The 72,089-nt window shown below is 43.0% G+C and overlaps 1 protein-coding gene across 2 annotated transcripts; it reads right to left on the minus strand.

Moving 5' to 3' along the window:
* Positions 1–13,675: 13,675 nt before the first annotated feature.
* On the minus strand, positions 13,676–53,410 carry GCGR (glucagon receptor). 2 transcript variants are annotated; one of them, XM_063293300.1, is made up of 14 exons: positions 53,331–53,410; positions 26,402–26,543; positions 26,197–26,305; positions 25,400–25,507; positions 24,405–24,520; positions 24,173–24,279; positions 23,366–23,519; positions 21,404–21,563; positions 20,020–20,080; positions 19,727–19,796; positions 17,677–17,765; positions 17,038–17,176; positions 16,867–16,908; positions 13,676–16,058 (listed from the first exon to the last, which is right to left on the minus strand). In XM_063293300.1, exons 2-14 carry the CDS (start codon positions 26,453–26,455, stop codon positions 15,762–15,764), a joined length of 1,506 nt encoding a protein of 501 aa, XP_063149370.1. In that variant the 5' UTR covers positions 26,456–26,543; positions 53,331–53,410; the 3' UTR covers positions 13,676–15,761. The 2 variants fall into 2 exon arrangements, with proteins under 2 accessions (XP_063149370.1, XP_063149371.1); XM_063293301.1 differs by lacking the exon at positions 53,331–53,410 and adding an exon at positions 52,949–53,030.
* Between the last annotated feature and the right edge of the window lie 18,679 nt (positions 53,411–72,089).

The raw sequence follows: 72,089 nt of genomic DNA on the forward strand, positions 1-72,089 counted from the left end.
GACTTCATCAGATGGACAACACCAAAATCAGATTGATTACATCCTTTGCAGCCAAAGGTGGCAGACATCTATACAGTCGGTAAAAACAAGACCTGGAGCTGACTGTAGTTCAGATCATGAACTTCTTCTTGCACAATTTAGGATGAGACTAAAGAGATTAGGGAAGACCCACAGATCAGCTAGATATGAGCTCACTAATATTCCTAAGGAATATGCAGTGGAGGTGAAGAATAGATTTAAGGGACTGGACTTAGTAGATAGGGTCCCGGAAGAACTATGGACAGACGTTGGCAACATTGTTCAGGAGGCGGCAACAAAATACATCCCAAAGAAAGAGAAAACCAAGAAGGCAAAATGGCTGTCTGCTGAGACACTAGAAGTAGCCCAAGAAAGAAGGAAAGCAAAAGGCAACAGCGATAGGGGGAGATATGCCCAATTAAATGCAAAATTCCAGAGGTTAGCCAGAAGTGTTAAGGAATTATTTTTAAACAAGCAGTGCGCAGAAGTGGAAGAAGACAATGGAATAGGAAGGACAAGAGACCTCTTTCAGAAAATTAGAAACATCGGAGGTAAATTCCAGGCCAAAATGGGTATGATCAAAAACAAAGATGGCAAGGACCTAACAGAAGAAGAAGAGATCAAGAAAAGGTGGCAAGAATATATGGAAGACCTGTATAGGAAGGATAACAATATCGGGGATAGCTTTGACAGTGTGGTCAGTGAGCTAGAGCCAGACATTCTGAAGAGTGAGGTAGAATGGGCCTTGAGAAGAAGCATTGCTAATAACAAGGCAGCAGGAGACGACGGTATCCCAGCTGAATTGTTCAAAATCTTGTGAGATGATGCTGTAAAGGTAATACATGCTATATGCCAGCAAATTTGGAAAATGCAAGAATGGCCATCAGATTGGAAAAAAATCAACTTACAGTATATCCCCATACCAAAAAAGAGAAACACTAAAGGATGTTCAAACTATCGAACAGCGGCACTTATTTCACATGCCAGTAAGGTAATGCTCAAGATCCTGCAAGGTAGAATTCAGCAATTCATGGAGTGAGAATTGCCAGATGTACAAGCTGGGTTTAGAAAAGGCAGAGGAACTAGGGACCAAATTGCCAATATCCGCTGGATAATGGAAAAAGCCAGGGAGTTTCAGAAAAACATCTATTTCTGTTTTGACTATTCTAAAGCCTTTGACTGTGTGGACCATAACAAATTGTGGCAAGTTCTTAGCGGTATGGGGATACCAAGTCATCTTGTCTGCCTCCTGAAGAATCTGTATAACGACCAAGTAGCAACAGTAAGAACAGACCACAGAACAATGGACTGGTTTAAGATTGGGAAAGGAGTACGGCAGGGCTGTATACTCTCACCCTACCTATTCAACTTGTACGCAGAACACGTCATGCGACGTGCTGGGCTTGAGGAATCCAAGGCTGGAGTTAAAATCACTGGAAGAAACATTAACAATCTCAGATATGCCGATGACACCACTTTGATGGCTGAAAGAGGGGAGGAACTGAGGAGCCTTATGATGAAGGTGAAAGAAGAAAGTGCAAAAGCTGGCTTGCAGCTAAACCTGAAAAAAACCAAGATTATGGCAACCAGCTTGATTGATAACTGGCAAATAGAGGGAGAAAACGTAGAGGCAGTGAAAGACTTTGTATTCCTAGGTGCAAAGATTACTGCAGATGCTGACTGCGGTCAGGAAATCAGAAGACTTTTAATCCTTGGGAGAAGAGCAATGACAAATCTCGATAAAATAGTTAAGAGCAGAGACATCACACTGACAACAAAGGTCCACATAGTTAAAGCAGTGGTGTTCCCCGTAGTAACATATGGCTGCGAGAGCTGGACCATAAGGAAGGCTGAGCGAAGGAAGATAGATGCTTTGGAACTGTGGTGTTGGAGGAAAATTCTGAGAGTGCCTTGGACTGCAAGAAGATCAAACCAGTCCATCCTCCAGGAAATAAAGCCAGACTGCTCACTCGAGGGAATGATATTAAAGGCAAAACTGAAATACTTTGGCCACATAATGAGAAGACAGGACACCCTGGAGAAGCTGCTGATGCTAGGGAGAGTGAAAGGCAAAAGGAAGAGGGGCCGACCAAGGGCAAGATGGATGGATGATATTCTAGAGGTGACGGACTTGTCCCTGGGGGAGCTGGGGGTGTTGACGACCGACAGGAAGCTCTGGCGTGGGCTGGTCCATGAAGTCACGAAGAGTCAGAAGCGACTGAACAAATAAACAACAGTGATCCATCTTCTGTGCTTTGACAGCAAGGCCAGCAAAGTTGCTGCTCTCACATGAGGTAGGGGGCAGCAGTTTCTGCTCCTGCTGTGGGAAGAATGAGGAGTAGGGAACAAAATCTTGCCCTTCTTTGCTACCTATCTCTCCCCCCCACCCCAAAAGTACAAGATCCCTCACCACTTCCTAGCATGATGATCTCTGCCTTTACTCCTACACTTTCTGGACAGCATTGTTACCACTCCTGAAGGCAGTATCAGCACCCAGGTAACCATTAGAATAACCACCATTAGAGTTAAGGGAACTTGCTGATCCTGGACATTTCTGTTTTCTCTTGGCGCATCATCCCTAACAGCTGTTCTTAAGAGCCACTTGATATAACACTGACTGAGAATCCCATCCCCCCATCAAAATTTCTGGTGGCTGATGAATAGACCTCACTTTTGTGAGATGTAGTGGTAAATGCTAATGACAGGATTAGACTTGTAACTACAGTGAAAATTTGTAGGAGACCAATATAGCAGGGCCTGTTTGCTAAGCTGTCTAAGCTTTATGTTCTGTTCTTAAAAATATAAGACTACTGCAAGCTGGGAGTGATGATCAGTAGGGATATTTGAAGCTACTTGATAGTATCTGGAATTGGTTATTCTTGGCAATGTTGCTGATTGGTCTGACTCAGTTCTGGTGACACACTTGGCCAAAATCCACTGATTAAAAACATCTCTTAAACTCAGCTTCAAATTATGCGGCTGTGATTCTTTTTTAATGCTGAGCTGAAATAGATGTCATATCCTTGGATGTATGCCCTGCACTGAAGGATTTGGCAATTGCAGTAGGGGCAGATGGGATCTATGATGGTTTAAACTGTGTTGCTTTTAACAGAGGCAGATTTCTTTGGTTTAACCTACTATGTGTTAATCTTGGGTTAATCCTGGGATCGAATCTCCATTGTTGTGTCTGTAAATGTCATGGTATCCCTTCCTCCCTTTTTCTCTCTATTCTGCTTTGCATGTTCCTACAAATCTTATAGGAAATGGATCTGGAATGACGAGACCATTATAGAAGCAATATTTGCCTGCATATCTCCAGCGCCAAAAAAGGTTGACCTGTATGACCTAAGGAGTACAGATTGAACCAGAGGGAGGGAAGAAAAGCAGAAAACAGAAATCAGATTTGTAATCACTGAAAGGCAAATGCACTGTAATAACTGTGAGTTTAATAGTGCAAAAACTACAATAATCTATCTGTACTGGAGATATTCTAAAACTTGTTTTCCTACCTGTAAGAGACAGTTAACTCTCTTATTAGTTAAAATAACGAGGGGAAGTGTTAACCCATGGGATTAGAAGGCGCTTGGTGTGCTTATCTGTACTTTTTAGTGGTGAAATAACAAGGAATGGGTTAAGTACGCACCTCCTTCACTTTCTTCTTAGATTACTTTAATAATCACAAAAAAGAGTCACCTGATGAGAGACCAGAAGAGAAGATCAGAGCCTTCTCTAACTTATTGAGAATTTGCCCTAGCCTTGCCATCAATTGCTCAGAGATCAGAGGATGCACATCTAAGGAATGACACTTTTAACTGTGGGTCTAGCCAGTAATCTACTCTAAAAAAAGTGTGGTGGGACTCTGACTTGCCGCCAACCTTTGTAGAGAACTACTATGGTCTAATAGAATTAGATGTTGGATCAGGCAACCTAGGTTCAAGTACCCACTTGACTGCAGATTCAGTGGGTAACTTTGGGCTAGTCACTCTCTTTGCTTAACGTACCTTGCAGAGTTGTTGCTGCAGAGTTACAATTAGAGGAGACTCCTGTCCATGTCACCTTGAAAAAAAAAGTCTCCTTTGAGTTAAGGTCCATTTCTGGAGACTTCATAGATATTTCCATGTACTTTTCTTGGCAGCATTACAGAACTGGTCTGCCATTACCTTCTTCTGTTTTGTTTTTCAGTTTCCCAGTCTAGCCTATAATTCTGGTACCCCAAGAGATCTCATCAAAAAAGTAGCCAAGCGTGACAAGTTCCTAAGTCCAGACAAGGGACCTTTCCCCACTACCAAATGATAGTGATAGCCAACCATTTTTGAATCAACAGAAATCTATGCCAGCATGAAATTGGCTGCTTTCATTGCCAGTCCTATCTTGCCTCTACTATATCTATTCCAAGTCCCTGTCAAATAGCATTGTTCTCATTATGTGTGTGCAACGTGTGATAGGCAAAGCCCTTGCTTTACTCATCTGCCTTTGCTGCCTTTTATCGTCAGTTGATGGGGAAAGCATCTACCAATCATGATACTTCAGCAGGAATGGGGTAGGTCTGACTTCAGGACCCCGTCAGGCTTCACTAGCCAGTTTTGTATGCCTCCCCCCCCCCAATTCTGTCACTGCATAAGTTAAATAAAGTGTGGGGGGAAATTAGGAATCACAATGGAAGCTAAATCACTAGGCATGAATAATCTTTGGAACTGAAGATTCCAACAGAAATATGGGTATTATTCTTTGAAGTGCTTATGTAGAACTTTGTGTATGTATGTGAATATATATCCTGAATGTTGTTGTTCCTTTTCTTTTAGCTTTCTTTTGCTTTTTCATTGTTCTTTCTGTTGTGTATTTTTATTTTTATTTGAGGTTTTTTTTTTACTCAATCAATAAATGTAAAACTGACCAAAAATACTTGAGGACAGGATCGTAATAGATTACATTTCTATCTGCCTATGCAAATGTTGAAGTTCTCTTATCTTAGAGTAACCCTATATCAGATGTGTTGAGTGAGCCTGTTATCCATTTCCTGAATCCCACAAAACCATATTGGTAACACCTCACTGCAGCAACTTCATTTTGCCTGCATAGAGGCAACCACCCAAGCAGTTTCTCACAATGAACAAGAAACAATAGAACAATAGAAGAAAATATATGTAGCTTAAGAAATTCAAAGTAAACCAAGTAACCCAAAAGACCCGGTAGCCCAAGAAGAAAAAACAGGAGTCATCTACAACCTACAGTGTAAGGACTGTAGCAGCCACTATGTAGGGCAGACGGGCAGAAGACTAGCAGAGCACATCCATGGACACCAACTGGCAGTCAGAAGACATGATGAAAACTCCTTAATCTCACAACACAGGGACAGACTCAACCATACTTTCAACTGGGAAACTGTGAGCATCCTAAAACAAGCCAAATCCAAAAACGCCAGAGAATTCCTGGAAGCTTGGCAGATGTCTATTTTGCCCCCACTTTCACACCAACAGCACAATCACAGGCCCCAGCAACCACACAAACAAGATTAGAGGCACTTTTCACATATTCTTCCTCTAATGTGAGATATGACATCATCTGCCAGCAACGTCCCTCTGGATTCCACGAGGGACAAACAGTCCAAACTTTGCACAAAAGAAATAATGGACACAAGCTTGACATCAGGACTCAAAACAAGAACTAAGTAAGAGCATTTCAATCTCCCAGGACACTCCATTGCAGATCTCAAAGGGACTATTTTGGAAAAATGAGACTTTAACAGGATTATTGAGTAAGAGATTGCTGAACTCACATACATCAAAAGGTTTCAAAGATCTCAAAAGGTCTCTACCACCACAATGGATTTTTAACACATTACAATTGTTAATTAATAAGGCACTTGTAATCTGTCTCACATGTAACTTGCATCTGCGTAACCAATCTGTCTTCCCCTCTTTTCTCTCCCTTCCTGCCTCATCCCAATTTAAATCCTGTATCGATTTTGGCACTCCATGCATCTGGCGAAGTGAGCTGTAGCTCATGAAAGCCTTTTAATAAAATTTGTTAGTCTGAAAAGGTGCTACCAGACTCCTGCAATGGATCAGTAACTTCTTAAGATAAAATGAAGGCAACACATTATTCAAAATTAGGCTGATATCCCAAATTAGTTACGTGATTCTGCATTATCTTCTATTTTATTTCATAACTTTTTCTTTTTTAAATAGTTCCCAGCATAGTTTGCCTTTTTAATGGCTGTGGCATTGAGGTGATGTTTTCAATGAGCTATATGATCTGCAAGGGGTATTAGAAGCCTTTCTTATATGGTATTTTTCCATCTGGAATGGGGAAGTTCAGCATTCCCTATTTTCAACCTTGCATTTTATTGCAATTTTTAAAATAAAGTAGTCTAATCTGAGAGATGTGCCTGTAAGAATAACACAATCCTTTTTGAAGCTTCAGTATGTTAGATTGGGTTGTATTATTTGCCAGTTTTATAGACTTTATGTTCCATTCCCCACCAACTTTTCTAGATTGTGAATGGGTAAGCCCTTAGGTGGCATCTTTAGAAAAATAGAATCTTAGAAGTGTGGAATTGGGACCAATCACAAGGTTCATCTAGTTCAATCCTCTGCAAAGTGCAGGTAAGATGACATCTGCCAGCTGCCTTCATTCACATTCCTAGAAGTTGTAAACTTCTCATTTGAGGTGAGTAATGGTACGCAAACTACTTTTTAAGCGGTCTTCATCTTAACAAATGAGGTATAGGCATAATGCCCAGGCCTCCAGTTCACCTGTGTCTGCTTTCAAGATTTCCACAAGCAGATACTATACACAGGAGAAGTCTACTTTGTCTTTTCTAGAAGAAAGACAAACCCAGTTCATCTGTTACAGGTGACTGCCAGAACTCCAGCTCTGGTCATGAAGTTTCCTATACAATGTGGAGAAGAAAGCAAGAAAGCAGATTTCTTAAGTTTTGCATGCAGTCAGGCAGTCAGGCTTCTGGCTTGAACTGGTCGGGTGACTTCTGCTGCAAATGGTGACTTCTGCCCTCTTCCCAGAATACACCAGGAATATGTAAATTCCTCCCCAGTATATCAGATTCTGGGCCATCAGCTTGAGCAGGTCACGTAACATCCAACTTCATTTTTACTTTTTCCCCATTCTGTTTATCCCTTTATTTCCTGTCTTTTAAACTGAACTATGCTTGAACTAGTTTCTAACATCCCATGATAAGGAAATACAGATATAGATGTTATGGCAGTTGCGGTTTGCATGACGGAATATAGGATTTTAAAATATGCTTAGATGACTTTTAGATTTTAAACATTTTATTACTTTTTAAATGATGCATTTGAATTTGGCACTTCTGATCCCATTTTACTGACTCATTTCCTTCTGCAAAGGGCAGGAAAATATTTGCTACCATTAGTGGCTTTAGATATAATAGTATCAGAATGGTAGGAAGTCCTAGAAAAAAACCTGTAGATACAGCCAGGAACAGCAGAGTTTTAAATTCAGGATTCGTTATATATAACATTTTCCATACACAAATTCCAAGATTCACATATTTAAGCCTGTGAAAATCAAGCAGTGATCTGTTAACTAGCGTAAGAGAAAGTTTTGCTTAACTCATATTTTTGCGTTAAAAAAGAAAAATGCCCAAAACTTCTGCAATAAAATGCACAAACCATCTTGTAGACTAATTCACTTAGTGCTGAAAATGCCAGGCTGCTGACAGAAAAGGAGGTCACCTGCTCATGATCCTGAAGGGCCATTTCCATGTTGCCTTTGCTGTCAAAGAAATGCAGAGATTACTGTATTGATGTCCACAGCTATCAGGCTATCTGTACAGGGATATTGTACATCAGTGGCATGGTTTAGTCACCTGATATGAGCAACTTGTCCCAAATTGATGTTCTCAAAGTGTATTGGGTTAGGTAACTTGATGCCATCCGGATGATTTGGACTGGATTACAACTCCCACAGTCCCAAACAGTATGACTGTGTTCATTGTATAGTGGAAGACAGTGGAAATCAGGCAGGATAGAGTTGGGTGTTCTTTTTAAAAGATGATAATTGCATTAGTAAAAACCAATACAAATTAAAAGAAAGAAAAACGAGTAGAAAGAAAGAGTAAAAAGTGCAAAGGAAAAGAACATAGAAGAAAAATATCGTAAAGAAAAAGAAAAATATATAAAGAAGTGACTTCCAACCTTCATCACAACAAGTATAAACAATTTTAGTAACTTTTCACCTCCTCTTAATTTACAACCAATGATCTCTTCTTTCCATATCCCATCTCTTATCTATAAACTAATCCATAAAGCATTGTCATTTCAGTCCTGGTGTCAGCAAAAGTCCATTAAGAGTTGCCAGAAGTAACAACATATCAATTTTAACCTGGATCAAATAAAACAACTTTATATTCCTTCTTTTTACTTCTAACAACCTTAATCTTTAGTCTATTCAAGTAACGTTGTAGCACTTGATTTCTTTTCATTTTTTTAACCCCTTCTCTCAAGATTCATCCAAGCTTTAATAAACCTCTTTTGTAAATCCAATATAAAAGGATTATCCAGGTTTATTATTTGTAATTCCCTTTGATTTTTAAAGCATCAACTGATTTCTTTTGTATAGCCAATGAAACATCTTTTTCCATGTCATTCTTGTAGCCCGTCATTTGTAGATCCACTTTCAGTTTCAATTGTTTCTCTGACTTGTCAGATAAAACTTGTTCCTCTTCTGCCATTTCTTCCAAAACATTTATGGACACAGTCTATCCATAGAAGCAAACATCGCTATTGACATTGTTGATATTAACTTCTGATTCTATTTTTCAAAAGTATTCTTCAGTATTTGCAATATTATAATATTTTGCATCATTCTGTAGCTGTTAATCAGGTTTATGTATTCTTCTCCTTTAATTAAAACATTTAGTTCCCTCAGTGTCTAATTTTTGAAATTGTTTAGCTCTTTTATGTTCAAAACAAGTTGCTTTTCCAAGGGAAGGATTCTTATAATTAATTCCAAAATCTTATTTCAAATTTATTTGGACCCTTAGTCTGTATAATTTTCTAAAATCAAAGTCTTAATTAGCTTTTTGTTGTTTATTTCAATTTTTTAAAATTCTTAAGTTTGTAGTTAAAATTTTCTTTCATTAAGGACTAAAGGCAGACTCACCTGGAGACTTGTTGATCCAAAGTTTTCTAATAGCTGAAAAGCAGTTAATAAGCAATTTCTGAATGTGATTAGAAAAGGAAGTATGCAAATTCAGTGTCCTTTTAAAAGTGCCAACCATGGTTTGAGCAAGATGGCTATTCCATCATCTCCCAGTGCTCAAAACCTGCCAGAGACTGCTGTCCTGTGGTCTCCTTGTGAGGAGCAACTGTTTGGAGCACTTGTGGGTGATCTTCCATCCTCTCTTTGTCTGGAGAGGTTTGAAGGGCCGGTCTACTCAATGGCTCTTAGTTTTTTGCTATAGTCGTCAGGAGCTGTCTTCAGTCTGCCATTTCTTCCTCCAGAAGTAAAGAGTGTTGGGTGTTCCAGTAAGTGTTATAGGTCTAGCCCAGGGGTGGGAAACCATTCTCCTTGTACATTTTTGGTGGCAGAGGGAGGCAGTGGGTAAAGTAGAGATTTTATGATATGTGAGTGGTTGTGCTAAGATTTTCAGGGTTGTGTGGGGTATTTGTATATGTGCTTTTTTTACATTTGTAAATATATTAGGACTATTCAGTGGTTTATATAGCTTAAAAAAACTATTTCCACTCAGAATGAGCAAGAAACCACACGTTTATTAACTGATGCTTTGCTACAAAATCTTGATATCTGGGAGCCACACAATAGGCCTAGGATCCATGTGTGGCCCATACAGGATGTCCAAACCATTGATTAGCCAATAGCCAACAGGATTGTCTCCCAGGTCAATAAAAGTTAGGGAGCTAATGTAAGGCCAGAGTGCTATTGTCTAAGACTGATCCCTAGATCCTTAATCCTGTGGTAACTATGTCAGTTTGGCAGCAATCATGCACTGTCCCACCCCAAGTAACTCTGCCCAATCCATGCAGCTATCTATCAGCGCTCAGAGTTGACCTGTCAGAATAAATTACAGCCCAGAATAAACAACACCCATAGTGCTCCTGCTTGTCATGTGGGCAAGTCTTCAAGTCTCCCAGCAGGTTAGGGACAAATAGAACCTTACATGACAGCTCTAACAGAACTTATTTCATGGTCCAGGTGCTAGAGCACAGACCTTAAGGACAGCACTGGAGGGTACAAACGGCCTTGCCTTTGAATTCCTTCTCAAGGTTGCTTGAATGAAAGGACATAGTATGTAGCTTTAGTCAAGGGTATCATGATTGTGACTCAGGAAACGTCTTTAGGAAAGGATGGAAGCTGGGCCTATTTAACACTGTTTCTATGCCCCATAAACCAGGAGAACCCAGTTTTAACTACCCTATCTCCCTGTGTTACTCCCAGAACAAGCAAACAATGTGAGCCTTTCCAGCCAGGAGAGATCCATTTCATTGGTTCTGTATGCTGTGAAGAGTGGAAGGTCTCTGCACAGACAGGGTTCATGGGTCCAATTGTGCCATTTACTCCACCAGGATGTCTGGCTCTTTATACTCCAGCACAATGTGGAAGGTCGATCACACAGTGACACCTTCCTCCACAACAAAGGGCAACACCTCATGTCATTTGCCAAAGAATGGACTTCTATGGTAACAGGATGCAGTGACAGGAGTGGTGCTGATCAGACAGGGATCTGAATTCCTTTGGAGGAATGAGATACCTGGTGGGAAGCAGGTAGGGCTCTATTACGGGCTGTTCCCTGCCATTCAAAGTCTGCCCAGATTAACTGTGAATAAGCATAGGTGAGCAGTCTGTGATCTTGGAGAGGAAGCATTCTGTGACTGCATACATTTACCTCCCAGCACATGAGTAATGGACTCTGGAGCTAATAGAGTGCCCCCTATATAGATGGGCTTGTAAGCTACAACAATGGTACAGGGCGATGTGATCATTCATTTGCCAAACATGCAATTACTGATCAGCAGGACTCTGCCTCATGCAGGAGTGAACATCTATAATCACAAGTTCCCTATAGAGCCCCATTTCACCGCAAAAATCAGTCTTTGGTGGTTTGAGTTGCAAAAATGACTGGATTTGTGTCAGTGGCATGAAAGGAAAGAAGGGAAATGGATTGGACATAAGGCAGACAAATTGTATGTCTTAAGTTTATATGAAGAGAAAACAGGGGTTTTTTAAAGTAGTCATATGGAAAAACAGAAACGATAATAGCCCTTCCAAGCCATTTCTCTGTATTCCTTCTAATCTACCTTCTTCATTAGAATTAATGATTCACCCAAGTCTGTAAGCTCAGCAGAGCTGGAGCATTAAACAAGAATGGCTATTATTCTCAGTACATATGGATTGATACATACAGATTCTGAGCATCATCGTGTTCCTTAAGGCCACTGACATGAGGGGTGCTAACTTTCCAAACTCATAAGCAGTCCACAACTCGTGGGGAATGAAGGTTGAAACTAGGGGTTGTTTTAGTTTGATGGGTATATTTGGGGGGACATTGAATGGAAAAAGGTACCAGCATAGTGGGAAGAGCAAAGTCTCTTTCAGAGGGCAGGTGCACTTGTGTGTTTTGCTATTGAGAATTAGAAATAGTGAGATATCTGTGTTAGAAAGATCCACACGTCATGCGCCTGGCTCATCAACCATATTTACCTTTTCATAAAGTGCCTTTGTGTTCCAGCAATTTGCTTCAATTAGACTCATTATCTCAGCCTGAGGCGTCTGGTGATGGCAGCAGCTCCCTTGGGGAGAGGGACAGACACAGCTCTGACTGTGCACCTACTTATCAAACACTGCTGTGGCCCCTGTGCTCATCCTTCATTGCCCTTGACAATGAGGGGTGTCAGCAGGCAGGAAAAGAACAACTTTTGGGCAAACAGCGCTGTTCTGTTTTCCCTTCCTCCTTCCTTTGCATTCAACTTTCCCTTCTAGTCTATAGTCTTGTAGTCTCCATTTCTTGTATAGAGTTGGGGGGGGGGAAAGCATTGTTAGAAGAGGCATTACTAGGTAGAAAGGTCACAGATGAAAACAGCCCGAGAATTGATTTCAGCCATTCACCTCAACAGTAGTTTATTCAAGAGGCAATGTTGAACTCAGAACAATAGCCTCTGGCTACATATTGAGACAGTAGCTGAAATTAAATGAGATCTAACTAATGACCTCTCACACACCTAAAGAGAAAACTGGGGATGACCTTCAGCTGCTTCTGCTTCACTTCTCTTTCCTCAGCCTGCTAGTATTTTCTTCAAGGCAATTTTCTCCAATCTGGTAACCTCAAAATATATTGGGTTACAACTCTCATAGTTCCAGCTGTCATGGGGATTGATTGTGCTTGCTAGAGATAATGGGAATTGTAGGTAGCACATCTGGAAAGTTAGGAAAAGTTTACTTATGGAGTGAGAACCAAGTAGGTAAAGCATATGCAACAAAACTATGGGGAACTGAGCCAGGCTGGAACATTTGGCATATGGACAAGCATAATCTAAACCAACCAACCTACATGATCATCTGATACTTTGGATTGCAGATCCTACTCTGAGCATTTCTGGTATGACTGGGTCACACTTGTGTAACAGCACAATGGCCTCTACAAAACTGTACACTTACTGCATAAGCTCTTCCTCCTGCTTCAAGTATTAAAAACTCTTGGTTGCATTCCTAAAACAGAGTCATTGGAAAGAATTACAGACTCATGCAGAAAAATTATTTGTGTCAAAGTGGTTTGAGGAGCTTGGGTGACAGGTCGATCACTTAACCTTTTCCCTTTCTCATTAGTTTTATGTAGCTTCATGCTGATATTTGCCAATTAGTGAGTTAAATTGGGCTTCCATGAAGCTACACACAATGCAAAGGTCCTTCTCCAGGATCAACCGTGTTTTTCTTTTGCAGAACTTACATCTATCTTTCAAAGAACTGAAACATCCCTACAAGACACTCTTGTTATTCTCAATATAGTTGAGAAACAAGCTGAAAGGAACTCTGCCAAAGTCGGGCAGTACATGTAGGACATGGAATGGAACACAGTCCTTCCTTTCCAAGATAGCTCCATGTATGTGGATGTGATTCACCTTTTCCTTGTTGCTGCAATGCTTCCCTTGCTTCCTGATTCTTTTCTTCCACTGCTGTAAGAGGACTTGTACGTAAGAAGAGATATGATACATCAGACTAAAAGGTCCATTTAGTTCAATGTACCTACTAGATGCATTTGGGGATTCCACAAGTAGAACATTAGCACCCTGGCATTTCCCACTCACGTTCTCCAGCAACTAGTATCGCAAGTCCTACTTCTTCTATTACCGAAAGTCTTACATAGCTAATAGAAGCCTTCCCCTCTATGAAAATGCTATTTCTACCAACATGGGTTTAATAATGGCTGTGATGGATATTGCTGGAACTATCCTATTTACTAGTAACAGAGACAAATTGATTTTTCTAAGACTAGTCAGTGAGTCTATGGCAGGAAAATATTCTATACATCCAGGGCATGAGAATTAGGTAGGATGGGTATAGGAAAAAAGCAAGTGGGAATAATGGGAAGAAAAGTGGGTGATGGAAAGTCTGAGATATTATTTGAAGTCTTGAATTCACACAACACATTCAGCCATGGTTAATTTAGCTATGATTTATGGAATTATCCCAATACCACAGGTTCACACAACACATTGAACTGTAAACTAACTATATGAACTGGTTTTGCCCAACACACAAAGCCACTGAATAGTCTGGTGAGTTGTGGCAACCCAGCTACAGAAACTTCTGTTTTGTTCATTCTGTATTACAGTCAAAGCATTTTAAGGACACATCATAAGGATGGGCATGCTTGAAGTTATTCTGTGACTGTTCATGCTCAGAAGCACCCTTTTTTATGCACAAACCAATTTTAAAACTACAAACAATACTGAGAGAGAGAGATAGTGGGGAACTGCTGCATGACTAAAGCAGATCATCTCTGTACTTGTTCTTTAAAGATGTCTGGGTCAGAATGTTTCAATGCCCCTGGAAATGCCAGAGGAATTCTTCCATGCTTATTCTGGGGAGTACAGAATCTTGGGCTTTGGAAGAGACATTGCATAATCGTAGAGGGTGACCATTACCTGTCTGTTGCAATGGTTCTAATTTAAATCTGTTGCATAGCTTTCCTCTGAAGGTTAATACTTCTGATGAATGTGGCCAGTGCAGGACATCTGTTCCTGTCCATGTTAGTAAATGTAGTGTAGCCCAATCCCTAGGTAACACGAGCTGTGATGTGCATCAGGAGGAACTGTCCAGGGTGCCAAGACACGTAACTCCATTTATTGGGTTTCTGATCCCCAGAACATTGGTACTGACATCACAGACACAGAGGCAGCCCTCAGCAAAAGTCAATTTACAGAATCACTCTGGACAGAGTCATCCTGGGAACAAAAAGAGCAAGTGTTTCCACAGCACAGATGCAATGGCACAGCCACAAAGATGGTCAAGGAAGAACATCTTCACACCCGAGTGAGCATTACTACTGCTGCATACTTGAGCTCAGCAGGCAGCACTTTTGGTACTACACTGCCACCTACCACAAAACAATTTGTGAGTTGCCTGAAAACCCAGGGTGGGCAGCTCACAGCAAAATGGCCAAGTTTTGCCTACTTATTTTCAGGCTGTTTTGGATTGTGGTTGTGGCTAAGTGTATGATGAGAGCATTTTGCTGCCCAGAGTCCTCTGGCTCTCATTTCTACCCTCCAGCCAAAAGGGACATCACAGCATTACTAGATGGCTTCCAGCAGCCACCCAGATGGTCTGGAGGACAAGTTATGCCCCCAACTCTCCAAACGATCACCACCCCTCTTGTAGGCCATACCTTCTTCAAGAAGCATGGCCATTATTACTAAGGTATTACTACTCTAGAGGCAAAAAATTTTTCAAGGAGGAATCTGGAAAGCTTGTGCTCAAACAGCCAAAAATCCTGCAATTACTAAACTTGGAAATAAAATATTTAGCTATACTGAGTATTTAGCTATACTGAACAATTATATAACTTTGCATGTCTTGCTGTTGACTTGGTTTTGGGAGCTTTTTGGCAGAATTTTCCATCAGGACATAGCATGTTAGGGAATAGGCAATAGCTCTGAATATATACTCCCTTATGACTGATTAAAAAAAAATTGCACAGCCCCTTCTGCTCCATTTGTTTGTTTTATCTTTTAGCAAATACTGCTGACATGTTTTCAGCTTGTTCTTTATAAAAGCAAGGGCCAGAAAGGTTCCTGATATTCTCAGTTTGATCAACACTAATCAATGTGCAATCTGTAAACTCTAGACTTTCAGACCTCCTAGCCATAGTAGAGATTCTCTTTCCATCCAAAATCCACTTAATGTCGTCTCCAACCTTTAGCCTGTAACTCTCCCAGACCCATAACTGGGCTATCACTGACTTGTTCTTTTCTGCTCACTTACAGTGGAGTTCACCCATGGAATACTATGAATGCAGACAAGCAGGAGGACATGAGTATCACCAGGATGTGCCCACCTATCTCAGAGAGAACTAGACCAGGCACCGAGCTATCAGTTCAGACAACCAGACATTGGTCAGTTTCCAGTCACATGTCCCACTCAGTGTCTCCTGGGATTTCAGCTGCCATCCTTGTTCTGCAGTATGGCTGTCTAATGGGAAAAGAACCACTGGGTCCCATCTGCTGGAGGCAATGGGGTGAACTGCTTCAGAAGCTGCTCTCTGCCACCATGTCAGGGAATTCATAGCAAGGAGGTTGTTCATTCACAGCCAGATTGTCACTGGTGCTGCAGCCAGTCCTCTCCAGATACTGTGTGCTCGTGTGTACAGTTGCTTGACTGAAGCTCAGACCATTGAGGTAGTGGCCAACAAGTTTGTGCTTCTCACAGGTGCTGCTCCTCCCGTTACGGGCACTGGGGGTGTGGCTGTATGTGTGTTTGTACTCTTCTTCTATGTCCCGGCCAAGTTTCCAGCGTGTCCATTTCTTTGTGAGTTCCGACTGGACCTATAGGAAGGACACACCAGCAAAAAGTTGGCTTTGCTGCCCTTTTGATACCATTATTTGTAGCATCCTGCTTTTCTTGTACACCCCTACACCTCTGTTTGCAGCATATGACAGAGTATGGAAATGGAAAAGGAAAAAAAGGATACTGGATCTTGCAAATGGAAAACTGGCTTTAAATCATTTGATGTGGAAGACAGCTACAACTACAGCTAGCATTTTAAATCCATATAGTATGTTAGATTTACCTAAATACATTGATGTTTGTTCTTTTGGCAAAAAGTGGAGTCGAGGTGGACCTTTTTTGCAAACCTTTGCGAAACTGATATGAAATATTAGAATCCAGTGGGGGTGAAGAGATATGGAGGAAAGTAACAGGCAAAGAAAAATGTACGCCTCACTTTCCTGCTGCAGTTTTGTTGGACCAAGCTGTCTTTTCAATGCTGAATTTCATCATAAAAAGCAGCTAGCTGCAATAGAAGAGAGTGCAGGAAGAGTAAATGTATTTCATGCTGTAGTAATCCAGCTATATTTCCATCAAAAACTGCACAGTAGTGAGGTTCTGACTACTAAAATCCAGTTCTGTGGTATAGCCACACATGGATATGTGAAGTGAAAGCTACAGTGATGGCTGCCCTTTTAATGGCTTCTTGATGGGTGGACCACTGACACTACTTCAAAAGGACATTGTACTTAGCTCCACCACCATTCAAATGATTGCAGCTTGAAATTCTGGACCTCTCATACTTTAGCCACAAGGGGAAAAGCCTGTGTCCCATATTTCTCTGTCCCTGTTTAGTTTAAGACTCACCTCTTTGTTCACAAAGCAGTAGAGAATGGCCACCAGCATTCCCTAGTGATATAGAAGGCTAGTTATCAACATTGTAATAATAATTTCCAATCATTAAATTATATAGAAGATATGGCTCTTACTGTAGTTTTTTGGAAGAGCCCGCGCATTAGTACAGTTCATATGTCTCACCTGAAAAGAGCCAAGAAAGAGGTCAAAGAACAGCTTGACATAGCGCAGTGTGCCCTGGGCTTGCTCATCAATGACAAAAGCAAAAACCATCTCATGGATGCCCAGCAAGGGAATAAGAGTCAGGGTTGACTTCGCCAGCCTAAATGAACAGCAGGTGATTAGGCCACGTCACAAGAAAAAGCACTTACTCGGATTTGTAGGGAAGAGAAGCATAATCCCTTGGGGTGCGGGGCTAGCCCTACACTCAGTCTTATTGAAGTGCACCAGGAACTGCACTCCAGAAACTAGGCAGGTCCAAAACAAAAACTGACATGGTATGAATTCAGTACAGTTACTATGATTGCTTCCCATGCATTTAAGAGTTTCCTCATTTTGTTATATTGAACATTTTTACATGCAAGTTTACACTCAGTGTAAATTTTTATGGGGAGTCACATCAAAAGCTGGCAGGGACTACACTAGCCTTGAAGTACTGATGGCTATTTTAGAAACCTATAGATCATGGTGCTGGCCCCTAAATCCTACCCGGTGGAAGGGACTGCCCTGACGTAAAAAGCCCAGGATGTCATAGGGAGGGTGAAAAAGGATGTTCCTTTCCCAAAAAGCATGCTATCTGGGGGGAGTGCCAAGAGCCAATACCGGAACTTGTAGTCTGTGTATCGCATCTGGTGGGCACGGAGCTTAGAGACCAAGATCTGAATTATACGGATGAAAATGAAGAAATTGATCTGAAAGAAAGAAAAACAGGCAGGGTGACTGAGTGGCAGGAACAGTAGCATCGCAAGAGTTGACCAGAGAACTATGTATAGCAAAGATCTAGAGGATTCTTGGGTATTGTTGTAGTTGTGATTTAATTTCTCACTCTTCCAAAGTTTACAGTGATTGTTTTGTAGCTTCTTATCCAAGTACTGATCATTTCTATTCTTAACTGGTGCTATAAGATCAGATTTTCTAATCTTTCAAATGGCCCCCAGTCATTCATAGATAGGCAGGCAGGCAGACAGATAGGTAAATATTTTATTCATGGCATGTTGGGGCTTAAGCATTTGAGAAGAGTGCTATAGAAACACTGAATTGTGCTACCACAAGAAAATATGTTCATTACTGGAGAACTTCTGATAATTTTTCCAGTATAAGTTGCTGTGCTAATGTGGCTCTTAGTAAGATGATAATAACTCTTAATAACAACTCTTGTTCAGAAATCACATCCAGATAGGCTGCAATCTTCAGTTGCCTCGCATAAGTGGCCACTCAAATGTGGATGAGGACCTGGTGTTCCAGGAGCGTGAATTAGGCTTCCTAGCTCATGGGCTGGTTTCCATTAGGGCCGTATAGCATTTTGGAGTGTGCAGAGCTGCTCATGTAACACCAGTTGGCAACCTCTTACACCAAACATATCTTTTTGCAGGATCACACTGCAGTTATGGAGGACGGTTGTGTGATTCCAGGAAAAGATCCAGCCATTTTATGGAATTGCTGACAGGCCTTTAAATGAGCACCCCTCCTCCAATGTACTCGTCCCTTCTAATCCAGCGTGTTACACAGCCCTAGTTCTATTCTCTTTACAAGTAAATAATTGAGATCAAATTATCCCCCACCCCGATACACACGCTTATATGCACACAGATTATTATTGTTATTATTAGTCACAGAAGCATATAAGCATACACATGCTTATATGCACACAGATTATTATTGTTGTTATTAGTCACAGAAAATAAAAGGAGAAAAACCCACTTAGTATAAAAATCAACTTCATTGCAATCCAAACATTAGAAGACTATATGATCAAAATAAAGGAAAAAAAACCCACAAATCCTGTATACAATGTATACATAGGGGGAAAAAATCCCAGAGGTTACTTGAAGGACTGCCTTTATGCAAATCATTCTGCTGGCATGAGGAACCCAGCCAGTTCAGCTCTGGTGCTGGCTACCAGCTTGGCTGCATTCAAATAAGGATTGGACTGATTCATGGAAGTCATGGGGATCCATGGCTATTAGCCTGGATGGCAGTGGGACTGCCTCTGAAGGCCATCCGCTTGGAGACTAGTGGGCTTCCTTGGGCAGCTGGTTGGCCACTGTGAGAACAGACTGCTGGACTAGGTGGGCCAGGGGTCCAATCCAGCAGGGCACTGCTTATGTTAAGCTTTCTTCTTCACATGCCTGTCCAACAAGGTCAATGCGGGCCATGTGCCATTGGCAGACTGTGGCTCATCCACCCCTGCCTTAGAGTGATTATGGCACAAGATAGATTACATTTTTTTTAAAGAGGCTCATTTTCTAACACTTGAAATATTCCAGGACCTATCCTTGAAGAACAGCTGTAGAATATTACAGGATTTTAAAGCCTACATTGTGTTGGATATTTGAAATTTCAGCTGCTCATTCATTATAAACAGTGAGTTGAACTTCACAATAGTATTTATTGTTTGATTATTAGAAGCCATCCTGAGGTGCTTAATTTTTTAAAAGTAAATAAATTAAGACAGGAGGGAAAAGTTAAATCATTTGGGCCTGAACTTCTTCACACTTGAAAATTAAATACATGCTCCCCCCACCCCTGCTAAACTGGTTAAAAGAACATATAAAGAATGCAACTGAAAACAACAAAATGATGCAGTTTTGGACAATGCACTTAGCTCCCAGGGCCCAAGGCATCAACAAATAAACAAAAATATAGGACTTACCAAGATGGCTAGGAACACAGGGAAACGCAGGATCCACCAGAAGCCCATATTATTATTTATACTCCAACAACTGGGGGAGTGATGAAGAAAGAAAAAAAATGGGTACAGATCCTTATTCTCTTCCTCAGCAAGCTTTCCCACTGCTCATACATGTGGTACAATGTCCTTTACCATGCACTCCCAAATCTCCTGTGAATGTCACTTCCTAAAGCCCCTGGTAACGATGGGGCTACAGAGAAACTGCAGTCAGCTTGTGCACTGTCCACACATGTGGCATATTTGTTGCAACTTACTGAATATTTTCGTAAAGAAATTTCACCACCACCCATGGCACAATGAAGAGGATTGGAGTCCCTGGGAAAAAAAAGCGAACAGAATTATGCAAGAAATGACAATCTCTTCATCACAGCCAGAAAATCAGTCCAGGAAGAGTCAAAAGTCTCGATTCTATCCAACACAGATCTTCTGTAACTCCTAAAATACATATATGAGGGAGGTGAGTTGTCAAATTTTGGGGTTTTCTCATTCAGTTTGTCTGGAGTTACACAGGTAATTGTTTCAATGGAATTTTCCCCCAATACAAATAACATCTAGACTGGGACCTCTATGGGTACATAGTGCTAAAGCCCCCTAGCTGTCATGCCCTGGTCTTGATCTGAGTTAGCCCTTCATGCCTCTAATTAAAATTTTAAAAGCCAATGAAGAGTTTCTGCTTGTGTGATTGGGATCACAATTAGGCTGACCCCATGTTTCCCATGTTCTATCTATGTTGAGACCTTCCAGCTTCTCATGACTTGCTCATTATATATGCTTTAGTTCAGGGATGGGCAATATATGGTCTCCAGGTATCACTGAACTCCAATTCTCATTAGTCACAGCTGGCATGATAAACGGTAAGGGATGATGGCACCATAAAAGCACAAGTGATTTAGGTAAGACTTTGAAGGACAGAAGCAAAAGTTACAATTTCAGGTGAGATCTAGATGATTCAATATATGTAATTTTTTAAATAAGGCAACAGCTATTAAACTTGCTTTTTAAAAAAATCTCTGTTGCACTTCTAGATACTTTGGTCTTTTGGAAAGTTTACAAAGGGTACCAGTTTTCCATTTACAGAGCAGAGTTACAGCATCTTTACTGCCTGCAGGTAAAATGGCTTGGGCTGAATTGAACCAATGATACACATTCAGGCTTGGATCCAGACAGTTCTGGAAATAGGAATAGATTTTCTACAATGCTTCCTTCCCTTGACTTCCTCCAGGAAAACTGCTCTGGAGGGTAAGCAGATCCTCCTGAAGAGTGTGGGAAATGGCAAGTGGGACACTGCAGTGGGAAGGCAATGCATAAACTTCTAGGGGTTGCTGACTGCAGCTGCCATCATCAATAGAAACCCCCCCCCTCTGTTTCTCCAGGGGAAGGCATCTCTGGATCCAACTGCCAGTGGAACCAAAGAAGCAGTCTGGGCCAAATCCATACATCCTGGCATTCTCGTATCCCTAACTGTTGCACTCGCCCTAGGCCATGCATCAGGAATGTGGTCGCATGCTCTAGTTCCACCTCCACCTGTACCGTTTCCTGTTCTGATACTACAGCTGGCTCCTTTGTGTTCCTCTCCTGTGGATGAGGCTACCTGTGCCCTGATCACTACTGACCCTTGGCTGCCCATCCTGTACTCACCCCAGCCTATGCAGAGATAGAGGGTGAAGTAGCTGCGTTCAGAGAAGACAGTCAACACCAGCAAGTTGTACAGATAAATCCCCTCGACTAGCAGCCAGCAGTAGTTGGCCACGATACCATACTGCATGAATACTGTGGCTGCCTGGCACCCTGCTGCTGCCTGGAGGAAGGAGAGGAGTCAGGAGGAAGGATAATCCCGGGAATGCTGTAACTGACAGGCTTCTGGGTTGGGCTGTGTTTTGGTCCCTTCCACATCAATTTTGCATTGGTGCCTTATGACAGTGTTTCTCAACCTTGGCAAATTTATCATGTGTGGACTTCATGCCTGCTGGCTGGGGAATTCTGGGAGTTGAAGTCCACCCATCTTGAAGTTGCTGAGGTTGAGAAACACTGCCTTATGATTAAAAACTAGCAGTGGGGCAGCCTGGGGAGTATAGGAGGAGAAAGAAAAGGATGAAATACCTCTTTGTCCCTTCCACAGGATTCAGACCTTTCTGGGCAGTGTGCCAGTGGCCTTCCCTTGAATGGTGGACTGCAGTTGCTAGAAACTGGTTGGTGAGAGCAAACAGTGCTGCTTCCCATATCCAGGATTGGGTAAGGTGTGCCTTACCAGATGCTGCCAAAGCAGAGTTCCCAGCATTCCTCAGCAGGGGCTATGCTGACTGCAGCTGCTGGGAAATGTAGTTCAGAAATTTCCAGAGGACCACATGTTCCTCACCCTTACCATGTAAATGTAGTGAATACAAATACTGAATCAGTGGAGATTTTATAGCACACCCATGGCATCTTTCAATCAGAGTCTAGCTTCAGGATGAGCTTTCATTTTCACAAGTGTTGTGTCTTGAGCAGTTACATACATATATGAAGAACACCAGGGCTTCCTTATGTGAAGGTTATCAACATGTGGTAGCATGCAGCAGAGTAACTGAATATAGATTTCGGCTGACCTAAAGCATTTTTTCACCCAAGTTATTTTAAACAATCCCAAACTTTTTCAATGGTGCTTGGTTGTTTGGGCATGGAAACAAATACAGCTTGGGCTGTAAAACAGCACAGCAATGGGATACTGAGACTGGGGTTTGGGACCTCTCAGGGAGGCACAAGGATCTTCAAGGGATGTGGGGGTGGCGGGGGCAGAGTGTCACCATTTATTTAAAACCTGATCAGACTTGCCCAGGTGAAGGGGTGGCAACACTTGTCAAAACTCAGTCAGGGCTTTGTTCCCCATTTTGGAGCCACCGTGGTCCCCTGAACCTGAGAACTTCTGGTGATAGAAAAGCCACCAAGTCTGCATACAATTGTGCTGGGATATACATGTGACAGACAAATAAATATATAGATATGTATTAACATATGTATTAACATGAGGGACGCGGTGGCGCTGCGGGTTAAACCGCTGAGCTGTCGATCGGAAGGTCGGCGGTTCGAAACCGCGCGGCGGGGTGAGCTCCCGTTGCTCGTCCCAGCTCCTGCACACCAAGCAGTTCGAAAACATGCAAATGTGAGTAGATTAATTGGTACCGCTTCGGCGGGAAGGTAACGGCGTTCTGTGTCGTCATGCTCGCCACATGACCCGGAAGTGTCCTATGGACAACGCCGGCTCCAAGGCTTTGAAACGGAGATGAGCACCACCCCCTAGAGTCGGACACGACTGGACTTTACGCCAAGGGAAACCTTTACCTTTACCTTATGTATTAACATGTAATTATTTACATTTACATAAATTATTTAGACATATTAATGTCTTGCCCAACCTAATTCATGGGGGTGGGGGTGTCACATAAGTTCATTTATCACTTGTGGGGGTTGTATTATCACAAAGTTTGGAAACTCCTGACATAAAGATTACTGGGGTCTGTACATATATAGGGCTGTGTTGGTTGGGAGGAAGCCTTACAACTTGGCTGGAAACAGGGAACAGGAGAAAAATAAGAGAGGGACTGTAAAAGAAGGAGCTGTCACCTTGTCACTCTGCCAAAGGCTCACGTTGTAGTCATCCATCCTCTCACTGTAGCGAGTGTTGAGCAGCGTGTCGATGATGAGCACTGAGATGCCTTTCAGGATGAAGGAGGCGAAGAGGTTCATGTGGATGTAGTTGCGCATGCAGTGCAGCTTGCTGGGGAGCAAGGAGCTTGTCAAAAATGCCTGTCTGGCTGGCTAGTGTCATGCAGTACCTCTCTTCCCAAACCTTCGCACCACTGGCCACTGTTCCTCCCAACTCTTCCCCCTGATTCCCTGTCTGTTGATCCCAGCCTTCACCTCATTCATCAGCCTTTCAGTTCTGATAGCTCTCCTCAACCCTCTGCAGCAACCCCTCACTTCAACAGTTCTGAAGAAAATCCAGCCTCTCCAGACTTGATAGATGTGTCTACTCCCGTGCATGTTCCCCCAAGCAGTGCCCAGTGGGATGGGGTGGAATAGGGTTAAATGTCCTTTTAATCAGTAGAGATGAAGTTAGATAATTTTAGAGGCTAGACATGAAGACAAGGGCTCCCTTCATGAGAGGATAATGTACTTCAGAATAAAATAATCCCTCTCTGCTTTGTTTGAGGGCCCCTTTTGCTCATTATGCTGAGTGGGGCCCTGGACATTTACTTTGGTGGCACTATGACTAGGTCTCCTAACTCTCCTTCTCCTTTTCTTCTCCCACTTTGAAGGAATCCATTTCATTCCAACCCAATCCATTTTCCTTTTCCTTCCCATTTCCTCCACTGCTGCAAGGGTCAACTCCCCCACTCATCTCCAGTCCTGATCCAGTTCCCAAGTCACCTGAAGCCTAGCAACACAGCCAAGGCCAGGAGCAAGGCGCAGAGGGACACTGAGTAGCCCACCGTGTACATCACTCTGAAGCTTCCATAGATTCTATCAAACCACTCCTAGAAAGAAAAAGAGGAAAAGAGGTCATCTGAGGCACCGAACCAATTCAGATCCTTTACCTACAGAAAGCAGGTAAAAGATGACCTTGTAGGCATTAACAGAACTCATTTAGATTTCTGCTAACCTGGTCTTTCTTGTTGTCTATCACACATTGATCAGCATTGCGCAGTGACTTCCATCCAGGACCAGTCACCCACTGTCCATCTGGACCACATTTCTTGAATACATAGCCATGCTTCACTGCAGAGTCAAAGAAGATTGTTAGAATAAGTGTATCCTACTCCATGGAGGATGTCTACCCGTTCTGAGCTTTAATAATTTATTATTTCTAATGTCTGTTTCCAACCCTAAATTCCTGTACCCTCTGACTTTCAGCTTACCTTTCTCCAGAAAATCTGGCTGATCTTTTATGCATCCTCTTACCATTTCTCTGATTATGTATTAGTTTTATATCCCTCTTTTCCTCCAGAACTTAAACACATTGTATGTAGGCTTTTAAATTATTTTTTTAAAAAACTGATAGAATAGCAATAAACATAATACAAATAGTGGTAAATGGAAATAAACCTACTAATTTTATTTAAAGTATCTCAAAAATGAGGTAACAAAAACTAAATAAACAGAACAGTAAAAACTAAAATGAGAGAGAAAAAAATCTTTCTAGAGTTTTGAAATAGTAATGGCATTCAATTTTTTAAACAGTGAATTAAACTTAGACCATATGTAATCATATTGACTAATATAGGGCCATCTCTCAGGCTGAAAGTTGACATATATCACTGAATTAAACTTTAAAACCTGGCACACAAACTTTTGAAGCAGAATATAAAATTGCTAAGAATTTTGTAAGAATACAAAATTGCCTTTTTTGCTACCTTGCAGGCCTATATATTGAAAGAATAGAGTACATTATATCCTCTAGTTGTATCTCCCCCATGTTAGGCAAGTTTGCTTATCCCAATTATCCAGGGAGTTTCCATGGCTGAAGATGGAAGTGAACGTGGGTCTCCCCAGTTCAACACTGGAATCACCATACATGTTGTCTAGATACATCATTTCCATTTTCCATGCTAAGGACATGGTACAATGCGAATCATCTCCCTAGGGCAAGTACTGTACCTTGGTCATACCAGGGCAGGTACCAGGGGCAGGAAACACTGATAGTGCTGTTGAGTTGTGCATCAGGCCAGCATGAATACTTATCAAAAGTTCGGTTACAAACCAACTCTGTGGAAGAGAAGAAAGTACAAAGATGGGTACAACAGTTGTATGTGCAGGGGTGCTTATTTTTACTATTTTATTCCTTTTCCATAACTACATCTCTTACCTTGTATCAAGTGGACCTAAAATGTTTTATCCAATAAACTCTATTGGGGACTTGACTTGACTCAAATAAGCTGCACTGGGGACATATCTGTGAGATCCTTTCCCCTGCTTTACTCATGTGTAACCTTTATAACTGCCTAGTAATTCCTGCCTTGTACCCCATTCATAAACCTCAGTCTTTTGGTGTCTGTTGCCTTAAAACCATGTGTGTGTGTGTGTGTGTGTGTGTGTGTACACATGCATATATCACTCTCAAGAAAAAAAGTGATCTCTGTTAATTTGCATTCTACTATTTCTGTGACCTCTTTTCTCCATTCCTCCAATGTTTCCAAGATTCTTGCATAGTAATCATCAGGATGTATCAAAAAGTATATGAACCCAGCTTTCAACCTGTTCTTTGACAGCTAAGCAGAGTAAGTTAAAAAAAAAAATCAGCAAGCAAACAGGCAAGAAACTGCTGGGTGATCAAATTAATCAGGCTGCTATACAAATCGCCCCTCCCTCTGCAGAACTTTCAATGCTTGTCCCCACTTTCCTTGCTCAGATATATTGGCAGCTGATACCCAATCCCCAAGGGGACCTTGTCTCACCAGTAGGTGGTGGCCAAAGGCTCATGTTGCGATGACACTCTTCACTGTAGGCCTTCCAACTTTCATATACGTATTCATATACGTATTCCATAATCTGGGCAGAGGCTCCCTGAGGAAAAGAAGAAAAAAAATAGGTGGACTGGCCTGCCCAGTATGTGTGTATTTGATCTGAAGCCGGACAGGAAGGAGGAACCAGGACCCTTACCTGAAGGCACAGCCCCAGGGCCAGCAGGATTCTGAGAACGTGTGACTGGGACATCCCTCTGGAGGGCTGCAAAACTGCATAGGGATGCTCCTGGAGCTGCTGGTGTCCTACAAGTTGTCCTGTGGCTGGTTTAGCAGGGGTCCTGCGAAGAATTAGGATGGGGGAAAGCAAAGTTACTTATGCTTGCATGCTCCCCGCTGCTCAACTGTTAGCTCCAGGCTTCAGTAGCCCGTCTCCAAGGTTGATGACGCAGGGGGAGATAGGGTTTGCTGGGCTACATCCAGACAGTCAGTCTAGTGCCAGCAAATCATGGACTGAAAGGGACCTGTCAGGAATGAAAATGGCTGCTGCAGCCTCCTCCCAGTCAGGTGTTAAGGACTTGCTAGTGTTTTGACTCTCTCTGGTTGGTGCTGGGGGCTCCCTCACTGGAGCCAGAGGGAGTGGAGGACGCCCAACTTAGGGGGCTGCTTCAGATGCCATCCATCGTAATTGGAGCCCATGGGGGAAGGGGAGTTATTTCTGGGCTGGATTTGGTTCCATGCTGAGTGCTTAGAGAGACGTGAGCACTACAAGGCAACACAGGGACTTTCTTGTCTCATCTCCTCAAAACCCCAGTGTGGTCTTGCCCTGCAAAGACATCCACACCTCCCTCACAGGCCAGCTCACGGTTGCCAGAGAATAATATGCAGCCAAGTGCAAGAGTACATATAAGAAAGGAAGCTTGAAGCCTTCTTTACAGAGGACCTCAACAACCGACCCCATGACAAAGCACATCCTGGAGCTAGGAAGGCCACCTCATTTTCCTGGAAAGGCACAGTATTGATTGGCCACAGTACTGATTGGCATGCTCCCCTTGCCAGGGGGTGGAAGAATAGCAATGAATGCTCTGGATCGGAAGGTAGTTGTATGATGTGTGTATTTTGGATTAGGTGCATGTAGACGGAGGGCAGAGAAAATAAAATACATCAGAGATGTTACGTCTGGGGATTTGAAAAATGTCTGGGGATTAGAAAAGTAAGTTCTGTGAGGGATACAGAAGTTGTGCTGCTTGGGGGAACCAGCAGAGGACAGTGCAGCTGTGCAGTCTCTGGGGTACACTAGCAGTGACAGGATGCTACCCAGGGCCAAAAACCCCTGTGTGTGCGTGCATGTTAGGGAGGTCAAAAGCAGCAGTGTGCATGGGGAAGCAGGGAAGGTTATGTTTCTTGGGCTACTGGGACGGTGGGGTGAAGTTTGCTGAGCACTTGGGACTGGATGCCTTTCAGTCCTGATCGTCTCATGGACACTGTTCTTTGGATTCCTTCTCACTGACATGGCCGGCATTCAGGCCAGCAGCAACCCTTTCCTCCTGATTCAGCCAGGGCCTCCTCCCCCACTCCCCTTCCCCCCAGTCCCTGTCCAGGAAAACACTGCATCAGGGAGGGACAAGGGAGAATGTGCCAGCACCGACTCTGGCTTGTTTACAGCTCCTGGCATAGTCCAGTTAAGACTAAAAAGGCAGTTAATCATTAACACCCACCAGGGATCCCCTGGCTCCTCAGGCCTTGTTGCCTCCTAACTCCAGAGCCCCCCTCCTATGGCTGGCAAAATCCCCCACATACCCAGAGACAGACTTCTGGCAGGAAAGCTGTGTTGGGTTCCCATGGGCAGTTGGGCAATGCCCTGAATGCTTGAGGTTCATCCAGAATAAACTCCAAGGCCCCATAAACTAATGCCTTCAATCCTTCTCTAATCTGGTTAAAGGGCTCCTGAATGGGGCTGCAGTGCTCCTGACAAACAAGCTATTCTTTCCTGGGTGCCTTGCAACTACGGGCCAAGCCGTTGGCACCAGATATTGCCGGAGCTCTGCTGGGATTAGGAGGGTGCTGTTTCAGCTGCCCCATGAAGCAAAAAGCCCTTGGCTTGGAATGCTGGAGTTTAACCATGGCACCTTGGAGGGAGCAACCTCCCACAAGACACCAGAACTTCCCATTCTTCAGAATCCCCTGAGCAGCAGAAAAGGACAACCCGAAAGCCAGGGGCACACAGAAGATCCTCTTTTGCTGGAAAGCCACTGCAGCTTTCCCAAACTAGTGGGCTGTGAGGATATGCCTAATCCAGAGTAGACAGTTCAGGCTTCGTAAGGATAGGAGCTCCTGGGGCTAATTCTTGGCTCCTACCCCTTCAGAGCAAATGTAAACATCACACCCATCCAGTAGATTAATTTGTTTAAGGCATTTGTAGACTACCTACTGATCACAATCCATGAGGTGGGTCATAGTAATGGGAACCCAGCGCAAATGCAGCACCCACTGATACAGGCCAGGGTAAATCCAGAGCAGTTGGCAATCCCTCAATCAGTATAGAAATAACTAGGCCTGTTACGATTAAATGGCAACGGATGAAGACAGATTTTTCAGGATGGGGAGGTTCTTGGAAGAAATGAGAATGATGATGCGAGTACGGTATGTCTTAAAAAGACCGTTGGCATAGAAAGTCTAACTCAAGAACCTGGCACGGAGAGTTCACCGTGTAAATACCTGGCTCTCCTGCCATAAAAACGTTCTGCAATCCAACTTCCAAAGGATGAAGTCATCTGAGCCTGTAATACAATACTGCCTATATCTAGTTGCATGGTCTCTCTCAAGAATGAACGCTACTGATTTTACCATTTTTAAAAATTCTCCTAGACACATTGCGTATCTTGCCTTTGCCTCTAAGCTAAAGCCCAAAGTGAGTTAAAACTTGAGGCCCTGCTCCACGGCCATTCTGTATTTGATTGGGAGGTGCCAGAGACTTCTTAGCAGTTGCACCACAAGCACAGAATTTCCTCTTCGATGACAAGCACGTTCTACAGGGATTTTTTGCAGTCTGTGTTCTCTCCTGCTTTTAATTCTAGTGTGCTTTGGCTTGATATGCAATATTTTATGGATGATCTGCCTGCTGCTTTCAGACATCAACCCAAGCACAACATGCTGTGTTGCCAGAGCTCACCCTTCACCAGATAATGACTTCTGGCTCATAATTAGCACCCAACCTTTTACAGCTTAGTCTCAGCGGGCCCCAAGTCTGCCACCATGGAACATTTTATAGCCTAGCAGCTTATTAACTTTAGTTTATTTTGTTTTTATGTAATCTTTCATGCCTCCCATACTTTTTATAGCCTTTATACTCTTACATTCTCTTTTATTAATTGTATTACCTTCCCATTCCTTACGCTGGTTTATGAACATAATAAAGTTTGATTTGATTTGATTTTGATAATGATATTATTCATTATGATCCACTTTTGTAACTAGTGTCAAAGGAAGATACAATCATGTAAAAAAAAAAATAGCTGTGCTGATTTTAGACTCATGCATAAAGGAGAGAGACAAAGGGTGAATTAGTTGTTGGTTTTAGTAACTAAAAATAGTTCTATTTAATGTTTACCGCGAACTGTTTGTTGAAAATGCAGAACACTGCATATACAACATCCCAAAAATCTTTTCCACGTTCAGTACATTAGCCCAGTCTTATCCCGAGATGAGATTTAAATCAAGGGCTTTCCACATTATGTGTGGAAAAATGCATAGCAAAATTGGTTGTTTTTCCCAGGGAAAGGCAATTACGGGAGGGAGCAATTTGAGACAGAGAAAACTGAGATATGGCACTCTGTTATGTTCCTATTGGCCACCTCTCTACTTTGGAGGGTTTCATAACTGCTCACAAGTGCCTCCTGCCCCGTTTTAACAGGAATAAGGAAACTCCACTTCAACTGGGTAACAGTTTGTACAACTACACAAACACTGTTGTGCAAGAATAACAGTAAAAAACCATTTAACTTTTTAGGAATGTAGTAGAGACCTGTAATAATATGAATGCATAAAGGAATGTGTTATATAAAGAATATAATAATGCCACTAAACATCAGATTTGTTGTAGATAAGTGAAATGATTATTTAAAGAGCTGTGAAAAGTGTTACTTAAGGATTAAGGTAAGGGTGCTGTGGAATTTTTTTTTTTTAAAGAGAGATAAATAGATCCACAGGTGGAAGGTAGACAGACTTTAATGTTTGGTATTATTAGCTTAATTTTTCCTAATCTTTTTGCATGACTTTTTTTCCCTGAATAAAATTGCTCCGTCCTTGCTATTCCTTTTTCTGCAGTGTGGAGGATGAAGTCACATTCAGTCAGGACGAAAGAGATTAAACCTCCTATCACTGCATCAGACTCCAACTGGACCACCCAACTTGTGATTTTGATCAAGCTGTTTGTAATTTTCGTATCTTCAAGAAAGAAGCTTTCTCAGATGAGCTGCAGGGGAACATGTATGACACTGTAGGTGTTTTGTAAGTAATCAGCCCTCCTTCACAGGCTACATGATGTGCAGAAGATCTCTGCATGGTATTTCTGCTAAGACAGAGATAGCAAATGAAGGAGTTGCAAAATCCTTATTTGTTAGGGTCCCACATTTATTAGGACAACAAAGGTCACAAAATAATTGTTTTTCTTAGCTGGAAGCATCAGAAAAAAAGATGACTATCATTTTACCAGAAAAAAATGATGCATTAAAACCAGAAGAAATAGCATTTCTTGGCCTAAAATAAGCCCTGACATTTTGATATGCCCATTACTGAGTTTCCAAAGGTACTGTCAGTGCCTGTTCTAGATGAAGTCTGCCCTGCTTGGCTCAACCCTGGAAATACAGCCTTTGACTCCCTGATTTGATACTCTACATCTTGACACAACACATGAAAGGCAGAAACAGAGACTTGCTGATAAGGATTGGGTGCTTGCATCCAGCTCTTTTTCCTTACACTATATTTTAAAAATATCCTGTAAAATCATGGCAAAAGTGGCCACCCACCCCTAGTTCTATCCTACTCCCAGGATTATCCTGCCTTCCCATTCAGTTATTTTTATCCTTGGGAAAATCATGTTTCCTCCGAGCAGCTAGGGAGCTCATTAATCAGAGGCTGGAGGAAGCCAGCAGCATCTGAAGCTGGCCATGCTGTTGGGCTGAGCTTTCTCCATATTAAAATAGGGCAGGTAAATAAGTGTGTCCCAGTGAACCTTTGAACTTAATTGGAAAGACCCCACGCAGCCTCTGCTCACCTAGGGTCAGGTTCCTTGGACAGTGATCTCCATGGGCAAGCTTCCCCACCTGATAAAAAGAGCCATCTCCTTTGCTACTGGAATCTGTCCCTTTGGTACCTCTGGGAAGGAAGAAGCTGGGAAGGAAGAAGTTCTTTTTCAGCTGGATCTGGCAACCTCTGCATATGATCTCATTGCACACCCAGGAAAATCCAAGACCTCCTAGATTTCTGGAGTTCACAAAGATATTGGTATGTGTATGTATTGGGAGGACGCACTTTATTGGGAGGACACAATTTATTCTTCATCAGCTATTTACCTTTCCACTTGGAAGAGATTATTTTTTTATTGTACTGCTGGCAGAAAAGCACCCTCCCTTTCTCCAAGGAAGCAGTGTAACACTTGTTCAGTCACACGCTATTCTGGGAGCTGCAGATTCTTCCAGCAGACCAAAAGAAAACCTCTGTTCTGAATCAGTCCTTCCTAGAAACAGTTCAGTTTGTCCTCCCTAATATCCCTTAGCCCAGCTGGACATGTTACTTTCCTGGCCCAGTCCCTGCACAGAAAGGACCTCTTCCTGCTCCAGCTCAGTTCAGAAGCCAATGTCTTTGTACCAGACACATCCAAACAGCCTAACTCAAGCTGCATTACTGTTCAGGCCCTCCTAATGGTTTTCAGAGTCTGCCTTGAGAAGAGGGAAAAAAAGATGCACAGTTGACTGTGCTCAGCTCAATCACAATAACTGGAAATGTGTTCTCCCTGCTGGAGTGGTCTCTCTTCTCCATGCTTGGTGAACATGCTCTAATAACTAATGACACTGTCATGCAGGCTAATGGCCTTGACCCCTGGCAGGAAAGTGCTTTTTTGGAGCCACAGCATGGCAAATTCTTCCTGTGAACAGAGCAAGCCTTACTTTGTAAAGATAAAGAAAATCACTGTACTTCAGCAAAAACGTGGCATATGGCTGCACACACTAGGAGACAGGACTGATTCTCCCAATAGAAGAGAATATCTGTAGTTCAGGGTTGAACTGTGGAGTCCTTGGTGCTCTCTGAGCTTGGTTGTTTTCTTGCAGACATTTCATAGCCTGATTAGGCAACATGTTCAGTGTTGGTGAGTGTGGCGTTTGTTCCCTGTTTATATATGGTAGCTTGCCCTGCCAGTGTTGGTTTTTATCCTTGGCAGTTCCTTGATTGGGGTATTGTTTTCTGCTTGTTTGTCTGGTGTTAATCCCTGCTTATCTGGGTATTGGCTTCTGGAAAGGATGTGTTCTGGTCTTTTTGTTTCCTTCTTAGCTTTTTTATTGTCTCTTGAATGGTGTCTTTTTTTTGTTAGTGTGTGTTGTCTATCAAAAAACAACCCATACTAACCAAGTGCTCCATTATCAAAGTAACAGCCCAACCTCCCACAAGAGGAGCTGCATAAGAACATTATTCAGATGAGTACAAACGCACTGCAGCAACCCAGAACACCAGAAAAAGGAAACAGACCACCTATACAGCATCTTCCAGCAAAATGGATACCCACGCAACTTCATCAAAAAGTGCCTCGCCACTCAACCCACTCCAGCACAACCAACACAAGCTATGAAAAAGATATCACTACCATGCATCAGAAACATCTCAGAAACAACCAACAGACTATTACAACCACACAGCATCATTGTAGCACACAAACCAACTAAAGCCCTCCAAAACTTCTTAAGTAACCCAAAAGACCCAGCAGCCCAAGAAGAAAAAACAGGAGTCATCTACAATATACACTGCAAGGACTGTAACAGCCACTATGTAGGACAGACGGGCAGAAGACTAGCAGAGCACATCCATGGACACCAACTACCAGTCAGAAGACACGATGAAAACTCCTTAATCTCACAACACATGGACAGACTCAACCATACTTTCAACTGGGAAACTGAATATCCAAGACTAAGCTAAATCCAAAAAACACTAGGAAATTGTCCTGACAAGCAGGAACCATGCCAAGATGAGGAATAAGTCTCTAGTGTTTCATTACTGCTACAGTAGACAGAAAATCCTACCAAACTGAAGAAGCGTGAGAAAACCCAGACAGATAAACCCCAAAAGTCAAGGCGGGTCTGTTCTGTGTCTCTTTGAATGGCAGCTCAAATTCTCTCTACTACGCATGTGTTTTCCCCCCTGGATAGGGGCCCCCTCCTGCTCACCATCAGTGCTCATGACAGAAATTCCTGGAAGCTTGGCACTCAGACAAGTCAGCCGTCAATAGACACATAGAGATAAACCACATTTACACGCCATTCAGAAGAGACCATAAAAAAGCTAGGAAGGAAACAAAAAGACCAGAACACATCCTCTCCAGCAGCCAACATCCAAATAAGCAGGGATTAACACCAGGCAAGCAATCAAGCAGAAAACAATACCCCAATCAAGGAACTGCCAAGGAGAAAACCACACCCCCACCAACACCGGCAGGACAAGCTACTGTATAATAAACAGAGAACAAACCCCACACTCAGGAGCACTGATGATGTTACGTAGTTGGGTAATGAAACATCTGCAAGCAAACAATCAAAATCAGAGAACACCAAGGACTCCATAAGACTGATTCTCTATGGCACCCAAATTTACTGACACATGACAAAAGCTCAGTGGGTTAGGAAAGGGAAAGTCATGATATCTCAGCTTAACCTATCTTGCAAGATTGTAAGATACAGTTGTAAGACTACAATTACTTTTTGCTTATCAATTAAAGTAGGAAAGAAACCCCAAGGAGAAAAAAAATGCATCACTCCATAAAGGCTGGAAACTTCCAGTAAATACAGATTCTCAGTAAATTGAACTACACTAGACGAGCATCCCAATTTCATCCTTAATAAGCAGAACATTTAACAAATTAAAGCCACTTAAATTCTTTAGCGCATCATAATGTTTCATTATCATAATGTATCCACCTGCGAAACAATCAACAACATGTAATAGAAAGGCTTTCTTTCCATCTGTTTCCATCTTTTCTATGTATTTGCTTCAGCAAATTAGCCAATTATCGGATTTTATTTTTTCTCCCTGAATCTTAAGCTCTTAAAATTTTAAATTAGGCCTTTTCCTTCCATCAACTGCTTTTAATATTCTGTAAATTGCAGGAATGCAGCATAACTTTTGTATTCCAGAAGAATCTTTAATGGCAGTGAGAGAATAATTTAAATGAGAGCACAATAATAGCCAACAATTCCTAATAGATTTCCTCCTTTCAGACTAGGTTCTATATAAGCTTATGCTGAAGTTACCAATATTTGAGAATCACCGGTACATTCCTGCCTAAATGCAATATCTTAAGACAGGAAACTTCATGTAAGATCTCAAGTTATCCAGTATAATTTTCCAGGAAAGACTGCTAGAGACTAACAAATCTGGTTACTGCTCCCCATAGAATAATTTTGGCCAACAAGTACAGTCCCGTACTCCATCAGAAATCCAGATTAGAGCATCCCTGACAGATGGTTCTCTTGCCTCTGTTTGAACATATCCAGAGAATTATAGATAGCTCTGTTGGTCTGTTGCAGCAAACAATGACAAAAAGAAGTCTTATGACCCCTTGTAGACTAACATATTTAAGGCATAATGTTTCATGGATGAGAGTCCACTTCCCCAGTTTCATTTGATGAAGTGAACACTAGTTCATGAAAGCTTCTGTTGTGGCAAATTCAGAATCACAGAATTATGGAAGAGGCCATTTAGGCCATCAAGTCCAACCCCCTGCTGAGCGCAGGAATCCAAATTACAGCATCCCTGACAGATGGCTGGCTAGTCTCTGTTTGAACACATCCAGCAAATGAGTGCCCACAACCTCTGTGGGTAACTGGTTCTACTGTTCAAGTCCTGTTACTGGGAACTTTTTCCCCTTAAGAGGATCTGTCTGCCTGTAATGTAAATGCATTAGTTTGTGCCTTAAATAGGTCTCAACTTTTTTCTTTATGACATCCTTTAGGTATGTGAAGAGTGCTAACAGTTGGGCTACCTTATGCAGACAATCAATAAATGACAGCAAATGCACATATATAATTCTTACTCCGTTGCCATCCAGTGGTCACCTGGATTTCAGCAGTCAACATATTAACTAGGCGTAGCTACCTTTTCCACCCCCATCCCTAGCATTCCTCTCAAGATTAAACATACCCTCTTCCTTCAGTCTCTCCTAAGGCAGTGCATTTCCGTGATCATACTCACTGTTCTATTCGAAATCTCTCCAGTTTGTCTAAATCCTTCTTGAATGGTGTTGTTCTGAACTGAACACAAAGTGGAGTCTGACCAATGCAGAACTAAATGGAACTATTACTTCCTGCGATATGGAAAATATTGATGCAGCCTAAAATTGCCTTTGCCTTTGTTGCAGCCAGTTCACATTAAAGGGTATCAAAAAAGTCAAGATGCTGGCTGCAAAGGTGCAATCAAAGTTCCACCTGTTTTTATGTGTGCGCATATACTGTACCACACTTATAAAAACCAGACAGAGCTTTGATTGTATCATTGTGGCTGCCAGCCTAACCTTTTCGATCGTACCCCGCAGATACTCCAATTACACTATTAACTCATATTCCCCCATTCTATCCCCATGCATTTGGTATGTTATTTATTATCAGTCCATTTCTCTAAACTATCAAGATTGTTTGGAATTTCCCCCCTCTCCTTGTATCTTCCTGGGTACTGAGTATCCGCCAGTCCTATACGGTAGACCAGAGTAAGAAACCAATGCCATATATGTCGGTCAGGGCTACTTTTACTGTAACAGCTACAGTGACAGAATCTTGCAAGTCTGAACGTGCTTCCTCACTTTATCTTCATGTGAACTAGGGAGGGGCCTGTCTGAGACATCCCTTGGAATGGGCTCAGGCTGCGCTCGTCTGATCATTGCCTTGGTAGCGGCTCTTCCTGCTGCCCTTCAAGGCCGTTCCCGATGCCCTCTACAATATCCCACTCAATTTTGTGTAATTTATGATATCATTAAGCATTTCCTCCAACTTCTTTTCCAAGTCATCAACAAAAATGATGGGGAGTACAAGATATAATCACATTCAGTTTGAACTATTGCAACACACTTCATGTGGGGCTACATCTGCAAAATGCTCAAGAGCAGTGACTGCTGCAACACTGTGAATACAGAGAATTTGGTTGTTAAACTAAGCCCTCTTTTGAGTATCTGATTCCATTATTAATCACTGGTGCAGCTGGTTTCAGTATCTGACTCAAGGTGGAGGTTGTTGTCCTGAAAGCCCTCTATTTCCCAACCTTTCCCCAACATGATGCCATGAAGGCTAGGACTACAATTGCCAGGATTCCCAACATATGAGCATCAGGCTGGAAAAAGCTGGCTTCAGTGTTTTGGCAACCAGGCATTAAAGGACTGCCTTCTTCCATATTACGCTGTCCATCCGATATCACCAGTGGAGTCCTTGCTGTGTGTCAACTGGATGGTTGGTCCAGCAAATCCATTTTTTCCTTGCTAGGCCCAGATTCCCTCTCCACAGTAGACCCATTTAACATTTTGAGAATCAATCAAAACTGTATTGTTTGTTGTACTTTGGGCTTGGACATAATTTTTCTGCCCCCTTTCCCATTATACTACTTTAATGTTAGTCGTAGAGCCAGGTTGGTGTAGTGGTTAAGTCACCAGGCTAGAAGCCAGGAGACCGTGACTTCTAGTCCCGCCTTAGGCACGAAGCCAGCTGGGTGACCTTGGGCCAGTCACCTTCCCTTAGCCCTAGGAAGGAGGCAATGACAAACCACTGCTGAAAAACCTTGCCAAGAAAACTGCAGGGACTACTCCAGGCAGTCTCCAGGAGTTAACACTGACTCGAAGGCGCACACACTCACACACACACACACAGTTAGTTGTATCCCTGGATTTTTCATTTTTTGCTGCTGCTTAGATTTTGTATCCTGTTTCTTAATTTTATTATTTTAATTTTTCTTTATTTTATTATGTTTTCTTATATTGCATGCTGCTAAGTGGGCCATTCTCAGCAGAAAAATGTCTGCAAATATAGATAAACTATTAACTATGAGGGAGGGGAATCTGGTCTATGGTCCTGTCATTACACAATCATTAAATATTATACTAATTAACCCATAAAGTAGTAGAATTCTTGCAAAGAGTTCTGATATGATGTCTTAATATATTTAATGCAAAATTTTATCCTGTACTACGTTAACAGTTGGTAATGTGGCTTAGTACTCTCAGTGAAAACATGAAAATTTTTTGTATACTTTCAGCTCAATTGATTAGGCATGTGGTGATAGGAGAGACAATACCAAAGTGGCAAGGAATTAGTCCTATTTGCAACTGTCCGTCATGCAAAGAAACAGAGGGTCCTTCAGTCCTTGAACTGGCAGGAACATATTTTGGCATAATTTGAACTGCCCTTATGGGTGAGCTCTAATCTGCCTCAGAAATGAGGCCTGCAAGAGGCCCTCTAAGAGAGCTTCACTGTGGGATACTTTAAGGGCAGCTATTTACTAGTTTCCCCTGAGTTTGTTCCCTCTCCCATCCAGCATCAGCAATTGGCAGGAAAAAACACCAATAGTCACTCCCCTTCATTTTTAGCAGGGCGGGCTTGGAAGAAGGTGGGCGAGTGACTGGGAAGGAGGCTTTATCCACCTTTCAGGTTGCCCAAGTGAAAGTGCAGATGCTCTGCACTGAGAACCTGTCACTTGGGTCACTTCTGAACAGAGGTCTATTGGTCTTCTGGAAGACCAAAATAGTCCAGCTGACAGGTCTGTGAAGGAGAGGTGCAGGGTTAAGCAGGAGAGAGCTCCCATAGCATATTGAGAAAGCTCCCTCCTGTTTCATCCTGGGCGATCCTCCACTCCACTGACTTATCAGCTGGGCTATTTCTGGACAGAGGTTTACCAGTCTTCCAGGAGCCTGGTAGGCAGGTTTAACAATCTTCCTATCCCTTGCGCAAAAAGAGGAAAATGGAAGAGATTCTTGCTAATTTCACCCCAGCTCCCAAATATCCAATATCGGTAAGTTCTGCAAGGGAATGGCAGTCTATAGTGAGTGGCTACAGTGGGTAGCACCTGGAAGTCCCTCGCGGAGTATGCAAAATGGTTGACGCTGCCTCCTTCCCAAGGTAATAAAAACAGTACATAATAAGCATGGCTGTGCAAAACTACTTTTCAGCAGAAGCGGTAGAAAACCTTTAATACACTCATTTGGGACTGAACCAGCAATACTTCTTTTCTCCAACCTAAATAGACAGCAACCCTCTCCCTTCCTCTGACAGCCAATACCATTAAATGTGTGTTAAGGTTCCGTGGCCTCCCAGAAGGTTTGTACACAAGTTCATAAGGAGCCCTGACCAGCATTTGGCGAGCACAAGTCAGGCACTGCACAGGCAGCTTCCTCCCCTGAAACCAGGTCTCTTGTTTTTCTGCAGCCAAGCCGAAAGAGCCATCGAGGGTTGTAATTAAATGATGGGTGGGGGGGAGGTAAAGGGGTGGGATGGGGGAGGCAGGGATGCACCCGCAGCAGCCTCAACCAGCCAAGAGGAGCGTAGCATATGCTAGCCTCTCATTTCTCATCGGTGAGATCATGAATGATCTGTCATAGATCAGGTGTATGCCAAGACTTATGTTGGGGGAAGACAGAAAACAGTACTTTAAAATTGGAACAGCTACTGACAAATCAACTACCTCCATGGTGGTCTGGGAATAAGCCAAGACTGCATCATCATGAGGACATCTCCCAGAAATAGTTAGTGGGGCATCTCTGAACTGTAATCGTGTGGAAGAGCCTAAAGACACCAATTGGGGATGGGGGGAGTTATTATCAAACAAAAGAAACCCCCTAAATAAATAGTTGTATTTCTTGAAATGGGTCAGTGCCATTCTACAACATCACTGAAGGGGAGGGCAAGTCAGGAAAAAGATAACTGTTCTGGGAGGAAAATAAAGGGGTTATAGAAATGAAATATATTTTAGGACCATCCTTAACTCTTTCTGGTATTTGCCAGAATGCTTTGCAAGATACAAAACTACAGGTGCCCATATTAGATCCAGAGAACTGCAGAATTCAAGAAAGAGCATTCACTGCATGCATATCTTTGGGACTACTTCTTGGTCCAGATTTAAATGTGCTACTATCCTGCAACACAGTTTCTGTTACCTTTGCTTCCAGTATCTTATCTTTACTTTTAGCCTGATTTAACTTGCTGAACCATCTGGAGGGAGGCTTGACCTACATGTCTGGCTCCCATTAGACAGAGAGCTCTGGATTCTGTCTGTTCAAGAGCCCGTAGAGGGACTGGAGATACTTTGGTTGAAATGTTAATTTTTAGGCACAAAGTAAGATGTGTCACTACACAGCCTGTCTTTGCAGATAGAGGAGAACTTAATTCATGCTTCCTCTACTTAATTTGGATAGAGATCCACCAGTTTTGACTCAAACTACACTTTTGCAAGGTAATAAATCTGTTGGTGTTGGGTAGGTGGGTGGGTAACTGAGAAGCCTATTGTTGAATCTCCTGATAGTTAATAATAATCAATTGTATTCAGTAGTTTTTCAAAAACTATAAACATATGCACAGAGCATAGTGTTAAATGATTCTGAGAAGGTTCTGTTTCAAAGTTCCAGGAGAATGTATGTGGCACTGAATAAAGCATGAAGGACAGGAGTAGCATCGTCCACTAGACCAAACATCTGGATGGTATATAACAAAAGCAGGCAACCCTATCTACTTTTACTTTTCAAAATCTGGAGGTGGGGTGGAATCCAAGACGCACAGGGTCCTGGTTGGTGATACAATGTAATTCCTGAAGCCAGAATTGAAATTTTTAGACCTTTTTAGGGGGAGGCTAGATGATTAATGGACAAAATCAGTGCACTAAATTTTGAAGATTCATAAGACCCCTATTTTGCCCCCCCCTTTTTTTTAATTAATATGTTCCTGTTGAAAGTCTTATCTACCAATTTTGGTGTGGTATGGATGGACTGTTGGGGGCATTAAAAACTGGAGGCTGTCCATGGCCTGTATTGTACAGTTTTCCCATCTCTGATAAATGGTCAGGTACACAACCAAATAAAGCACTACACTTCTGAAATGTAGAGAGCAAGTTTTACTTGGAGTTTACAATAGAACATCAATGGTTGGCAGTACTAATAGCCCTCCATCTGAGAGCATCCTTGGTTACTCTGGGATTCCTTTCCGAATAAATCCCAGAATCATGGAATGGAAGGGTTGGAAGGGACCTTGAAGATTACCTGGTGCAGCCCACTGCCCAGGGCAGGAATTCATTATTAGAGCATCCCAAACAGATGGTGTTTGGTGATGATTATATAAGCAATACATGATTAGCCCCATTGTACATTTTAGCAGTGTGTCACAAGACAGGAGTGTGCAAAGGCAAGGATTAGAGATCAAAAACTTGATTAAGTGAGCTCTGTGTACATCGCTGGGTGCAAGCCCATCAGCCAGTATGATCATAAAGAAATTTGCTTTTCAATCCTAATAATAATGTTGAGTTAGAACCTAAGTGTGAAAACAGAACCTCTCTGTTAATCCTACCCAGGATAAAATTTCCTTGCCTCTTAGAGCAAAGCCTACTGACTCTGACCTCCTGTTGCCATTGTCTCAGCAGAAGGGAGGGGGGGAATCCCAATACTCTTATCAAAAGAAAATGATGGTCATTGCAGACATACGTAACTAGAAAGCACTACCTTTTGTGTCGAAAGGAGTTAGAATGAACCCAGCAGGAGATCTGCCTAGGTCTTACATTAAGGGAATGATAAGGTTCTGTGGGAGAGCCAATTTCGTCTAGTGGTGAAGGCACCAGGCTAGAAACCCGGAGACTGGGAGTTCTAGTCCCGCCTGAGGCACAAAGCCAGCTGGGTGACTTTGGGCCAGTCACTCTCTCTCAGCCCTAAGACAAAGGCAATGGCAAACCACTTCTGAAAAACCTTGCCAAGAAAACTGCATGGACTTGCCAAGGCAGTTGCCGAGAATTGGACACGATTGAACGGATTAAAAAAAAAAGGTTCTGTGTGGAGAATGGGATGTTACTGATACAGAACTATTCCCTGCTGCCACCACTACATAGTCTGTCTAAGCTATCTGCTAAGCACTGTGGCTGCTGTAGGAGTCTACCATATCAAGTTCTACCTCAGCCCCTCCAGGATGTCTCTCAGTTCCCATCCCTGCCTGGCACCATTTACAGTTCAAAAAAATAAGTCCCCAGAATCAAACTTAACAGGAGCACCAAGCACGGGTCCCTGTACAACTTGCAAGCCATCGCATTTACATAGATTTGGTTACAGGAAAGGAACAAAGGAAGGTTAGGGAGCATTCCTCTCTCCAAGAGACTCTACCTACCCAAGGGTATATTTTGGGGTAGCTGAAATCACTAGCTCCAGGCTGCAGGGTTTGTCATTCTTTGCTTGGCACAGCATTTCAAAGCCACGCAAATGGAGCATGATGAATCCCAATTTGCACTCCTCGGAGCATCACCAGATCACTCTGGCCAAAATTTGGCATCAAAGCCATTGATTTTTGGTAGCGCTACCAAATTTCTGATCTGAAGGGGGGCATAATAAGGACAAAATAGGCATGTTAGGCTATTTTTGCCCTGTAGCTCCTCTTTGAAAAAAAACCTGGCCCTGTCCACCTGTGGTGATGTCATAGCATCTCTGAGATTCCCCCTGCAATTCTCAGGAGCCCAAAGATTTTGATGACACCAAAGTACAGCCCCTGACCCCAAAAAGGGCAGTCCAATCCTGACTTACAATCTTTGGTGGACAAATATATAGTGCTATTATCGCTATACATAGAAGTTCCATTTTTAGTTAGCTGGTTTAATAGCCATGGAGAGACCTTTTCTCCATTACTCTCCATATGGTATTTTTCAGAACCATCCTATAACAATGCAGAAATAAGGCTAGAGCAAGAAATTATGGAGTATGTTGTTTCATCCATCTTCGTCCACTACCTCATATCCTTTTAGTAATACAAGAGCGGTGTAATGGTATGATGTTATCACACCCTACTTTTTCTGTTCCCATTCTATTTTATTGGCTGCTGCCTGCTAGGGTGGAACAACCTGGCATGTAAGTAAGTATCATTATGCAATGTACTTTGTATTACTAGACTTTATTATGGAGAAGAAGAGAGTGATGACCACTGCAGTGGCAGGCATGTGACCTCTGTCACCTCTTTGGACAGAGAGTGAATTCTGCCACTGACAATAGGAGGAGACTTCAGGGTGCTAGGAAAAACAATTATTTAAAACATGACAACAAAGAAGAAACTAAGGAAGTAAAACCTCCAAATTAACTCCATGCTCAATAGCAATGGAATGTCAAATGGCAATCAGAAATGGTACATGAGCAGTACAATCCTACATATGACTTCCCAGAAGAAGTAAGTCTTACTGAGTTTAAAAGGGGTTACCGTTGCATGGGGTAGAATATCAGCCATTTAATGTTGCATCTCCCAAGGTTGACTCTGTAATTTCATAATTTGTGTTTTAATAAGGTTTTCCATTTGTGGCAAAATGTTATGCCAGTGATATTATTGGGGGGGGGGGTTCCCACCCTATGGGATCTTTCTGCAAAATTGCTATCACACTGATTATTTACCGTGTGATTACAGACTAGTTTTAATTCCATTTACCTTACATATTAGCAGCTTCTCATTTGGGTTTTTAAAGAACTCTCTAGTGAATGCCATCTGGTTCTGGTGACTTATTTTGTCAGTTGAATTAAACTTTTCATGCTCTGTCACCTTTGCATGACATGGAAAACCATCTATCTATCTATCTATCTATCTATCTATCTATCTATCTATCTATCTACCTACCTACCTACCTACCTATCTATCTATCTATCTATCTATCTATCTATCTATGGATGATATACAGGTGGATGCTTTAATTTCAGGGACAGCTCTCTTTGACGTTTGTAGCTTTGTATCTTTTACTAGGAAGTATGTTTTTGATATCACAGGGTATCACTCTTCCAGTAGCACAAGTACAGCTTGATCCCATGCATGTTTACTCTGAATGTCAGTGTTGCTTACTTAGACATAGGTGCACATAGAACAGCAATACTAGTCTCTTCTTCTGGAACAATCCATTGCAAAGCCGTACTCTGAGTACATATGCTCCAGGCTTTTGCAACTGGACCACATAGACCTTTCTTGAACGCTAAAACAAATAATCAAAGGGGCCTTTTTTCTGAGTACTTCCATATGAAAAAGGGAAAAAAAGAAAAAATGCTCTGTAAAGATCTGTAATTGTGCCCAATCAAAGAAACACTCTCCTGCTTGGTCAGCGATAGACATACTGCACCATCACCTATGCTAGGGAAGGACTGCGGCACTTCCAGACAAGCAATGTCAGAGCTGATTTGACTCTGACTTTTCTCTTGCTCTTTCTCATACATACACAAACACACATACATTGACACACACACGCCAACATTTCTCCAGCCCTTGATCTTCTGCGCTCAAGAAAAAGATTGTAGGAATAGGAGCAAGGGGGAGGTTCCTCTCTTGTTAAGATGCTATAGGATTAGCCCCTAGTGCGTTAATGGCACACAGGCCATGGCTGAGCTGGCATGGATCCCTGAAGCTATAATCCAACCCAGCAGGGACTTCCATGCTTGGCTGGGAGCACAGGGAAGCCCTGGGGCAGGAGCTGATGTGATGGAGTTTGTGGGGTTGGCTCTTCCCAATACTAATCCCTCCTTGAGATCCCATAGCTTTAGCTAACCTTAAGGGAAAGCTCATTAGATCCATCATTGGCAGGTATTCAACAACGGCTGTTTCTGCTCTTCTCACTTGCTTTTCCAGCTCCACTCTTGCCCCTTAATTCTGACCTTCATTCTCCTTCACTAGCTTTGTTGGCAGGTTGCTGGACAAAAAGAACAGACTAGGAAAATGACAATGGAAAGCAGGACTTGATCAACTGGGACACCTCTGTAACCCTATGTCCAAGTGGGTAATCTCTTCGACCCAGTACTTCTCATATGTCTGTGGATAAAATAGCAAAGAAAAATACACTGATTTCATTTTTCGATATCACCCAGCTGTCAGGATGCAGGGATGATTAGACCAAAGAAAACACTATGCAATCTTATAATGATTTTTACCACAATGCAAATGGCATTTCATAGGTTCAAATTATCTCTTTGGGGTTGGCTGAATTTTTCTGACTTTAATAGCTCATTCCTATGAGCTCTGCAGAACCTCTGCTATTTGGAAGGTAATCTAGGGGGAGGAGCTTCTTCATAGTTACTTATCAGTCCCTACCTTATATTGTAATACAATGATGGGAAACTGCCTGACTGTGGAAGATAGGAAAAATTGGCATGCTACTGGACACAGAACAGGATAAAAGAGACAGTCTGGGCAGGTAGCAAATGCAGGTGGATAATAGTATCTATTTTGGGATGGCGGTACAAACTCCTCAGAGGCCTGCCTCTTTGTAAAATGCTAGTATGAATTGCTGATGCTGCATTAGCAACTACAGTGGATAGGAATGCACTGAAAAAGTAATATTGAGATATTGTACAGAAGGGAAGCACTTCCAAGATTCTGACTCTTCTGTTCTGCTATTTTATCCCACCTATGCAAACCAAAAGTACATTCCCTGGATATATGATAGAGTCCAAGAATGAGAGTAACTGATCCTCGGGGAAAAGGAGCTCTGTGAAAAATCATAAAAGAACATCTCTATATTAGGATGGAACTGAAACTAGTTCTTGATTTCTTGGGTGATTCAGGAAATGTGAAACAGCACAGGAAACAGGAAATTACACAAGTGGGATGGGAAGAAGAGGCATTCAGGTGAGCCTGAAATGCACCTAGGTCACTAATGAATGTATTTTCCCTTTCAAGTGAGATTAGCTCACTTCCTTTTTTCTACCATCTCTAGCCTACAGATGTTAGATAAATTGTGGTGTTAGTAGGGGAGGAGATAGAAATAACCATGTTTGGAAATTGCCCACATGGAACACTGTAATGAACAGTCAGAGGGGAGACCATGTATACTGATTACGATCTGTGAGCCTTCCCCAACCCAGGCACCCTCCAGATGTGTGGGCTTCAACTCCCAGAATTCACAGCAATGGCCATTTTGCTGGAGGAAAACTATGACTTGAAGTCCATGTGTATGGAAGGCATACAAGTTGGGGAAGGTTGCTACAGTATAAGGTTGCTAACAGTAACTTCTCATCTGAATAGTGCTTGGTACCCCCACAATTTTGTTCTCTAATTCCAGTTCTGTTCACCTGTCTTGCAGCACAAGAACTTTTCTTCTGGTCTTATATGGTGGGAATCTTGTCTCTAAAACAATTCAGGAGGGAAAGCAAAGTCTGCTGCATCACAATATGATCCACTTTTGAGATCAAGATTTGGTACTTAAGGCCTGCCAATTCTGAGTGAATTCTCTGGGTCTTTCCAATTCTGTGAGCTGAGGATCAATGGCTGGTCCAACTGCTAAAGAACCAGCTGCACCTTTCCAACAAGACAGTTTGTTGAGACTGAAGAATATGGGGAGAGTGGCCAGCACAGCTGGTGAAGAGCCAGTTAATGAGAGTTTGCATGCCGCCAAGGCCTGGGCAGCTACCCCAGCCAGGTATCCTGCAGTGAGCACTGGCTCCAACACCATGTTGCAGAAGGATGTCTGGATGGCACACATCCTGCCAGTTCCCTGGGCTCATGGGTCACATTGCTTCTGTCTGAATATTTCATTGCGATCCAGTTCTCTTTGCTCTTTCTTTTCAGAATCAATGGAGAGAAGATCCGCTGCTATTTTGCATAGGGAAGAAGGAAGTCCTGGGAAGAAGAGCCTTTGGCTGCCAGCACACATTGAGGTGGGGGTGGGGAAGTGACACATTTGCACCTGCTCATGTTCAGACGAAGCGTCTGTGTGAGACTGCTGCTGAATCTTTTTCTAAACCAAAGCAGAGCCCTAACTGTAATCTTGTAAGATGGGGAAAAGCTCTCAGAGCTGGGAAAGGGAAGCCACAGCCCTTTAATTCCAGTGTAAAGCTAGTCCCATCTGTTTTTTTGGAGGAAGTGCTGATGATGGCTCTCACCCAACCTCGTAGGTCAGAAGTCGGCGACACTACTGTAGTTGTTATTCTGAGGCTGCTTCCCTGGCTGCAAAGTCTCATGGTGAGTAAAGCCTGTTCAAACACAACTCTTTGCAATCACTCTGTTGACACAACCCAGCCTGGAACTGAGGCACAAAGGGCACTGTGGAGAGGATGAGATGGGATCCAAAGGACCCTGCTAAGGGCCTCCCATCACTGCAAGGCTCCCCAGGGAACCCGGTAGGCCTGTGGCAGTGGCTCAGCACTCACTCCCTGGACCTTCCACAAAGAAAGGAATAGCAGTCAAATGTAACCAGTCTTCTATCCCAACAGGTGGACAAGTACACATGTCCCAAAGCACGCATGCAACTAGGTCTGTTTCTGTTGCAAGTTAGCTCCAGAATATTTTTGTCAATGCTGCGGCTCAAATCCTACAGTATGTTGGATCGTTATTACAAGGGTAGAAAATCTGGGGCTAAGCTTCATCTGCCAGCATCTGTACAAAGCATGGCCAAAGGTCTGGATGCGGCCTGGAAGATTCCAGTACAAAAATACCCAGTTTGGAAGCTCATTTGGGCAGTTAATCCTATTTCAGCCTACAGGTAATTCTTGTTTAGCGACCACAGTTGGGACCAGCAACTTGGTTATTAAGCAAAGCAGTTGCTAAGTGAAACCACAACTGTGCTTATGATCTTACTTTAGTTTTTCTTTGCTTTACATACTTGTGAAGGTTGTTAAATGCAAGGATTGGTTGTAAAGTTACTTTTTCATCACCGATGTAACTGTGAATGGCCACTACATGAGGCAGTCACTAAATGAGGACTAGCTGTAGTTTACATCACAGGGTTGTTAGTTATCTAAAAAAGAGAGAAGAATCATATATACTTTCTAGTTCTACTTGAAGAAGGATGGGATAGAAATGTAAAAAATAAATACTTGTCAATATTAATTTATTTGTACCTCTATCTTCTGTTAAAAGAATGAACCTAGAATCCTACTGAGAGAGTGAACTGTTTGGGGTCTTTAATTTTGTGTGATCCTTGACCTAAGCAAACAAGTCAGACCTCTGATAAAACCAGTCTCTCCCAGTCTGCTACACAAAATAAATTGAATGAGATAGGTAAACAGACAGACAGACAGACAGACAGGAAACAAGAATTGGGCATCCACATCTAGTTTTTAAGCCCAGTCCATTATGGCATACAGCCAAGCTTTTCAGAGGCAGTGGGACAGAATGTTCACTGGATTTTTCCTCCTCCTCCCCCTTGCAACTTTCTTCTTGCTGCATCATGTGTCAATGTAATTTGGGAAGAGTGTGATTTTTTTTTTTGGTGGTGCTGGTGTATCAAAATCAACAACTCCCTAACCAGAATTTGTGAGAAACCCAAAATAACAGGATTAATTTTACTGGTTAGTGTTACTGCCCTGAATGAAAAGTATTGATGAGTCTGATCATTGCAAGTAGTAAACTATACTTCAGATGGGGCTCGTTTTTTGTTGGGCCTAGGGCAATATGCCCCTCCCCAAATGCCCTCCATGCAGTTTTCTGCAGATGACTCTCAAAGGAAAGTGGACCTCAACAGCAAAAATGTTACTCCCCCAAATATTGGAACATTTTCCAGACACTCTTACTTATTAAATGCTTATATTTAAGCTGGAATCCTACATTCCCTCAAATGATGTCCTGTAGGACCAGCACTGTTTTAGATCTTTCTCTGAAGGGATGAGGAACTGAAGTCACAATTCTCTTCCCAGTCACTGCAGAACCCCTTTGCTTCTCAGATAACAAGGCTGTCTGTACAGGCATCAGCCTTCAGGGAAGATCAGGGGCAGGCTTGGATCTGTAAGTTCGATAACATTTCCATTCTCATGAAACACCTCCCAAATTAAGGGTAACAAATGCTAGCTTTGGAACTGATGCATAAATATCTTGTTGCTTGCAACCAATAGTATGAAAAGTATAAAGATAAGCATGAAATGGTGATGAAAGAACACCCCTCCTCCCTCTCTTCCACCATTACCTTTGGATCTCTGTATACAAACACAAAATTAGGATTGCTATCTGTCTCTCTCGCCTGGAGTAAGTACTGAACACTCCTTATATGTTTAACTAAATTCATTATATTCACAGCCAACAGAAGAAGTAGGTTAAGACTCTGGGTCTGTTCTCAGGGCCATAGGATAGTTTGGTTTCTGTCCACTGAAGTCGGAGGGCCAGCTTCAATTTCACATGGGAAACTAACACTTCCCCAGCTCCCACCTAGACATCTTAGCTGGCAGTCCTGAGGTTAGGAAATCCCAACCTTAGTAAGAGCCCAGAAGGCACAAAACAGGGGAAACAGCCAAAGACCTCCAACCTATCAAAATGTGTCAAACCGACTGGATCTTTTTTTTTGAGGGAAAACAACAACAGCAGCAGCAGCAGCAAAGCGATAGGAAGGACATCACATGCTGTTCTTACTACGCTTGTTACATTTTGCAGGTCTGCAAGCGAAGGGCTTGTCCTAGTGCTGTGACATCAGAATGCTCTGAATGGAATATAGGATTGCCCTGCCTAGCTGGAATCACAGGCATGCTTTGCTGGAAGCCCCACTGAACACAGGGTTACTTTCTTCCAAGTAAACATATAAAGGATTGCTCAGTACTTCATTTGAGTTGGAACTCGTTCTGATCAGGCCACAGATTCTAATGCAATGTTGGGAAATATGCCTGTTTCTGAATTGAGTCAATTTGATCCCTCTTTTCAACATGCAATGGAAAAGTGATGCAGACAGATAACTATGCTTCCAATCCAAGCTAAGTCAAAATTCTCCAGTGCAAGCTAAGATTTTACCATGGTAGTGTCAGACCAATGATCAAGCACTTTTGATGGCATGGTAAAATATCAGGAAGTACTGTGAAAAGTTGGAGGACTAACGATCTTGATTTGGCCACGCAGTGAAGTGACTGCACAACCATTTGACTGCCCCTAAAACTCAGCACAGATGTGATAAATTCCCTCCAATAAGCAGGGCTACCTTATCTCATATATACTTCAGTAGATGGGGTTTGCTTTTTTTATTTCGGGTTATCTAAAGAGAACAGTATCACTGAGCATGTACAGAATGAACCACTGAAAGCTTCCAGGTAGGATTAAACTCAGTATTTAACTATAAACAAATAAATGTAATTAATTATCAGTTAAATACTGGGAAGCAGGCAGGCAAAGAACAGAAAAGCTAATTCTGCTTCATCCCTAATTCCCAGGGTGCACTCCAGGGTTCATATCAACAAGATTGCAACCTGACTTCAGTTACATTAGATGAGAACATGGATGACATCATGATGCACAACCTTTCTCTATTACAACCAGGATCGTTCAGTACGTACACAGAACAGATTCTTCGCCAGGTTTGCAACAAAACAGTGGTGATATTTTCCGAGTCATGGAAGTTTTAATGAAGTATACTAAAGATAAAGGGAATACAGATTATGGGAAATTTATGACCATATTAGACATCGCTCAGTAAAACGAAGTATGTAAAGTAGAGATAGAACAGTTCAAGTTAGAGAAGAGAAGTCACTAGAAATGTTTATACTTTCAGTGGCAGCATGCAGCTTAGAATCTGTCTCTAATAGTCTTCTCTAGCCTGCTTCTCTGCAGATCTGATGCATGCATCTCCCTTTACCCCCTTCAAAGCTATGAGGTACAGAGAGCTGTACTGCAAAAACTGGCTATGGAGAATGGGAGTTGTAGTCTAGTGTATTGGCAGGGCACGAAGCTGGGGAAGGCTGGTCCCTACCGTGGGATGTAACTACCGTACAGATATCAATTTCTGAGAAACTTCTTCATTTCTAATCCTTGCAAAAATGAAAAGCAGTCTATATGCAACTTTTAGATGACAAAAGCTAGGGCTTGCCAATCTTTTTTCATAAATATTCTTTGGGTATACATATTGGGGCTACTGATCTGGGCTGCAAAATCCAGATGACACTCAATTATACTTGAGAGAGAAAGAAAACTCTAACTCTTTGCATCCCAGACCTGGAAGCCCCGATGCATACTGTTTTCTGTCTCAAATATCACAGCTTTCAAATAATTAAAAGTCCTTTAAAAAGAGGCATACCCTATCGAATTAATAACTAATATACTAAGGCTACAGGCTAGAAACCAGGAGACCGTGAGTTCTAGCCCCACTTTAGGCATGAAAGCCGGCTGGGTGACCTTGGGCCAGTCACCCTCTCTGAGACCCCAACGTCAGGCTCGGGCGACAAGCCTGTTGGTCAGTTCCTGTTGCAACCAACAGACCAACATTCGGCTGATCCAAAAAAAGTGGACCCTGCATCTGCAGGAAAAACACTAGGAAGAAAAACAAATACTTTTTTTCACATATAATTTGAATATTTACATTTTTGTATAATTTACTGAGATTATTTGCTGCATATTGCAGCTTTCTTATTAAGAATCTTTCCACAAGTTTGTTCCACTTTTTCTGTTTTGAAAGATATTGATGTATAGAATAAATGCATTCACAAAATGTCCAGCCAATACTATATTGGGACAGAGGGACTGGGACTGAAAACTGATTTTTTTAGAAATAGGAGAAAGTCTTACAAGACATTTTAAGGTCATGTCAGTGCTCCATTTCATATTCTAGAACCAAGAAAGTTGATTAAAAGGAAACTATTGGCTCAAATGCAGCTTTTCTAAGAATCTGCCGAACAGAACCAAAATGCTGTCACAGTTGAAAAGGAGAAAACAAGTCTAGCAAAAAATGTAGGATTATTACCTAAACTTCCTCACTCTTGTCTGAACTAGTTATAAGGGTCAGAGGTCAGAACTAATTCTGGGAGCCAAAAAAATGTCTGCTCTTCATGAATGGCTCAAAAGGTTGATGTAATTGGTATAAATCTTGACTTTCTTAATCACCTGACAAAGGAGAAAGAATACATTTAAATATCCCCATGATCACCAACCTACAGCCTAAGGCCTTGCTCTCACTAAAGATATCACCAAAGCAGAACAGCTAACCCAACAGTTCCAGTTCCACCCAAAAAACATCAAACACCAAACTTGGTTAGGATTCTGCTGTCATTCCATTATCCTGCTACATTGAGTGCCAGAAATTATTGGATGTTACTTAGAAAGTTTTGCATGAAATGGTATGTTTATACGAGTAATATTGACAGTAAATCCAGCCAGGATAGGGTGAACTCTTAACCAATCCATTCTCAAACACCAATCTTCAGGTGGGCTAGAAATTCATTTCCATAACAGAATCATTTTTAACACCTTCAGTCTGAATGTCAACCCAAACACCTCAAGGATACTATCCTAGTGATCCTTCTTAATTTTCCCAGTGGACGTTGTGAGATTACATTATACATGGTGAAATTTTAGACTGAATGGACAGTAACACTATCCACTGGACTCCCCCCCACCCCGTCCCAAACTGGATGTTGCTCCTTTCTTTATTAGAAGGGAGATGGTTAATCCCCGGCCCCTTCCCCATTCCCATTTTTGTGTAACAGTTCACATGGGACAATCTCTTTAGTAAATATTGTTTGCCCAAGCACTGGGCACACTCTCCCCCCAGCCGCCTTTTCTTCTGCACATGCAGCAGATTCTCATTAGTATTAATTAGGTGGAAGTTCTGCCAGGTGTTAGGTAACTAACAAACTAAGCCAGGCCAGGCCAGGGACTGGGGACAAAAGGCCGAATGCAGCCGCTGCTGGAGGACTACTGCAGTCCAAGACACAGCAGAGCCTGCAGAACAATATGGGGTGAGGACAGAAACAGACACCAAAATTGCAGCAGCAAAACCACTGTGTTGAAGTGAGCTGCAGCTCACCAAAAGTCATGCCGTATCCATCTGCTAGGTTTTAGGAGCCATAAAGTTCTGGGCTGAATTTGCAGGGGGAGGCTCATTCACTATCGCTCTGTAACTCGTATGTAATTATGTAAGTGTACACTTACACACATGTGCACACACACTATCTTCCGCATCCTAAACTTACAAAAAATCCAGACTGTTTCTACTTGGTATATTATTCAAAGAATACCTGTCGATACACCCATGTAGATTTAAATAAAATCAGCCTCCTAGATTGACATCTACCCTATCCAAATTGTCAACAGTGAAATAGTGACAGGGTCTCTATCTATAATGCTGTGAGAATCGCCCCACCAGCTTAAACGCCAGGCTCCAGGCCCGTTCGCTCTTACCCGGAGAAGAGATAGGATTTTTGGCAGAGGGTTGACTAAATATACTTACCATTGAGCCCCTGACCTTCAAGGCACACTGGAACGGGCATATTCGGCGAATTTTCTATATACATTGGCACCAAAAAGGGGGCGTCTTGAGGCGGGGAAGACTCGGGAGCTTCCGTTACTGCCTCGTTAAAAGTTTACAGAAGTCTCTCGTTTTATTCCTCAACGATACTTACTCTGCACCCAACGGGATTGTCCCGTTATGTTTTGCTCCACGTGGATGGTCCGGATCGGGGCTGGGCTCCCCTGGCTCCCCACAACGCCCTGCCACCGGGAGACCGCACGGACCATCCGTGACAGGCTGCGGCCGCGCGTGTGCACAGGTCACTCCCTCTTACTTCGGCACGAGAGCGACAGCGGACTCCCGAGTGCAGCCGCGAGGGCTCCTTCCACGAGCTGCCACGAGTTGCCCCAGAAAACTCACCTCGAGACCTTTGTCCCTACCCACCCCCCGGGCGGCCGGGGGACCTTCCGGCTGGCCGTGCTCCAATGGGGCGACCCCCACTTCCTGGCCAAGAAGGACGCCGCCGTTTCCTCCGTCTCCCAGCGCGGACCTACCGGGCTGGCGTCGGTTCTCGGCGCCTCCGGGGCGCATCGCGGGGCAAAGGGGCGCGCTGCCGGAACGCTTCGACCTGCTCCTTCCACCGGCTGCCGAGCTCGGCTTCGCTCAAAACTTTTGTCAGAGCCGCGACTCGCCGCAGCAGCCACTGAGCGGGTCGGGGGAGGGGACCGACCGACGACACGGCCGGGGAGGGGCCGGCGGCAAGGATCGCACCGCTTCTCGGACAGCAGGTGTGGGCAGGGAGCCGGAGAGACTCCAAACCTACTTCTGGCGCAAGGCAAACAATCCTGCCGCTCACCAACGGCTCCCTCGCTTCTCTTTCTCCTGCTCCACAAGTTATAACTCAGCCCTGCGCTCTTTCAGCTCCTCCTCCTACTCTGCGGCCGCAGGAGCCCCCCTCGGCCCTTAAGGGAGAAGCGAGGTTAGAGGCGCCAGGACCGCAGAGGCCGCCTCTCATCCGACCCGCACCGCCCGACCGAGGGGGCTGCGGCACGCGTGGAACTCCTGGCGAGCAACGGGGGCAAGCCGAGGCTCCCTGCCTTGTTCAGGTCTGCCTGGGGAAGAGCCACAGGTCTCCCCCGGGTGGTGTGCATCCACCTTCTAGCCCGTGCGTGAACCCGTTGACACGTGAATGTTCAGAAAAGCTTTGAAGAAAGACAGAAGGTGCCCCTCATTCTGAGGGGAAGACAATCAGAAACAATAGTTCCCTTTTAATGGATGAATAGTTTATTGCAGTTGGGGGGTGTTGGAGGAATCAGTTCCCCTGTCAGACACATCCTGCAGGAAGTCCTACTCATAAATCTGAGCTTAGAAGACCAGGAATCCTTGGAGGAAAACCACTAACTTAACCCCAGCTCTGTTCAGTATCATATCCCAACTTTGTTTTAATGCATTCCCAATATTAGAATTCCAATAACTGGATACCATTTGTGTATGATTCAGTACGTGAATTTCAGATCTTTTTTAAAAAAAAGACCTCCTAAGGATACGTTTTGCAATATTTTATTGCCCATGCAAATAATCCCCATACAGGTAGTCCTGATTTAACCACAGTTGAGACCAGCAACTTGGTCATTAAGTGAAGTGGTCACTAAGTGAAGCCATAACCGCTTATGATCTTACAGGTAGTTCTTGTTTAGCAACGGTTCAGTTATGACAGTGATGAAAAGTAATATTATCACCAATCCGCACATTTACAACCTTAACCTTTGCAGGTATGTACATCAAAGGAAAGCTGAAGTAAGAAGCACAGTTGTGGTTTCACTTAGCAACTGCTTCGCTTAATGACCGAGTTGCCAGTCCCAACTGGGGTTGCTAAACAAGGACTACCTGTACTTCAGCTTTCCTTTGCTTTGCAGACCTGAGAAAGTACTGCCTCAGAATTAATGTAAATATACTGCATTTACAGCTGCCAAAATGTGTATAGGGCTCAACAGATATATGCCTATTCTTTCCACTTTGCTCCTGTCTCCATTATATTCTGGTTTCCTTTTGTTTGATGTCTCCATTGTGTTTAATTAAGGATTATAAATTCTTTGGGGCAGGAGCCAATCATTTTGTATTTGCAGGCTGTTAGAACAGAAATCAACAGATTGTGCTCCGGAAAGTTGTACATACAAGTGGAAAATGTGGTCAGTGTTAGTAATACCTAAGTAATGCATATTAGGTTATGCAGAAAATGATGTTACTGACTGGAACTGAATTGATGGTAATTAAAAGGATATACGGAAGTGTTATCATAGCTCACTGGACAAATCAGCTCTGAGCAATAGTAATGAAAAAGATAAATTTCATGCACATCTGGAAAAATTATGAAGGGTCTTCCAGATAATTTGCACACAAGTTTTAGATAGGGAATTCCGAAAAATGTACTGGCAATAGTCACAACTCGTATTTTCTTAAGTAATAGGTGTTGTGTGTGAGAAGGAGGGACGATATTTATGTGGGAGATGGGTGGAAAAGACTGCAGATTGATATAGGGGCTTATGTGAGAAGTAGACTTCAGCAAAGGATCGTTACCTTGTCGTGGTGCTGGAGCTTGAGCCCCTCAATGATGCCATGAGCTAAACCGTGAAGGGCCACCCAAGACAGGAAGGTCATGACAGAGAGGCCAGACTAAATGTGATCCCTGGGGAAGGTAATGGCAACCCACCCCAGTATTCTTGCCATGAAAACTAAATGGATCAGTACAACCAGAGATATGTCGGTATACCATCAGAAGATGAGACCCCCAGGTCGGAAGATGGTCAAAATGCTACTGGGGAGGAACAGAGGATGAGTTCAACTAGCTCCAGACGTGATGACGCAGCTAGCTCAAAGCCAAAAGAAGGCTAGCAGCTGACGGTGCTGGTGGTGAATGGCGAATCTGATGTTCTAAGGATCAACACACCATTGGAACCTGGAATGTAAGATCTATGAGCCAGGGCAAATTGGATGTGGTTATTGGTGAGATGTCAAGATTAAAGATAGGCATTCTGGGCGTCAGTGAACTGAAATGGACTGGAATGGGCCACTTCACATCAGATGACCACCAGATCTATTACTGTGGACTACTACTCCACAGAAGAAATGGAGTAGCCTTCATAATTAATAGTAAAGTGGCTAAAGCAGTGCTTGGATACAATCCAAAAAACGATAGAATGATCTCAATTTGAATTCAGGGCAAGCCGTCTAACATCACAGTGATCCAAATATACGTCCCAACCACAGATGCTGAAGAAGCTGAAGTAGAGCAGTTCTATGAGGATCTGCAGCACCTACTGGACAACACGCCTAAAAGAGATGTTATTTTCATCACAGGAGACTGGAATGCTAAGGTGGGAAGTCAAATGACACCTGGAATTACAGGTAAGCATGGCCTGGGAGAACAAAACGAAGCAGGACATAGGCTGATAGAATTTTGCCAAGACAATTCATTCTGCATAACACTCTCTTCCAACAACCTAAGAGAAAGCTTTATATATGGACTTCACCAGATGGACAACACCGAAATCAGATTGACTACATCCTTTGCAGCCAAAGGTGGCAGACATCTATACAGTCGGTAAAAACAAGACCTGGAGCTGACTGTAGTTCAGATCACGAACTTCTTATTGCACAATTTAGGATCAGACTAAAGAGATTAGGAAAGACCCACAGATCAGCTAGATATGAGCTCACTAATATTCCTAAGGAATATGCAGTGCGATTCTTCTTAAATCGAAGAATCGATTTAAGGGACTGGACTTAGTAGATAGGATCCCGGAAGAACTATGGACAGAAGTTCGCAACATTGTTCAGGAGGTGGCAACAAAATACATCCCAAAGAAAGAGAAAACCAAGAAGGCAAAATGGCTGTCTGCTGAGACACTAGAAGTAGCTCAAGAAAGAAGGAAAGCAAAAGGCAACAGTGATAGGGGGAGATATGCCCAATTAAATGCAAAATACCAGAGGTTAGCCAGAAGAGATAAGGAATTATTTTTAAACAAGCAATGCGCGGAAGTGGAAGACAATAGAATAGGAAGGACAAGAGACCTCTTCCAGAAAATTAGAAACATCGGAGGTAAATTCCAGGCCAAAATGGGTATGATCAAAAACAAAGATGGCAAGGACCTAACAGAAGAAGAAGAGATCAAGAAAAGGTGGCAAGAATATACAGAAGACCTGTATAGGAAGGATAACAATATTGGGGATAGCTTTGACGGTGTGGTCAGTGAGCTAGAGCCAGACATCCTGAAGAGTGAGGTTGAATGGGCCTTAAGAAGCATTGCTAATAACAAGGCAGCAGGAGATGATGGCATCCCAGCTGAACTGTTCAAAGTCTTGCAAGAGGATGCTGTCAAGGTAATGCATGCTATATGCCAGCAAATTTGGAAAACACAAGAATGACCATCAGATTGGAAAAAATCAACTTATATCCCCATACCAAAAAAGGGGAACACTAAAGAATGTTCAAACTATCAAACAGTGGCACTCATTTCACATGCCAGTAAGGTAATGCTCAAGATCCTGCAAGGTAGACTTCAGCAATTTATGGAGTGAGAATTGCCAGATGCACAAGCTGGGTTTAGAAAAGGCAGAGGAACTAGGGACCAAATTGCCAATATCCTCTGGATAATGGAAAAAGCCAGGGAGTTTCAGAAAAACATCTATTTCTGTTTTACTGACTATTCTAAAGCCTTTGACTGTGAGGACCATAACAAATTGTGGCGAGTTCTTAGCGGTATGGGGATACCAAGTCATCTTGTCTGCCTCCTGAAGAATCTGTATAACGACCAAGCAACAGTAAGAACAGACCATGGAACAACAGACTGGTTTAAGATTGGGAAAGAAGTACGGCAGGGCTGTATACTCTCACCCTACCTATTCAACTTGTATGCAGAACACATCATGCGACATGCTGGGCTTGAGGAATCCAAGGCTGGAGTTAAAATCCCTGGAGGAAACATTAACCATCTCAGATATGCAGATGATACCACTTTGATGGCTGAAAGCGAAGAGGAACTGAGGAGCCTTATGATGAAGGTGAAAGAAGAAAGTGCAAAATCTGGCTTGCAGCTAAACCTCAAAAAAACCAAGATTATGGCAACCAGCTTGATTGATAACTGGCAAATAGAGGGAGAAAATGTAGAAGCAGTGAAAGACTTCGTATTTCTAGGTGTGAAGATTACTGCAGATGCTGACTACAGTCAGGAAATCAGGAGACGTTTAATCCTTGGGAGAAGAGCAATGACAAATCTCGATAAAATAGTTAAGAGCAGAGACATCACACTGACAACAAAGGCCCGCATAGTTAAAGCAATGGTGTTCCCTGTAGTAACATATGGCTGCGAAAGCTGGACCATAAGGAAGGCTGAGAGAAGGAAGATCGATGCTTTGGAACTTGGGTGTTGGAGGAAAATTCTGAGAGTGCCTTGGACTGCAAGAAGATCAAACCAGTCCATACTCCAGGAAATAAAGCCAGACTGCTCACTTGAGGGAACGATATTAAAGGCAAAACTGAAATACTTTGGCCACGTAATGAGAAGACAAGACACCCTGGAGAAGGTGCTGATGCTAGGGAGCGTGGGAGGCAAAAGGAAGAGGGGCCGACCAAGGGCAAGATGGACAGATGATATTCTAGAGGTGAGGGACTTGTCCCTGGGGGAGCTGGGGGTGTTGACGACCGACAGGAAGCTCTGGCGTGGGCTGGTCCATGAAGTCATGAAGAGTTGGAAGCGACTAAACGAATAAACAACAACGTGAGAAGTAGAAAAAGGAATGATAAGTTGACTTGTCTCCTCCCTCAAGTCAAGCTCAATTTCTGGTGACCTCTGTTTAACGACCATTCAAAGTTATGACAGTGCTGAAAAAAATGACTAATGACTGGTCCTCACACTTAGATGTGTCACAGCATCCCCACGGTCATGTGATCAAAATTCAGGCGTTTGGCAACTAGCATGTACTGTATTTACAATGGCTGCAGTGTCCCAGGGTCAGGTGATCGCCATTTGCAACCCTCCCAGGGGACTTCCAACAAGCAAAGTCAATGGTGGAAGCTGCATTCACTTAATGATTGCATGATTTGCTTAACAGGATCAGCAAAAATGTTGATGTTGTCAGGCCTGACTCACTTAACAACTACATCTCTTAGCAACAGAAGTTCCAGTCCCTATTGTGGTCATAAGTAGGTTTCTTAGCAGCAATATGGATATGGTTTGCCATTGTATTCTTCTGGGATGTTTTTTTCAATTTCTGCAGCCCTGGGATCTCTTGGTGGTTATCATCCCAGTTCTATCCAGGACTGACCCTGTTTAGCTTTTTGAGATCCTTTGCCTGCTGTAAATAGGCAGCCCCAGAATGTACTGTACTCTAATGGTCCCTCCAGGTTATATGACTTCTCACATACTACACTAACAAAATAAGTGCTAATTAAATAACAAAATAATGTAAGAAATTTCTGTATTTGACAGTATTGTTGGTCTTTCAGCTTTATATTCAAGGATCATTTCAAGGATAAGAGGTTAAATATTAAAATCTGAGTCTCTTACTATACTTTAAAAAGTTTTGAGACAGAAGAGTTAAATGTTGCAAGCTTAGTAAGTAACCTTTTAAGGAAGTAGCCTTTTAAGGAAAGCAGTTTTGTCAAAGACTGAGAACTCGTGCATTCCCGTTCTCCCAAGAAAGAAATAATTTCTTAAAGTTTCAGATATTGCTGAGATGGACAAAATCTATTTTATCATATCCAGGAGAAGCACAGATTTGTTTGTTTTGAGTTAAAGTTGTGGGATTATATAAATAATTTGTTACGTACAAACACACACAGCCACAAATTATTATAAAACAACTTGCTACAAATAAACAATATTTAATAATAAATGTGTGATATGATTATATTTGAATTCTGTGAACTTCCGGAAAAGGCACAGAAAAAGGTACCAACTGAAGAGAATATTTGTAGCTCAGGGTTGAACTGTGGAGTCCTTTGTGCTCTCTGAGCCTTGTTGTGCCTGAAGATGTTGCCTAGTCTGGCAATGAAACATCTGCAAGAAAACAACAAGGCTCAGAGAACAAGGACTCCACAAAAAAAGGTATCCAAAATTATCAAGAAATTGGAACATTTATAAAGGAGGTTGACTTTGAGAGCATTTACATAAAATTTCTTCTCTATCTCAGTGCAATCCAGTTAAATTGCAGGGCAATAGATTCAGAACAATGGAAACACACAACACAATTATGGAAATGTCACAAGATTTGATGATGGCATTAACATCAATGGCTTTAAGAGGGAATAGGATGACTATTAAAAACAGCAGCTCCATGAAATCTCCCATATAAATGCTGGAGTGAGGAGAAAGCGAGGCAAATGCAAAAGGAGAGCTATTATCTTCATGTTTTGTTTGTTTGAGGCTTCTCAAACCATCTGGTTGGCCACTATGGAAAACATCTGGTAGGCCATCCTTAAGCCTGATCTAATAAGGCTCATGTTCTAATATATTTGGTCCACTGGTGCCAATGTTGACAGCTGATGTGGCACAAGGGACTCTGTTGTCACTAGGATATTTAGGCTAGAAGTTAAATCTATGTGATAGCTTTTGAGCAAGGTCACAACACATTCTGCCTTGGAATGATTGCCAAACAGCAGCCTATTAGAGTCATACTTAAATTCCAAGGATGCATAGATCTCCATTCAGTTGTCTGTTTCCTGCTTTCTTGCCTTCTCTTTACTCTGTACATTGATTGAAAAAATACGCTCTTTGGGGTGACTTTTCTTTCCATTCCTATTCAAAACTGCTACACTGTGTGCAAATGGCTCTAAGAAACCACTAGAGACTACTGAGGGGAACTATAGAGCAAATTGACCACACTTTGCTCAGGGTATGTTCTTCCTTGAATCAGTCCCAAGAATCAAAGTCCAGGTATGCTACAAGGGCCTTAAGCAGGATAGTCAGCTCTCACTGCTGCTGGCAAGATCAGGCCTCTGGGATCACTCTTAGTCCAATGCTGTGGAGATATTTAGGGATGATTCCATACTGAGCAGAAGTTTTTAAATACTCACCTGCATTTTTAGGCTACCTTCCAGCTGTTTGAATACGGTTCCATGCCTTCCTTCATAGGCTTCCTTATGGCAAGCCAATGAGTCTTAAAGAAAAAAAATGGCTTCCAAGAAAGTGAATCAAAATGGAAAGGACTCAGCATAGAAATTATCAGCGCTCAGTGATATATAGAAAAAATGAGGGTATACTTGAGTTTATCTTCCATTGGATGGCATCTGTCTTCTTTCAAGGGCCACATAATCTGCTGAGGGCCGTACATCAGAAATGTACATATGAGAATTACTTCTGCTCCATCTTTCCCTTCTTCACCTTTACAGCTCAGTTAGTTGCTAATAATTTATTTATTTGTGCCTTCAAGTCAGTTTTGACTCCTGGTGACTGCCTGGACAAGTCCCTGCAGTTTTCTTGGAAAGGTTTTTCAGAAGTGGTTTGCCCTGGCCTCCTTCCTAGGGCTGACAGAGAGAGACTGGCCCAAGGTCACCCAGCGGGCTTTGTACCTAAGGCAGGACTAGAACTCATGGTCTCCTGGCTTTTAACCTGATGCCTTAACCACTACACAAAACTGGCTTTTAGTTGCTACGTTAGCTGATTTAACTAATCAGTGGCTAAATAAATCATTTTGGCCAGATGTCTGAACTGATCATTTGTAGAGGGCCTTTGTTACTAGGTCATGAGCCACAAGAATGTGTGACCCAGGCCTTCCCCACTTGTACCTAACCATGAAACAAACATGCCCTGGCAATACCCTTTTTTGGCTCTGACCCCATATTACCTTCACTGCAAACCCAGCCCATGAGTGAGACAACCATCCTTAAGCTATACCTGTTTAAAAGTGGTGTTTCCCCTTTTAAGTAGACAGCATCCAACAGCACTGCAAATGGTAAAACCTGCTATGGCTTGCCATCCATTATGTTGGATAATAAACTGAGGGGCATTTTTGGCCACTTTGGGCTGATGTGGGCATTAGTCCCCAGTCAGTCTCATCATCATCATGCTGTTTTTATCTCAAAGAACAGGATTTATTTTTAACCTGCCTTTATTATTTATAAATAACTCAAGGCAGTGAACATACCTAATACTCCTTCCTCCTCCTAATTTCCCACAAAAAACAACCCTGTGAGGTGGGTTGGGCTGAGAGAGACTGACTGGCCAAGGTCACTCAGCCGGCTTGGTGGGACAAGAACTCAGAGCCTCCTGGTTTCTAGCCTGGCACCTTTACCACTAGACCAAACTTGCAGCAGTATTGTGCTTAACAGCAAAACAGGTAGACTGCTTCTCTGGCCAAACTGTATTTTAATTCTGTGGCTTTTACCATTTTAGCCCAAGGGCAAAATAGTTAAACTGAAGGGACTTTTTGGTAGCCAAATGGCTGCACTTAAAATTTTGGAGCCTAGAGGCCAGAAACCCCTCGGGGGTCCGGCCCTAGCGCTGCTCCTCCCCAGCCCTCCAAGAGCCGCAAGGAGGCCCCGCCGGGACCAGGAAGGGACGCGTCCGAAAGGACGAGGGTCCTCCGGGGAGCCGCCGCCCGGCACTCAAGGGAAGCCTCTGGCTCGGCGCGGAGCCACAGACAAGCTTCGCAGCCCAAAGGAGGAGCGCCAAGGGAAGGGGACTGCACTCCATCCCCGCCGAGTCGCTGGTCCGCCGAGCCTCCTTTGTACTGAGGAGCCTCCCCACGAGCATATCTCCCACGAGGGAATCCGAGCACTCACGACCAAGTGACCGCCCGCACAGAGCCAGGTGCTCCGGAGGAGGGGAGGACCCGAGGTGGGAGGGGAGGGGAGGGGAAGGGAGGGGCGGGGCGTTCCCGGGAGCGCCTTCACTCTCGTCCGCAGACGGCGGGGATTGGCGGGAAGACCCTAGAGCGGTCCCTGGAGAGGAGGAGGAGGGGCTTTCTAAGAAAGGGCGCGAAGGGAGGTCCCGCCCCCATTTCCAGAATTTATCCTGCGGGAGGGGGAGCATCGTGGTTCGGCGTTGGGGGTGCCCGGATGCAAGCGGGGCGCGGGGGGTGCTGGGAGTCGCAGTCCGGGGCGGCGCTGTGGGTCACGAGACGGAGGCCAGGCAGCCCGAGGCCCGGTCTGGCAGTTCCGGCGCTAAGTGGGGAGGCCGGGGTCCGCCGCCTGCCCGCCTGCCTGCCTGCCTGCCTGCCTGAAAGGGACCGTGAGAGGCCGGAGGCTTCAGCCTATCCCCGGTCGCGGGCCTCGGACTTCCGTCAGGGAAGGGAACGGAGGCCTCGCACCGCCTCTCCTCCCCACACTTTGCTCCTCGTCGCCCTTCAGAAGGATGGCCGAGTCCGGTGGAGGAAAGAGGTGAAGCCCGACCCGCAGAGGAGCCCAGACCGATGGATCAAAGAACTCACACAGGAGAAAAACCATGCACATGCTTGCAATGTGGAAAGAGTTTCAGTCAGAGATGACATCTCAGTCAACATCAAATAATTCAAACAGGAGAAAAACCCTATAAATGCCTGGAGTGTGGAAAAAGTTTCAGAGAAGAGAGCTGAGGATACATAAAAAAATTCATACAGGAGAAAAACCATACACATGCCTGGAGTGTGGGAAAGAGTTTCAGTCTGAGGGGAAGCTTTTATAGACATCAAAGAATCCATTCAGCGGAGAAACCCTATAAATGCCTGGAGTGTGGAAAAAGTTGCAGTCAGAGAAGACAGCTGAGGACACATCAAAAAATTCACACAGGAGAAAAACCATACACATGCCTGGAGTGTGGAAAGAGTTTCAGTCTGAGGGGAAGCCTTTATAGACATCAAAGAATCCATTCAGGGGAGAAACCATATAAATGCCTGGAGTGTGGAAGCAGCTTCAGTCTGAGGGGAAGCCTTTATAGACATCAAAGAATCCATTCAGCGGAGAAACCATATAAATGCCTGGAGTGTGGAAAAAGTTTCAGTCAGAGAAGACAGCTCAGGATACATCAAAAAATTCACACAGGAGAAAAACTGTACACATTCCATAATATCATCACAAATTTATTCAGTTGATCAGAACAATGTGGTTGTGCACCGTAAAGCATGTGGGCCATAACCTTTGCCGCACACAACTTCAGTGCTGCAGGAATACATTCTTTGCCTTCGGTGTGAAAGAGCTCTTCCATACTCATTGTTTCATATAATCTCTATGGGTTTTCCAAATGCCAGTAGAATGTATGACCATCCCCACATATTTGAAACTCTTAACTTGTCCATTGGATTCCCTCCATGGTCCACTTAAATGTTTTAGGCTTTTTAGAAAAACCACTACAAGAGACTGTCTAAGGCCAACTAAGGTTTATGAGATAATTGGCATATAAGAGAAGTAGTACTGGGCACATGGACTGAGGCAGGTGCAAATTGGAAACAGGTGACCTGTTGAGTGCAGGTACACTTAAATACAAGTTAGGGGCCTAAATACAGCCCCATCTGACTCTTTTCTGAGCAGGTATTGGGTTGGTTAGCATATTATGTGAGTTACATGTGACTTGATAGAATTTTCATACAACCCCTGAATGAGAAAAAGTAAATATACAGGTAAGCATGGCCTGGGAGAACAAAACGAAGCAGGACATAGGCTGATAGAATTTTGCCAAGACAACTCACTCTGCATAACAAACACTCTCTTCCAACAACCTAAGAGACGGCTTTATACATGGACTTCACCAGAGGGACAACACCAAAATCAGATTGACTATATCCTTTGCAGCCAAAGGTGGCGGACATCTATACAGTCGGTAAAAACAAGACCTGGAGCTGACTGTAGTTCAGATCACGAACTTATTGCACAATTTAGGATCAGACTAAAGAGACTAGGGAAGACCCACAGATCAGCTAGATATGAGCTCACTAATATTCCTAAGGAATATGCAGTGGAGGTGAAGAATAGATTTAAGGGACTGGACTTAGTAGATAGGGTCCCGGAAGAACTATGGACAGAAGTTCGCAACATTGTTCAGGAGGCAGCAACAAAATACACCCCAAAGAGAAAACCAAGAAGGCAAAGTGGCTGTCTGCTGAGACACTAGAAGTAGCCCAAGAAAGAAGGAAAGCAAAAGGCAACAGTGATAGGGGGAGATACGCCCAATTAAATGCAAAATACCAGAGGTTAGCCAGAAGAGAGAAGGAATTATTTTTAAACAAGCAATGCGCGGAAGTGGAAGACAATAGAATAGGAAGGACAAGAGACCTCTTCCAGAAAATTAGAAACATCGGAGGTAAATTCCAGGCCACAATGGGTATGATCAAAAACAAAGATGGCAAGGACCTAACAGAAGAAGAAGAGATCAAGAAAAGGTGGCAAGAATATACAGAAGACCTGTATAGGAAGGATAGCTTTGACGGTGTGGTCAGGGAGCTAGAGCCAGACATCCTGAAGAGTGAGGTTGAATGGGCCTTAAGAAGCATTGCTAATAACAAGGCAGCAGGAGACGACGGCATCCCAGCTGAACTGTTCAAAGTCTTGCAAGAGGATGCTGTCAAGGTAATGCATGCTATATGCCAGCAAATTTGGAAAACACAAGAATGACCATCAGATTGGAAAAAATCAACTTATATCCCCATACCAAAAAAGGGGAACACTAAAGAATGTTCAAACTATCAAACAGTGGCACTCATTTCACATGCCAGTAAGGTAATGCTCAAGATCCTGCAAGGTAGACTTCAGCAATTTATGGAGCGAGAATTGCCAGATGCACAAGCTGGGTTTAGAAAAGGCAGAGGAACTAGGGACCAAATTGCCAATATCCGCTGGATAATGGAAAAAGCCAGGGAGTTTCAGAAAAACATCTATTTCTGTTTTATTGACTATTCTAAAGCCTTTGACTGTGAGGACCATAACAAATTGTGGCAAGTTCTTAGCGGTATGGGGATACCAAGTCATCTTGTCTGCCTCCTGAAGAATCTGTATAACGACCAAGCAACAGTAAGAACAGACCATGGAACAACAGACTGGTTTAAGATTGGGAAAGAAGTACGGCAGGGCTGTATACTCTCACCCTACCTATTCAACTTGTATGCAGAACATACCATGCGACATGCTGGGCTTGAGGAATCCAAGGCTGGAGTTAAAATCCCTGGAGGAAACATTAACCATCTCAGATATGCAGATGATACCACTTTGATGGCTGAAAGCGAAGAGGAACTGAGGAGCCTTATGATGAAGGTGAAAGAAGAAAGTGCAAAAGCTGGCTTGCAGCTAAACCTCAAAAAACCAAGATTATGGCAACCAGCTTGATTGATAACTGGCAAATAGAGGGAGAAAATGTAGAAGCAGTGAAAGACTTTGTATTTCTAGGTGCGAAGATTACTGCAGATGCTGACTGCAGTCAGGAAATCAGAAGGCGTTTAATCCTTGGGAGAAGAGCAATGACCAATCTCGATAAAATAGTTAAAGAGCAGAGACATCACTGTGACAACAAAGGTCCGCATAGTTAAAGCAATGGTATTCTCAGTAGTAACATATGGCTGCGAGAGCCGGACCATAAGGAAGGCTGAGAGAAGGAAGATAGTTGGTTTGGAACTGTGGTGTTGGAGGAAAATTCTGAGAGTGCCTTGGACTGCAAGAAGATCAAACCAGTCCATCCAGGAAATAAAGCCAGACTGCTCACTGGAGGGAATGATATTAAAGGCAAAACTGAAATACTTTGGCCACATAATGAAAAGACAGGAAACCCTGGAGAAGATGCTGATGCTAGGGAGAGTGGAAGGCAAAAGGAAGAGGGGCCGACCAAGGGCAAGGTGGATGGATGGTATTCTAGGGGTGACGGACTCATCCCTGGGGGAGCTGGGGGTGTTGACGACCGACAGGAAGCTCTGGCGTGGGCTGGTCCATGAAGTCACGAAGAGTCAGAAGCAACTGAACGAATAAACAACAACAAGCACTATCATCACCACCATCTTGACTTTTTTGGCCACCCTGTGTAGACACCCAATTCAAGCTCTTGGCTGCAGGATGGCCAAGGAAGAAAAAACATTTTGGGAGCCTGAGGGCTGTTGTGGGCCAGGAAGGAGGCATAGTGGGTAGAGATAATTTTTTCCTTGGCTTTGGGAGGAAATACTGGCAGGTTCTTAGTTTTTAAATAGTATTAAGGGTATAGTAGCATTTCCAGTACATTTTTAATAACTGCTGCAAAATGGTGAGAAATTGTGCTGCCAGCTTTCAGCAATATTGCCAGAGGAGGCTCCAGAGGATTAAAAAAAAGGCTTGGGGGCAAGGGCATCCATGTGGGAGGACCAGAAGCTAAAATGGGCACAACTGCAATCAAAGTCCTGCACCTTGTTCATGTCAACTTACAAAGGGAGTTTGCCCTCTTGGGTTTTTGCTGCCCTCCGTGGATGCCCCTTCTTGGGGATGTCATGTGATTCTGGGATCACAAATTTTCTACCTTATTCTATTTGCTGCTGAATGTTTTACCGAAACAGTAAAAGATAGTGGTGGAAGGTTCTATATCAGGATAAAACATTGTAGAGATGAGAAAGATATCTAGTATCAAAATATTTGGGGGAAAGTTCTCCCACAACAGAGAGCTTTTTATGCTAGAATCTGCCCAATGATCTTACAGCCCTTTTGCTCTCTGCCCATCCTGCTGTTTCTACCATTCTCTCTCTCTCCCTCCCTCCCTCCCTCCCTTTCACACACCCACCCACCCCTTCTAACAGGTATTACAGACCTGGTGCTGTCAGAAGGAAGAAAACCTACCTAAGATTTTTTTCCTGAAGGCTTGCCTTCAACAATACTTTAAAGTGACACTAGTCCATCTACCCTGTTCAATTATTTTTCATGACAGCCTTGGTAATTGGATAGCATGATTAGAACTACAGTATTCTTAACAGGTATTGTAGATGAGCCTATCAGTATAAAGAAAGTTTATTACGTTAGCAACCAAAATGGAGACTGCAAATCCCTCTTGGAGATGGGAAGAGTTTGAGAACGACCATGTCGACAACTCACACTACTCAGGCCTAGGATTCAGCACTCTTCCCTCCCCTCCCCTGCAAAGGAAGCTAGTTAATTCCTTTTAAAAAACCATCTTTGGCGGGCACATCTTTCCAAGAGTTGCCCTTTTTCTCACCAGCCTCTGGGGAAGAAAAGATGCACTTACTGTGGTGCTGTGTCAGCTGATCAGCTCTTAGATTTCAGTAGCAAATGAACACAGAATTGGGATTCAGAGGACCTGCCTGGCTGCTTGGCACAACCAACAGGGGAAGGGCCCAGGGAGAAAGTCTGGCTTCCTGGGCGACAGTTGCAAAGGGCAGAGGTGTTGCACCATGTCCAAGAATCATGATGCTTTCATTGTGGTCATGTTTTAAGTTATTCACCTAGAGACCAGCTGAGCCTTCACACAGATTAGGGTCTGGAGGAGGGAAGACATGTTAAGTATAGCATGTTGAAGGTTGGGCTCTGTGTCTGTGTGTAAGCATCAAGTTCTGCAGACAAGAGTTCTCTAAAAGCAATGAGGGAGTACTTTAGAAAGCATCTGCTGCTGCTTGTGATCACCCTCCAAATCAGATGGAGGCAAACTACACTATACACGCCATCAAATATTATGTTTCCAAGGCTGTTTTCAGACAGCATTTTACCTTATAGTGGATGCTCAATGTTACGTTTGTTTTGGTACTCTGGGGGTAAGAATGGTGATTTTGAAAAGTGTGACAAAAGTGTGAATTTGACCCTACACAATTGTAGAGAATTTCAGCACTGGTGACATATAGATGTATATGAGACCTGTTTTCATCAGAGGTGTATTGCCACAGTGCACTAACCATTACACCACTGTGGTATGCAGGATCAAATATGGAATGTATTTTTCCTCTCTTTTGACAGGTTTCCTCAATGAACGTACAGTTATGCCCTTTCCTGGATTGGAAGGCCCTTCGAACAGTCACTGCCTTGTTATTTCCCATATAGACAATTGCAATGTGCTCTATGTGGGGCTACCCTTGAAGAGTATCTGGAAGCTTCAGCTGGTCCAGAATGCAGCTGCGCAGGCTGTGTTTGGTGCCCCTAGAAGGGCACATGTAACACCACTGCTGCATGAGCTACACTGGGTACCAGTTTGCTTCTGGGTCCAATTCAAGGTGTTGGTTATCACTTTTAAAGCCCTACATGGCATGGGACCAGGTTACCTGAGGGACTGCCTCTTCCCCATCACAGCCCGTCTCACCCATCATGCAGAGAGGGCATGTTACGGACCCCGTCTGTGAGAGAACTTTGGCAGGGTCCAGGAAATGGGCCTTCTCTGCAGTAGCTCCCGCCCTGTGGAACATGCTACCCCTCGAGGTGAGGTTGGCTCCATCACTCCTGGCCTTCTGGAGAAGCCTGAAAACCTGGCACTGCCGCCTTGCTTGGGGTGGAGAGAGTAGTAGTTCTTCATGGGGTTGGCTGGTATCTTAGACCATTACTCCTGCATACAGACTGTATTCTCTTGCCACTTGGATTTTATTTATATTCTTACTTTTACTCTTATTTTTATTAAGTGTAATGGTGTATTTATATAGGCTGTTTGCTGTTTTAATTGACTATTTTATTGTAAACTGCCCAGAGTCCCCCAATGGGAGGAGATGGGTAGGGACAAATTTAATTAATTAATAAAATAAATAAATATAGATGGAGGGCCCTTGACTAACCTCTGTAGTTACCTTGCGAGCTATAATGGAAGAAAAGTGGATACCAATATAATTAAAATAACACTTTAATCATTGGAAAGCAAGTAGAACACAACTGCTAGAAAACCAGAAGACCCCATTCAAATCCTCTTTCATTCATTAAATTGTTGTCTTTCTGAATTTAGGACCCAAGCTATATGCTTCCTCCCAGAGATGTAAAATGTCAGGGAAAGCCATTCAGTGGGATCCTCTTTCACTGAGCTAGTAGGCAGGCTTTACTTTCTTTTATTTGTCCAGTGACATTTAAGTAAATTGCCTTGCTGGATCAAAGGTCCATCGGTTCCGCTGTCCATTTCCAGATGTCATCCAGATGCTCTGAGAAACTCCCAAATGGGGTAGGCTAGAAACACAACATTTTAAAGCATGTGTTAATCTGTTGCAGTGATGGCATTACCACAAAAGCCTTATGGCTCCTTCAGGACCATTCATTATGGCATAATATTTTATGGATGCGGGTTCTCTTGCTTGGTTTCCTCTGATGAAGTGGGTGCTAGTTCATGAAAGTTTCTGTCATGATAAATTTAAAATCACAGAATTATAGATTTGGAAGGGGCCATTTAGACCATCAAATCCAACCCTCTGCTCAATGTAGGAATCCAAATTACAACATCACTCACAGATGGTTGGTTGGTTGTTTATATAACACATCCAATCAAGGGGAGCCCACCATCTCTCTGAGTGATTGGCTCCACTCCTGAACTTAGCATTAGTCATTTTCTCCCCTAGTATTTGATCAGGATCTGCCTTCCTGGATCTTAAATCTATTATTCTGCGTCCTGCACTCTGGAACAATATACCAAGTTCTTGTGATAGTCTTTCAGGTATTTGAAGATCGCTATCATACCCCTCTCATTTTTTCTACTCCATTTCCTGTTCCTTCACAGAAGGCAGTTTCCATTCCCTGATCATTTGGTCCTTCTTTCAACCTGATCTAATTTGTCTGAATCCCTCATGAATTGCAGTGCCCTGAACTGGACTGTAGGGAGCCTGGGAGACAGCCTTGGAGAAGTAAGCCAGAAGTCATCAGGGAACATCAGGGATAGAAGAAACATGTGTTAAGCCCAGAGAAGCAGGAGAGTATTATACTCAGATTGGCCCCCTGTCTCTGACTCCCTGGGGTATAAGAGAGAGAGACGGGAAGACACAGGCAGGCTTGCAAGATTCTGGTATTATAGCTTATTTCAACAAAGTATAGTTGTAGTCTTTCTGTGGAGTTGATTTCCTGAATTGGTCTACCTCGTAGGGCTGACATGGACCCAGCATTCAAGCTGGGGCTTGACTAAAGGAGAACATAGTAGAACTATTACTTCCTGTGATTTGAAAACAATACAACCTAATTGTGCATTCGCCTTTTTTTGTAGCCACATAATACTGCTGACTCATGTTCCACCCCAACTGAATTGTTTTTAATGTGTCACAAGAGTAATTTTTTTCTGTTTGTCCACAGTCAATGAGATACTAATTTTTGAGGATCCATTTTAAATATTATGGGTAATAACCATTGATCAATCTCTTCCCCCTGGAAATCTCAGAAGATATAATACGGACTTTTAAAAGCTATTGGAGCTAATGACCATCACCCAAATTCCTCAAACAGTGAATCTTACGTAAGTGTACTAAAACAAAAACAAAAAACCTACTGAGTTCAGTGTACACAGTTAAGCACGCACAGAATCATTACTCTGAGGCATTTTTGTTACAGTCCTGAACTTGTCATTTCACTGGACAAATTCAAATTCCAGTAATTTTGGAATTTTGTTCATTATTCATTGAATGGACTTGTATCCTGCATTCACATTTGACGTATACAACAAATAATATACCGCACAAGTGGAAACAAATAACACTAGACATTTTAGCAGGTTTTCTTTAGTGAACCAAAGATTGAGACTTCATAAATTAATGGTACGCCCTTTTAAAATGATCAAAACTCACGAAATCCTATAACCATTTACATAGAAGTAATTTCCACTGAACTCAGCTGGTTAGGCATGTATAGAATTGCAGTTTAAGAACAACAGAAACAGGAAAGATTTGCCCTAATGCCTAGAAGCTGGTTCTGGGGACGTATGCCAAGGAGAGAGAGATATTTGGGAATGCTGCCACAGAAAAGGGGCTGTACCACTGGTAATGAGCCAGCTGACCTCCCAAGACATCGGAAAGAAAAATCTCCAAAGCCTACCATAATTTCTGGACAGGGTCATAAGAGACAGATCATTTCTGCAGTTTTATAAAGCTCTGTTGTGTTTCTCTTCCATCTTCTCCTTCCAGTTACATTTTCTAGAAACAAATAAGTAACAGACTGCTCTTAAAATCACCTGAAATGGAAGGGGGGATGCTTAAGGGCCCAGTGACAATAGCTCACAGAGATGGCTCGTGTTCTGCTTTGAAGAACATGGCTGGATGCTATCACCCAATTAGCAGTTGCTGGCCAGTGACATCTTGCCCGTTTTTCTCTTTCCTACTGTGTTGGGGTGCCGGCTTCAAGCCAATGAAACTCTAAAAGAGCATCACGCTGTCTGGTTTGGTGCCCTCAAAAACTTTCCAGCAAGCTGATATCTGCTTTGGGAGCCACTTTGGTGAAGAATTCA

This window comes from Candoia aspera, chromosome 2, assembly GCF_035149785.1.
Source record: "Candoia aspera isolate rCanAsp1 chromosome 2, rCanAsp1.hap2, whole genome shotgun sequence".
Classification (NCBI taxonomy): Eukaryota; Metazoa; Chordata; class Lepidosauria; order Squamata; family Boidae; genus Candoia; species Candoia aspera.

Excerpts from the sequence above, each read along its gene's own strand:
- GCGR (XM_063293300.1), bottom strand. The coding sequence starts at position 26,455 with ATGTCCCAGTCACACGTTCTCAGAATCCTGCTGGCCCTGGGGCTGTGC. Across the intron at positions 24,521-25,399 it reads CCTGCCCTGGTATGACCAAG|TGAAGCATGGCTATGTATTC; the intron begins GTACAGTACTTG and ends TTGACTCTGCAG. Across the intron at positions 17,177-17,676 it reads TACACAGACTACAAGTTCCG|GCTGGCGAAGTCAACCCTGA; the intron begins GTATTGGCTCTT and ends CTGTTCATTTAG.